This window comes from Peromyscus maniculatus, chromosome 18 (genome assembly GCF_049852395.1).
Source record: "Peromyscus maniculatus bairdii isolate BWxNUB_F1_BW_parent chromosome 18, HU_Pman_BW_mat_3.1, whole genome shotgun sequence".
Lineage (NCBI taxonomy): Eukaryota > Metazoa > Chordata > Mammalia > Rodentia > Cricetidae > Peromyscus > Peromyscus maniculatus.
The window spans coordinates 13,012,874-13,084,962 of NC_134869.1; positions in this window are offsets into that span (position 1 = coordinate 13,012,874).

Here is a 72,089-nt window from a genome sequence, read left to right on the forward strand (position 1 = left end):
CAGTCGGAGTCTCATATAAATACCAAGCTAATAGCCTTGCTTAGTTGGCTCAGAGGTCCTTGTTCTCCTGTGTCCTCCATCCCTCTGGCTCCTACAATCTTTCTGCCTCCTCTTTTGCAGGATTTCCTGAGCTCTGAATGGAGAGATTTGATGCAGACCTTCCATTTAGACTCTGTCTGTCTCTTGTCTGTCTGTCTCTCTGTCTCTCTCTCTCTGTCAGGCTGTGGGTCTCTGCATCTGTTCCCATCTGCTGTGGGAGGAAGCCTCTCTGATGACTACAGACTAAAGCACTGATCTATGAGTGTAGCAGAATATCATTAGTAATCATTTTATTGATCCTTTTCTTTTTTAAGACCAGTAGTGTTCAGTTTTACCCTTGGTCTTTGGACATTTTAGTCTCTGGTTCTTGGGGCAGAAGGAGAGAATGTGGGGATGGCCAGCTGGAATTGGGGAGCATCTAGGGAGTGGTGTGGAAATCTAGTACAATGGAAACTTCCTGGAATGTATGAGGGCGACCCTAATCAGAATTCCTGGCAATGGGGGATATGGAGTTCCCTGATCTTATCCTATTGAGGCCTTACACTCTCCCCAAGTGCAAGACACTTTTAAGAAAAGTAGAAAGTGAATAAACAAACTGAAAAGCTAAAATCAGCGAACTTGAGCTCCAGGTTCTAACTGCGGCACTCAGGCAGCCACCGAAATTTCCTGCGTCTTCGTTTCCTCAAGTAGAAAGTGGAGACGATAATACTTTGCTCAACTTACTCCCTGCACTTTGACACAGACACAAACAGAACTGTGACAGTGAACATTCTCTGTAAACGAAGGCATGCTGGGACTCGCTGATTGCTTGATTAATAACCACGCATACATAAAACGGCCCCCTTCATTGTTCAAATCTGAGTGTCTACTACAGAATGGATTAGATAAAGTCTTGGCTTCTACTTAAAAGAATGTGTACGTGAGTGGCTGCACAAGTGCTGAGCACTTTCTGCATACCTCTCTTTATGATTGTAACATTTGATCCACTTTTTTTGAAATTCAAAGCAAAATGCTCAGCAGGACAACTTGATGATCAGGTGACCTTCATCGACGCCTATAAATTACTTAAGAGAAAAGGAACTCACATACATGTGTAACCAGTGTTACTACTGTTATGCAGCAGAAGTCATATTCAGTTTTTAACTAATGTAAAATAATCTAGCCTCTCTAACAACACCATGCTGTAAAGTTTTACTAATATCACCTCACAAAACAGGGCTTCATGGCACAGAGAAGTTAATTATCCTTCTTGAGATCACACAAACAGAAGACATTGGAATCATGAACTCAGTACTGGTGCTACCAGCTCTTTAAAACCAAACCAAACAAACAAATACAAACACACCATATCACTTGATCACAAGTAGCACCACCCAGCCTTCTCTAGGGAAGGAAATGCCAATAAATAAATGGCAGGAGAAAGTACCAGAAACTGAGGCTATGTGTGTCCTGGACAAAGCCACCTCACCTCCTACTCCCTCCTAAGCTGCCAGCAGAGCAATTGAAGCTGCATCTCCTTCCAGCGATGATCTCAGACAGCATTAGTAGAAAGAACTACAAAGAGCACACATTTCCCTGGGATTACACACAGAACTGTTTCTCAAGCCTGTCACAGCCGAGTAGCCCGTCCTGTAATATCTAACATGTGTCCAGCTCTCTGCAGCTCACATTCAGAAGGTATTTGTAACATGCACAAAGATGAAAAGGAATCTTGATATATGATGGTTGAGGAATGTAGAGACAGTTTTCCCTAACTCTATTTTTTCTTCTCCCAAACAAATGCTCTTAATTCAAAATGCATGTCTACACTATATAACTTACCATAAACATGACGTTTGAGACACCTGTTGAAACCAAGCATAAAACCAAATAAAGTCCCCCAAGGGCAAGAAAATTTTCTATCAAATGTTTATAGAATCATTTTTAAAAGGTAAGATTTTATTTGAAGCAGCAATAATCAATTCGAAAAGGGAGCAGAAAGGCCACAGTTTGAATCAGCAACAAATGTACCACTTACCTATGAAGAAGATGAAGGCTTGCAAGAAAAATAATATAGGCCGGTCTCACAGTGAGCATAGTCTGATTTTGACATCGCTGTTTAACTTTACAAAATACATTGGCTGGCCTCCACATTTTTATATTGTTTGGAACAGTTTTGCTTAAGCTGGGAATCATCTATTCCTTGAAGGTTTGCTAGAATGTTCCCATAAAGACAACTGGCCTTGGTCTTTTCTTTTGAGAAATGTATGGCTTCTGCCTCTATTTCTTATGTGCTTATTGAACTATGGTATTGAGCTTATTTTAAGAAATTTCTAGTTTTCTTAAAAGATTTTACTTATTTAGGTTTCAAATTCTTCAGAGCAAAATGGCTCATGAAATTTCCATGATTTTTTTGGTGCAGTTTTATTTCTGATGCTATTGTCATTTCAAATTCTATTTGTGTCTTCCTTTCTCTTCCAGTTACTGTTATTTTTTTTTCCACAGTTTTAATTATTTTATGGGATTTTTCAAAGAAGTGGCTCTTGCTCACTTAGCAAGTCAATTACTTAATATTTGTACAGTTTTCTAATTTAAATTATGGCTTTTCTGTTGATACTCCCCATTCTAGTATTTTCTTTATTCCTTTTCTCCCTAGCTTCCTGGATGGAAAGACTAATTTATTTTTAAGTATTTAAATGTTTTTAAACTTCTAATAAGCCACTTATGAGCATATATTTCTTTCCTAGAACCAATTGACTAGTATCATCCAATTTTTATTTTCATTCAATTCTCAACAGTTGCTATTTTCATTAAATTCAGAAATTAAATTAGTTCATTTTTGTTTTGTTTTAATGTGAGAATATACTGCCTTTTTATATGCTATATTTTGTTGCTAATTGTTAATTTTCTGCTACTGTAGTCACTGAATATGATTCACACAGTATTATTCAGGGCTTTCCATGTATGGTCAGACTGAATTAATCTGTGATTGTTCCATGTCCATTGTGTTAAAAGCCAGATCATTCCTGCTTATTGAATTCAGAGTCCTCTTTTTAGCATTTGGACATTCTTGTTAATTGTATGATTTCAAATACTATATATTTTAATGCTGGCCATCTTTCCACTTTATTCTTGTGTTCATTTCTGTTTTATCCTTGCTCTGTTCCTGCTTCATCTCTTTTGAACCTTTGTTTGGGTTGTGCAGATTTTCTCTCATTTTCTCCCCACTGCTCTAAAGTTGTGAAATCCATTTCTCTTCAAACAGTGCTTATCTTTATTCACTTAGCTTTCGAGCGTTTGGGTTTTTTTCTTCAAAATCATGTAGAATCAATCAGTATTTATTTTCTCTCCCAACACCAACAGGACAAGCACTTTAGACTGTGGTTTCTTCCCTTAGTGATTCCACACATAAATTCTCAAATTTAGTTTTAGTTACAGTGTGAAAAATGAAACTGAATAGTTCTTTTACATATTAAGTCTTTGAACTTTTTTTTAGTCCAGAGGCTCAAGATGTTGATTTCCCTGGGTCTTCCCAGGAAAGGGAGCTGTGATCAACTGTACTGGCAGCACAGGAGCCAAAATTTGTCTATCATCTTCGTGAAAGGAATCAAGGGACCTGTGGACAGACTTCCTGCTGCTGTCGGGTGGCACAGTGTTGGTCACAGTGAAGATAGGCAAACCAGAGCTATGAAAAAGGTCAATCCAGCAGTGGTAATTTGACAATGAAAGTCATATGAAAGAAAAGGTGAGGTATCCATTTATTTTAAAGACAATGCGGGGGTCACAGTCAACAATAAAGGTGAGATGGAAGGTTCTGCACACACAGGTCCAGTTGCAAAGGAATGTGCAGACGTGTGGCCCAGGACTTCAGGCAAGGCAAGCAGCATTGCATGATTCTCCAGTATATTTTAAAAATAAATTCTTCTAAAAGTCTTTGTTTTCCAAAAAGCATTTGGACTATTAGTTGGTTTTTAAGTTTCTGTGTGTGTGTGTGTGTGTGTGTGTGTGTGTGTGTGTGTGTGTGTGCGCGCGCGCGCGCGCGCGCGCGCGCGAACGCGTGCACACGTGAGTGTGCATATGGGGACCAGAAGTCAAGGTTGGGTGTCTTCTTCTATCTTATTTTAACGAGACGGGGCCTTTCACTAAATCCAACACTTGCCATTTTTGCTAGACCAGCTGGCTAATGAACTCTGCGATCTGCCTGCCTCCTCCAAGCCTGTGCTGTGGTTATAGACGGAGCCACTTCATTCAGCTTTTACTTGGGTTCTGGGGATGGGAACTCAGGCACTCGTACAGCAATTGCATTACCCACTTATCTATCCCACCAGTCCCAACTTATTCCTATTGATTCCTTTTCCTGGGTTCGTTTTGTTGTTGTGTTTAAGCTATTTGGTTGTTCCTATCCCTCAAAGAACACTCTTACTTGGCCAACTCCATGTACCTTGTTAATTCAAGAATGTCCTCATTTTGTCCTTGTTATTCCATGAAAGACTGCCCACATAGAAACACGCCAGATTCAGCAGGAATCCAGAGGGGATAGTGGGAACTCCTGAGACCAGAAGGGGGATTATTATTAGGGAAGAGAAAGGAGGCTAATGGAGGAGAGAGTGAAGGAATGAATATGGTCCCAATAAGCTTGTGTGCACATGAAGGTGACACAATAAAACTCACAATTTTGTACAATCAATACAGTCAAATACCATTTTTAAGTAGTTTTCTGTCTTATTTTCTCTACCTAAGATGAGATTTCCTAGTTTTGAGATCTGCGTAGCCTGGCAGTACAGTTCCATCTCAGAGGCTTAGAGATGCCTAGTTGTGACTTCATCTTTCACAACAGACTTCTCATTAGTTTGTCTTCATTTCTACTCTTCATCCTATAGCTCTCCAGGTGGGGGCCTGCCAGCACCTGGCTCATCGCACCAACAGTCTGGACTCATTCCTTGTGCCTCTCTCCTCTCCTTTGTTGTCTGGGGATTTTGTTTTGATTTGACAACCTTTCTCTTTCCTGCCCTTCTATTTGTTTTTCCGTGTCGGGGATTGTATTTAAGAGCTTCACACACCACCGCTAAGCTAATGCCAAGACCCTTTCCCGAGTAAAATGTGATTTTTATTACTTAAACTTTAACTATAGCTTTTATGCTATTTTTTTTCTGAGTTTAGGCTGGGAAGTAAATATTTCCATATGTGTTCATTTAATTTTACTTATACTTCTAGTTGTCTGTGTTCATTTAAAACTCGGCTCCCTGGCTGGGGTGTAGTTGCGGAGTAGAGTATTTGCTGGTTAACATGTACAAGACCCTGGATTCCATCTCCAAGCACCAAAACACCCTCATTTCCCACTACTTACTGTTACGAAAGCTCATTATTCCAGCACAGATGTATGGATATTCATACTTCCACAAACAGAATCGTGTTTTTCCAGGCTCTGGGACTCGTTCCGGGAAGGGATATGAACCTGGATTCTCAGGAGGCAGTGGATATGGAAGGGAGATAAACCCCAGATGTTCCTGACAATAAATCAACTGTCAGTGGAGACACTAGGCTTTTCCCTATGGTCTTTACAGCTGGGTGGATACTAAGGAGAAGAAAGAAAGAATATCCCAAGATAATTCCTAAGTTTCTAGTTTCAATGACTGGATAGATGGAGAAGGTAAAATTTTTGAAGGAGGGGGTGAGTTGGTTGGAAAGATGATTTTGGTTTCATATGAGCTAGTGATATTATTCCAATAGAACTCTCTAACTGAGCATGCCTGTCCCTCTGTAACTGTGAAGCAAGCATATAGATGTAAAAATATCAGTTCGTACATAAGAGCAAAACCATGAGCTCAAGTTTGGCTGAGTGGAGTGAGAAAGAAAGATGGGAAGAAAGCTAAGGAAACCATTGAGTGAGAAAAAGAAATAAAGGAAATAGATATTGACAAAGATAGGAGGGAATGAAATGATAAGAATATAGTCATGGGAGTCAGAGGATGAAAATTCTTCAAGAAAGGACACTATCCCACAGGCACAAATGCCATTTAGAGGTTAAGCCTTTGGAGGCACTCTTATTTTGGAATAAAGTTGACTACCAGACTTGATTTTCAATGTTATTGTGAATCACTTCTAAATCCCTTAATTCATATGTATCTTTGGTGGGAAATCAAGAAACGTTGCAGTAAAAGCTGTTCTCCAGTTGACTTTCAAAACAGAAGTTTATGCTACTACTGAGTTTTTGTTTTGTTTTGAGTGTTTTCGCAAATTTTTTTTCTTTTCTCTTTCTTTTGGTCAAGGACAATTTAGTTGCAAATAATAGGATCCTATTCAAATTGGTGTGTGCCAGAAAGGGGATGTTTTTTCAAATCATGCAAGTGTAATTTATAGAAACCAAAGTCAGGAAGTCTAGAGAGACCTCCAGGGAGATCGGAATGGGGAACTGGAAAACTCTCAAGGACCAACATAGCACCATTTACTCCATGTCTATTTCTCCCAAAACTGGTGTCTTGTCTGTTCTTGTTCATCTTGTTCGTCTATTCCTCTCTAGAACCCAGATCCCTATTTCTCCATGCACAGGGATGGAAACGGCCACCAAAACACTTCTCCCTGTCTCCTATTAGCACGACCTGAGCTTGCTGAGCATTCTTATGGCTCTATTTCAAAATTTTAAACATTTATGTATTTATTTCATGTTGGCGTGTGTGTACGTGCCACGGTGCACATGTGGAGGTCAGAGAACAATTTAGCAGAATCAGTTTTCTCCACCACAGGGATTCTGGGAACGGTGTCATCATGCTTGGCAGCAAGCAGCTTTATTGGCTGAGCGTACATCAGACCTAGTGGGATTGCCAGTTCCCTGCTCTTCTCTTTAAAAAGCCCCAATTCTAGTTGTATCATATTAAAAATAATTCTTGTTCCCACAAAATATCATTTCTGGAGATAATGAGTGTCATCTGCCAAGCGTTAGAAATGTGTTCCTCCTTTATTCCTCTGCCATCAATTTCTGCGTACCTAGAGGGGTTCTCTTTCACAGACTGCGTCTTGTATTCCCAGAGGTTTTTCTTCTTCCTGAACAGAACATTTCATAATGAATGATCTCTTGACAGTGGGATAGAAAGTCTCACTCATCTCTTCCCATGAAGGAGGAGTGTTTTCCCCACCAAAATACTGGGAATGGAAGGCAAGTTCATGAGAAGTTCTTAACCAAATACCTTTCTTTTCCTTCCTTCCTTCCTTTCTCCCTCCCTCCCTTCCTTCCTTCCTTCCTCTCCTCCCTCTCTCTCTTTCTTTCCTTCCATCCTACTTTCCTTCTTTCTTTTTCTCTTCCTCTGACGTTTCTTTAAAGGACTGAGAGACAGCCTACCAAAGGCACAGTTCCTAACAGAGAGTCTATTCCCACTCAAGAAGATCAAGATCCTAAGGACCCTTTCAGAAAAAAATCTATTAGCACTTCATACACATCACATAGCAAATAAATGATAATGGTTTGAATTTGACTCTCTCTAAAACACAAATGTCATCGTGTCACTTACCCACCCACAATCATTTACCAGGGGCCTTAGACGCAAGAAAGAATCTGAATTCCATTTACTTTCTAGTCTCAAATCCAGATGCTCAAGCAGCCAGTCTTGTTTCTCCCATTCTAGGAGAGACGGTCTAGCTGTGCCCCACACACATTCCAATTGGGCTTTATAACACTCTTGTCACTCCACCAGGTCCAAAGTGTGTTCAGACTTCCAGATAGCCCTTCCTGTGACGTTCCCTCTGCCTAGACTCTCTTCCCTTCCCTTGTTGTCCTCATAGGAAAGTCTGATGGAGCGACCCACTCATCTGGGCAACTGTCCCTTGCATATGGTAGAATTGGACTGCCAGGCTTCTCTGTCTCCACAGCATGAGAACCTGTGTGTGCCTCAGATAATGCACCTTGTTGCTATTGCTTCAAAAAAAAAATAAACTTATCTATTTCCTGTTTAAATTAAGAGTGTTTTTGTACACTAGCACCACACATGTTTTATCACTACATATCTAGCTTTTAACTGGAGCCTTGGATATGCTCCATAAAAATATAATGAATGATTAATATCTATACATATCAAATTAATATCACTTCACATAAGTGAAAACACGAAGCACACATATTGGAAAACAACTCATAGTGGTTGTTTTAATTAATTTTCAAGGAGCTTGAGTATTTATAGAGCCTTATAATCTTCACTCAGAAGGACTCCTCTTGACTCATAATCACCAGTAGCTTTTTTTATTGTTTATTAAAGTTTTTCCATTGAAAATTGATTTTCTTTCATACAATACAATCTGATTGCAGTTTCTCCTCCCCCTCACTCTTCCGAGATCCTCCCTACCTCCCCATCACCCCAATCTACACCCCTTCTTTCTCTCTGACATCAGAAAACAAGCAGGCATCTAATAACAACAGCAGCAACAACAACAAAAATAATAGGTAAGATAAAAACAAATAGAAAAAAGAGCCCAAAGAAAGAGCACAAGAAACACATGCAGAGGCCGAGTTGCACACATTCACATACATAGAAAACCCACAAAAACCAGTCCAGAAACCACAATAGATAAGCAAAAGTTCTGTAAGAGAAAACAACAACAAAGGCTAGACAGAAAAAAAAACCCAAAATACTATTCAGTTTTGTGTTGTCCAGTTTTGAACTGGACACAGGAGCAGCCTGTCAGTGTGGTTTGTATACCCACTGAGACTCCTCTAGAGAAAACTTATTTCTCCTTCGTCAGCAGTTATCAACTGGAGAGTCTGTGGGATAGGGATGGAAGCGGCTTGTGTCCATTTCCCCTCTCAGTGTTGGGACCCCATCCACCTAAGAGCTGTGCAGGCCCTGTGCATGCTGCCACAGTCTCTGTGAGTTCACGTGTGTGTTTGTCCTGTTGTGTTTAGAAGGCCTTGTTTCCTTGGTGTCTTCCATCCTCGCTGGCTTTCTATTGCTGTACTCAGAGACAAAGAGGTAAGTAAACTGTGTGCATCTTGACAAAGCTCTTCAGTCTTCAAAATCTGTTTTTTTTCACATGAGCCAAGAGATAAACACATCACTCAACTAACACACCAAGCATGTAGTGAAAGACACTCTCTTCATTTGTGAAACACTCTTACACAGCACTCTTATACCTCATGGGATCCTCCAAATACCTTGGGGAAAAACTCTTGCAGACCCATTTCACAGACTCATCGGTGACTTGCCCTTCACTGTGACCAAAACACCTAACAAATATAACTTAGCAGGGGAAGAGACGTTTGGCTCATGGTCTCAGACTGCCGTGATGGGGTTCATGACAGCAGGCGTGTATGGCAGTGGCTAATGTTGCTGGTGTGGACCTAGAAGAGGAAAGCAGCTGAAACCAGGAACTTGGTGATAACCTTCAAAGGCCCTTCCTTCGTAACCTACTTTGCCAGCCAGTTCCTACCTCCTAACGACTCCATACCCTCCCCAAACAGCCCACCACCTAAGAAACAAGCATTCAGAATATGAGCCTGAGCATTTCAAATTCAAACCATAACAGACACAGAGACTCCTAAGGCTCAAGATGCAAAACAATATGCCCAAGGATGGCCCTGCCAAATGGGAGTGAAAGCAGGAAACACACAGAAGCCCCCAGCTCCTGGGTCAAAGTGTTGATTTCATTTAACCAGTTAGCAGAGAAACTCAAGGAGCTTATGCATTCCGCAGTTTAATTCCCAGGCAGCAACTGTATCAGTCGCCATTTATGGTGTTTGGGTTTACAATGTATGTCCTATTCAGAAGGTCTCCCAGCCTTTCATTCACTTCATGCGACAACCCAGTAAAACAGGCTGAATGCATATTCTTATATATTCTTAGGGGACGAGAAGTCTGAGGTCTAAAGACACTGGGTGACTTTCTTTGGGTTATGCCAATTTAGTGACAGATCAATTTCTGATTCTTTGTTCTATTCATTTTCCTAGCTAACTGGTGTCTTGATATAATGAAAGGGCTCAGTAATAACTAGAGAGTGAATAGACACTGGAAGAAGAAAGAAAAATCAATAAAAGCAATTAGTTTCCATCCAGACAGCTTCAGGGCTGTTTCAATGGCAAGGATGCTGTCCTCTTTGTACAGGTTCCTTAAGGGACTATCCAAATGTCCAGCTATGCTTTGTTCAGAGAAGCTTTTATATAACTATGAAGTCAGATTTTTTTAATTAAATAGGAAATCATACACTAGTAGTCTCCAGTGAATCTGAATTCTTCATCATTTAGCAGCCATATCTTAAGCTCTTTGAATTCTTATAGGGCCTTTAATTGAACTTTATGACTGGTATTGAATACTTCCCTTCTGTAAGTACATGCACATCCAAAATGTTTACTTATGCATTCACACACATATGAGACTACACCAAAATATGCAGATGATATTGCATAAATATCCCTTGTGCAGATAAACTTATGCACACATGCACCCACAGACATACATACAAAATAGCACACACAAAAGCCCAAGTTCAACACAGATCAAGAGTCATGTCAACTCTCAGATCTGGAATATGTTGACTACATTTGAACTTCGCACTCTGGACTGAGATACTCGAAGGGTTACTTTCAGGCCCCATGGGGAAATAGGCATGAGCAGCACCATGAGAGGAAGGATCAGAGAGTTCTCTTTCAAAAACCAGAAGCTATAACAGTGTCACAACCCAGGGCACATATGCACGAATGTCTCCCCCACAGATGCCACAGTCCTTTAGGAAATCCCCTCAGTGGACTGAGCAGAGTCACCCTTAGAGTCTGTCTTCATCCTTTGGAAAGCCAGAAACCTAGATCTGCCTTTCATGTTCTCTGGGGTTCAGCTTTCTCGTGTGCAAGATGACAACATGGCACACTTAGTGTTGTAGTGAGAATCAAGTTGACAAACGGTGGCATATACAAAGTGCCCCGCCCACTCTATAACACGTGGTAAACTCTTAATCCAGGATGGAATGGATGTTTTACTTCAAACGCATATGACATTACATAAAGACAATCATTTAGGTTGCATACGCAGGGTGCCATGTACAAAGAATTAGAACTGTGCTTGAATTTACTATCACAATATTAAAAACATTGAAAAGGATACAACAAATTTTGGGTTGTTTTTTTTTTCTTCTCAATTTTTGAGACAGCGTTTCTCTGTGTAACAGCTCTGGCTGTTCTGGGACTTGCTTTGTAGACCAGGCTGGTCTCAGACTCATGGAGATTCACTTGATTCTGCCTTCCAAGTGCTGGGTTCAAAGGTGTGAACTACCACCGCCCCACCAAATTTGGATTCTTGATTTTAAAAAGCTGGCTCAAAATCCAATCATTGTTGGCACAAGACTTTGAATTCAAGTACCTTGAAGAAAGGATTTATTTTTACAGGGAAAACTTCAGCTTAACCATATAAATCAGAACGGCTTTGTTTCTTAGGAAAGATGGAGAGCCAGAACCAAGAGTCTTAACATAACTGCTTCTTTCTAAAATATAAACACCTGAAATAAGACAAAAGTACAAAGATCATTCACTCACAAGGCAATATGGAAAGGCCAAAAACTAGCTCGGGTAGCTATAAACTCACAACATACTATAGGCATAGTTGTTACATTGCCTATAGGAAGCATGTCTTTATTTAATAATTCATTAAAGTGATAGGATAAAAACCACAATTAAGAAAGAGAAAAAGTTGCATGGAGTGAAGTCCAGGAAAAAACCAGCTAAGCCTCCCAGGAATCTTTGCCTTATTGGATCACACAGCACTTAATCTCCCAGAACTGAATTATGACAAGTGTGAAGTGTTTACCAGCAGGCAAAGTAGCACTTGACTGCCCAGGGCAGTGTGTGTGTGTGTGTGTGTGTGTGTGTGTGTGTGTGTGTGTGTGTGTGTGTGTGCTGCCTCCTGAGTTTCTGACCTTCTCCACACTCACAGGCCTTGCTCTAGTCACAAAGCTCAAGCCCAGGCTATGGCTGTCCCTGGCCTGGCTCGGGTCACTCAGCTCCTGTACTGGTCCAACTGGTCTAGTAAGCTAGAATCTTGCATCAGACAATACAGCCAAAGGAAGAAGTCCACGTACCCCAGTCACATACCAAATTACACAAACAATATGAAAGGCCAGACAGTATGTCAAATTCACTAATTCTGTAGACACAGTCTTCAATGAGAATTACCCAGATGAAGCCCAGGATGGAGAATTTAAAAGGATAATCGTAAACTTTATCAAAGAATTCAAGAAATTTAAAGAAAACACAAATAGCTCAATGAACTCAAAAAGGATAGCAATAGAAGCCCAAGCTATGTACAAGGAAACACAAATGTATGACTGAATGAAATGATGAAGACAATTCAGGATTTGAAAACTAAATTCAGTAAAAAAAAAAAAAAAAAAAATACAATGATCCAACTAGAAAACTCTATAGAAGTCCTTACAAATAGAATGGATTAAGTATCAGCACTTGATAATATTTGAAGACAGAGGAAAGAAGCCGAATCATAGCAAATGACAGGGAAAACAATTAAAACACAGACAAGGACCCTGTATGAACTGTCAGACACCTTGAAAAAAATCAAACCTTCAAATTATAGGCATATATGAAGGAGAAGAATCCCAGGTCATTAGCATAGGCCAGACCTTCAACGAGATCATAGAAGAAGGTCTGGAGAGATAGATATCCCAGTGATGAAGAGCACTTGCTGCTCTTGGGGAAGGTTCAGTTCTCAATGCCCACATGATGACTTACAGCCATTCAAAACTCCAGTTCCCGGAAATTTTATGCAGAAATAAAGGAAATACAAACCTATACAGACACAAGAAACACAAAGACACCTAATAGATATGACCAGAAAATAAACTAACTGCCCCAGAATATTTTAGCTAAGCATTCAATATACAGAACAAAGACTGGGAGGAATAAAAGAAAATTCACACATCAAAACAACAACAACAACAACACATCAAAATAGCCACCAATTTCTCAGTTGAAACTTGAAAAGCCTGGGACCAATGCATTTCAAGTTCTAAAAAGCCATAAATGTCAACCAAGATTACTGTACCCAGCAAAACTATACAACACAGGTGAAAGAAGAAGAAAAACTTTCCATGATATAAACAAATGAAAAGAATTCGTATCCACCAAACCAGCTCTGCATAGGATACTAGAATCAATACTTGAAAATGAAGAGAAACACAAAGATACTTTAAAAAGAAAACAAATGAAGCTATAACTACAGAAATGCAAAATAGGACTAAAAGTAAAAATAGAAAAAAAATAGCCAATAAAATAGCAATCAATGTACACCTTTCAGTAACAACTTTAGATATTAAAGGCCTCAATTTCTCAATCAAAAGATACAGGTTAGTTAAATGGTTTAAGAGCCAAAAATCCATCTAGCTGTTATCTACAAGAAACTCATCTTACCTCAAAGATAGAAAACATATAAAATGAAAGAATGGAAAAAATATCCCAAACAAAAGGGGCTGGGAAACAAGCAGGTGCAACTATCTCAGTACCTGAAAAAAATGTGCTTCAAACTAAAATAAACTAGAAGAGGTAAAGAAAATGCTTGATCAAATAAAGGGAAAAACCAACCACTAAGACATTACAATCATAAACATAGATGCACCAAACTCTGGCACACCCAATTTCATACAAAGTATCCTAATGGTCTTAAAGATACAGATTAACTCCAACTCAATAATAGTCTAATATTCAATACCTTGCTTTCTCCAAAAGACAGTTCATCTGGACAAAAAACAAGCCCAGAAACATCAGAATTAAATGGCATCCTATATTAAATGGACCTAACATATTTGCAGAATATTCCACCTAAACATCTAAGACTATATATTCTACTGAGCAGCCCACAGAAGCTTCTCTAAAACAGCATTTTTTGTGGAATATTCCTTTACACTGTACAAAGATGTGTCACTGTGATTGGTTTAATAAAAAGCTAAATATCCAATAGCTAGGCAGAGAGGACTCTGGGAAGAAGAAAGGAGGAGTTACCAACCAGATGGAGAAGAAGCAGGATGGGCAGCAGAGAGTAAAGGTAACTGAGCCATGTAAAAGAACATAAATTAAAAGATATGGGTTAATTTAAGTTATGAGAACTAGTTAGGAACAAGCCTAAGCTAAGTCTGAGCTTTCATAATTAATAATAAGTCTCCATGCCATTTTTTGTGAGCTGGTAGCTCAAAGAAAAATCCTTCTACACCACATACTAGGACACAAAACAAACCTTAATAAACTCAGAAAACTAAAATAATTTCATGTATCCTAACTGACTACAATCCAATAAAACTTAAAATCAACAGTAGACAGATCTCCAGTGATCACACAAATTTATGGAAATCAAATAACACATTACTGAATAATAAAGGGGTCAAAGATGAAATCCAGAAAAAAAAATTCCTGGAACTAAATTAAAAATGAAAACAGCACAAGGAAGCCTCTGGGAGACATCAAAAGCCGTCCTACGATGGGGATTTATAGCTCTTCTACATTGCAAAACCAGAAAGAGTGCAAATAAATGACCTAATGATGCAACTCAAGAATTTGGAGAAATAAGAACAAACCAAATCCAAATCCAGTAGGTGGTTAGAAATAATAACAGACAGAGCAGAAATTAAAGAAAGAGAAACAAAGAAAACAACACAAGGAGACAACAAATCTAAGAGCTGGTTCTTAGAGAAGACACACTAGACTAGCAGACACTTGGCCCAATTCAGCAAAAGAAAGACAGAGAAGTTGACAGAATCAGAGTGAGACAGGGAAACATTGCAACTGAAATTCAAACTATTTTAAGGGAATACTTTAAGAAGAACAACTGTATATCCCATTAAGTTAGAAAATCTAAAAGAAATGGATGAATTTCTAGCTTCATCCAAAGCACCAATTTTAGACATGAAGAGATCAACAATTTAAACAGACTCATAATAAATAAAAAGATTGAAAGTAATAAAAACCTTTGAACTAAAAAAGAATCCCAAACCCATATGAATCTACAGGAGATTCTATCACTTTCTTTTTTAAAAAGTAAACTTTATTGTATAAAAACCTTACAAATAAATAAAAACATCACACACCCAAATTAAGCAGTCCCCAAATCTATAAAAATCAAATGAACTTTAACACAGTAAGATTTGGTATTCAAAGTATAAGCTGTGAAGCTTCACATTAAATTTCAATGTGTCTTCTTTCAATGTCAAATATGAAGTATGTACCCATCTACCCATAAAATCTTAACAATGTGGTGGCCTAAACAAGACATGGGAACTGACAATGCCAGTTTTCAAGCCAGTGTGGATGGGAGACATGTCCCAAGGCCTCCCCCCTGGTTAAAAAGCTACAGGCAGTCAATAACAGCCAGGAGAGTGAGAACTGTTCTTTTCTAGAGATGAGTCCCAGGTTGGCTATTCAATCCAGGGTGATCAGCCCTAAACAGATGAGCAACATTAATTGAACTCAGAAGGAGGCATTCATCAATTTATATGCATATACATATAGCTAGATATATGTAACAATAATTAATAACAAGTGGCCATGAATTTGAGAAGAGGGGGACATGGGAGGAGTTGGAGAAAAGAGGAGGGGGACATATGTACAGTATTCATGTATGACATTCTCAAAAAAATAAAGAGAATTATATGAGAATTATATGCAAATTGCTTAGAATCAGGCTTAGAATCATCTAGAAATGTTATATATTTGTTTTCATCCACCACGTACTTTTATTGTAAGCAAAATAAAAATCCTGTAAGTTAATTTTTTTTTTTAGCTTTAAAAAACATACTTTAAATCAGCCATATGTCCTTTGAGGGTAGGTAGTTCCTAATCCAAATGTTTTCTTTCACTCAAAGGAAGATATCCACAAATTTTATCTTTCCTTTTCTTTTGCATGTAAGCATTAACATGTCATATTTGCCCTGTTTTCTCTTGTTCTGATTTCTCCCCCTTCCGTCATAATCACCCAGAACTGCTGCAGTTTACCAAAGACAATCACTCCCACCCACCTCTACATGTGTCCAAATAAAGTATGAATTTACCCAGCAACTGCTTACTAACAATATTTATAAAACATTTGTGTTCATCTGTCAAGTTTTTTGGCCAGATGTGGCCATCCTACGAAGCTGTAATAAAACATGAAATAAACCTTTCCATAAAACATTTAATAAAGCTGTAAAAGTTAAATAGCTCATAATAAGCAGCCATATAAATGTGTGTAGCTCAGCCCTCCATCATTACCTTTCATGAGAGCTTGGAGCGAAGCGCAGCCTAGTCCTCCGAATGCCCCAGCTTACAGTATGGAATTGAATCAATGGTATTGTTCCCAAGAGTTTCATCACTTTGAAACCAAAGAACTCACAATTATTTCACCGAATTGAATCTAAGATGATCAGGTTCTCATCTCTGAGGTATATATATATGAAAAGAGGTTTATTGAAACTCTTGGAATTCATGCATTAAGACAGAAATGGAGGTAGAATTTTGTGCCTGTTTCCTTGAGGGTGGTATTAAGCAAGGGGTCCACTGTCCGGTTCTTCTCATCAGTATCCTGTCTCCTTTCGAGAAGTCTGTATTGCATGAACCTTTGAGGTCTGCAGGTCATGCAGAGCCAGCTTTACTCTGTGCCACTGAGGACAACACAGGTGACCAAGGTGACATGTGACCCAGACCTTGTCTTCTGAGACTGCTGTAGATCTGGGCTGCACTAACAGCCACAGTGCTGAAACTGACATTAGTTGCTGCTAGAGACTGGCTTTGTCATTTTTAGTAGCGTTCTGTTAGGATGACTCAAGAATCCCCGGTCCAGATCGACAGCCTGCCTGAGTTCACGGTCCCAGTCTTGTTCTTTATCTTCCTTTGCTGTTATAAGTCTCCGTGTCTTCCTAAGACATCCCTCTTCTGCTCAAACTTAATTCCAGAATTGCTTACTGTTGCCCATGCTAAAGGATCCTAATTGCTACAGACTATGAAGTGAAAAAATGTCATCAATTCCCATTTATTTTGGAGAAAATAAGCAAAGTCCAGAGAAGACTAAAACTTGTGGAGCATTAATTTGTTCATGTTAGCATTCCTCCCTTCAAAAATCCATCTAGGATATGTCTAGGTCAAATTATGTCTAAAACAAATGAAATAAAATGATTCTCAAAAATATGTAAAAAATTCAAAAAATGGAAAAAATCTATATTCAAAAAAAATCAACTGAAAAGGTATGGTTTAGAAGATTCCATTGTACACAAAAAGATTCTTAAATGTCTTAACATCTGAGAAGCTCATATAAATATTTGCCTAATGGCCTGAAAGGCACCCAGAAGAAACCAAATCCCTGTGAACTGAAACCTTAGAGTTTACAGTTAGTGCCTCCAAATTGTTCGAGGTTAAGAAGATTTATGATTTATAAAAGCTCATATTGTTACGTCTTTCATGAAACAACTACACCTCACAGACTTGGTTTTAATGGGAGCTGTTCACTGGAGCCAAAACGATACACAAAATGGATTGTCTGCCTCTATACTTTGTTCAAATCCTTTTGCCTTTTAAGCCAAGTCGTCTGAAGTGGAAAAAAAATCAGAAACTTGGGAAATGAATTGGTATTTAATATAGTTCTACCATCTCATTTTCTCCACCTCACCTCAAAGTCCTAGTCACTGTAGAAATCTTAATTAAGAAGGCAGAGAAAGGTAATTAAATGTATTTGTAATGTATTCCATATTTGATAGACCATATGAATCTTGTTTGCACATGAGAGGCACACGGTGGGGCCCGGCCTGGTAGGGGGTTCACCAGAGTCTGAAACCATCGCAGCAGAATACTGGACACTGTCCTTTTAAGACTCTCAGGGCTCACACTGTAGGTCAAGTTTCTTTCCAGTTCCCAGTGGTATGGGAGACATGGCCAGTGTAAACCTTGTTGTCACAAAAGAACAAGTTATAGTATATATTCAACCACACACATACAAAAACTTCCAAATAACATTAACTTAAACCCACAAAACCAAAAGGAGTCTGAGGCAAAGCCGGAACTCTGTCCTTAAGTCACCCCCATGTGTTTAGATCTCAGACACCAAGGCTGTCATAGGCTTGTGACGACTGTATGTGAACAATATTCACACATAGGTGAGATGAGCTAAAATACAAAGGAAAAGCAAAAAGGAAGCAAAAAGAAAAATACCATAGCATAAGTCTAGTTGATGAAAGACAAACCAGTTTCCAGTGGGATTTTCTTTTTTTTTTTTTATGTCAATATGTAGATGCAGACACCTTCTGGACCTCTTTCAACACCAAGAGCTGAAGGCAACTGAAGGGAGACCATGCCTGAAGCAAACTGGAGGCTTTGCTCCTCATACAATGGGTTCTAAGCAACAATTTGAGATGGACTCTTTGGCCAATCAGTGTGCAATCTCTTGTGGCTCATTCATGAGTAAATCTTAAAATTTTCCAGGGTTGCTAGATCTAAAGTTAAGACACCTGGGTGTCATTGGAAATCTAATCTGCAGGTAATGCCAAACTCGGGGCAGGGATGACGTTGAGGAAGTGAAGTCTAGGTGATTTAGACCCTCCGACTTATAATCAGAAAGATTTCTTGTGGTGTATTTCTTTTTTTCTTAATTTTTTATAGATTCTCTGTTGATTTCACAAATTGCATCCCTAGCCTGCTTATCTCCCCATCCCCTGGCTTCTGCCCATGCAACCTCCCACAAAACAAACACAATTTAAAAGAAAAACCAAAAACCGAAACACACACACACACACACACACACACACACACACACACACACACACACACACACACGAGAAGAATCTCATCATGGAAGCTGTAGTGTGGCCTGCTGAGTCACACAGTTTACCCTTTAGTCCATATATCTTTACTTGTAAGTGTTCATTGCTGTGAGTCATTGGTCTGGTTCCAGGCCTCTGGTTTCTGCTACACCATCAATAATGGGCTCTCACCAGGGCTCCTCTTGGATATCCTGTTGTTGTCCTGTGTTATGGAGATCCCCAGTTTTAGATCTGTAGGTTTGTCCTCTTCACGTGCTCCAACAGTTCACAGATGGGGTGGGTGTTGGGGTGGGCCAACTCACAGCCCTGGTTCTGGATCTGGGTGGTAGCTGGGTTGGTCAGCTCACCAGCTTTCTTTCGTCATCACTACCTAGATGAGCTCTCCAGCATTACCTCAGCTATCCCACCCAATGCAGCTTCAGCAAGGGGCGAGGCCAGGTCTCCTCTTCTCAAGTCCCCAGATCTGGCCCACCCATACTCATACTACCAAGGCCAATTCTTCTGTTTCACCCAGGTGAGATAAAAGGCCCTCTCTCCTGATTGAGGCAGGGGGTATACCAGGGGTGGGGTGGAGGGCTGGATAAGCTCTCCTGCTCTCACGCCCTCAAGGTTGGCTCACCTGTACCCCTCCCCCCCACACAAAACAGGTTCAACTCCAGTGTGCTGTCCAGGCGGGATGTGGGGCCTGCTCTCCTGTGTGCTGCAGCTGGTGGGGGGCTGCCGCAGGTGGCGATGGGCGAGTGGGGGAGGGCATCTTTCTCCCATCCATGCCACCACACGGCAGATGGGGGGGTGGTCAGCTCTCCTGCTCTCACATCCTTAGAGTCAGCTCACCTGCATCCCAGAGAATAGGTTCAGCTCTAGTGAGCTGCCCTGGTGAGTTGCACACCGTGGTGAGGGGTGGTGTCGCTGAAGTTTTCCTGTGTCCCGGCAGGCTGGTGGTCGGGACAAATCTCTCCTACTCACGTCCCCCAAGTAAACACACAGAGGATTATATAAATTAAATTATTAATTATATTAATAAACACTGCTTGGCCATTAGTTTTCCACTGACTAGCTCTTACATTTAAACCCAGCCCATTTCTGTTCATCTATATGTCGACACGTTTTCTGTGGCCTTATCTGTATGCCGTTACATGCTGCTTCCTGGACAGCAGCATGGCGTCTCCTCTCAGCCTTCTTCCTGTCTCTCCCCTTGAATTTCCCTCCTGCCTCTAAGCTGCCTTGCCATAGGCCAAATGGCTTTATTTATCAACCGATCAAAGCAACACATATTTGCAGCATACAGAAAGACACCCCCCATCAGGGTGAGGCCTTCCTTCCTGAGTGGGTGGAGGGGGGTAGCTCTCCCTTGAGACCCTGAGGGGCAGGGCCAGCTCTCCTGCCATAGTGCCCAGCTAAAGGCAGGACCATCCATCCCAGGGCCAGTGAAGGGTGGAGCTGGCTCAGCACAGCCCTTGGATTTCCACCCATGTGGTTCCTATGAGCCTCTGTGCTAACACTAGCCACGGACATCATCACAGATCCCAGATAGAGTGGGACTGCAGACCCAGACATGGCCCTCGGCAACAGCTTGGGCCTCTTGTCACCATGGTCACCAGATCAGTATGCCCCCCCACCCCCCACCCCCCGGTGGTACCATGGCCCTCAGACATCAACATAGCCCCAGGTGGCAGAACAGACCCTGGGCATCCACAGAGCCCTTGGTGGTAATAGGAGCCATGGACTTCAGCCGCTGCAGGGCCACAGGCCCAGATATGGCCCTCAGCAGCATCCCTGGCCCAGATGACATCACGGCCCTGGGTGAGAGGGCAGCCACTCAGCTCAGCAAGGCCCCTGACAGTGGCACAGCCCTCAGACACCCACCTGGCCACAGGTTCATCTCAGACCCCAGGGATGCGTGTGGTCTCAGGTGGCCTCATGGGCCACGGATATCAACACAGACACCAGCTGTGGTAGGACCACGGACCCAAACATGGTCCTAGTCAGCGACCTGAGTCTGGACATCACCATGACCAAAGGTGGAAGCGCAGGTCACCCCGATCAACACGGTGCCTTCTGAAAAGTGGCCCTTAGACGCCATCGTGGCCCCAGGTGGTGGCCCAGACCACAGGAGCCACAGACACTGACACAGGCCCCTCAGCTGCTTCAGAAGCCCCAACCAAGACTTGGCTCTTGGCGACAGTCGTGGAGTTGGGTGACAAGCAGGTCATCACATCAGCCTGCCTCCCACCAACCGCATCTCTTCAGAGAGGCCTCTCTTCCCAGCCCATGAACAGCTCTGCCCACATCTTCCTTCCACCTCCCCACCCTGCACTCTCTCACCATATGGCCCCCTGATGCCTGACAGGCTCCTGGTTGAGTCACAGACAGCACTGGGTTGAGTCCTGCCTGTCCCAACCTCAAGGCATGGCCCTGAGATGTTGCTTTTCATCTCTCGAAGTCCTGGGCCTAAAAATCACAGGCTTAGTGTTATGGTGACCTACCTGGTACCAAAGGCTCCTGGATAATTGTGCCCCCTTCCAGACCACAAAGTGTGGTGGGGAGCCATCTGGGCCCTCCACTGCTCAGGCTCGTTGGTTTTGTTGTTGTTGTTGTTGTTTGTTTTTCAACGTGGCCCAGAAGTCACCAACTGGCCATGTGAAACCAGGCAAGGAACTTATCTCCCAGAGTCAAGGATGAGTCATGTCACAGGACTGTCAGGACAAGTAAATGAGGCATCCGTGAAGTCCTCAGTGTTGTGCCCTCTGTGTGTGAACCTTCCACACATGGCCCTGAAATCTGTAAGCCTTAAACAAACTCCCAAGACAAAAATTAGAGAATACCTTAAGATGAGGCTCAGAGGTGGCTGAAGGTTTCTTTATACAGAAAGCAACTTCCAGACAGGAAAAGGGCTTCAAATGGGAAGCATTCACTCCACAACTATCCCAGTCATGCGCCAGGCATGAGAGCTTGATTCAAAGATGAGCACTAGAAAACTATCCCTGGCTCGGGCGATGAAGGCGTGGAAAGCAGCCGGTGCAAACAGGAGATCCCATCACAGTTCCCATCTGTCTGACCCAGGGGCCTCATGGCCTCGCTCTGGAAATCCCACAAGATCCCTACCCTCCACTCGCATCCCACTTCTTTCTGGTCCTGTCAAAGGACTTGAAACCTTTCACAGTTTCCCTGGGCTGTAAGAGCCTCATAAGATGAGCAGAACACTCCCTCCCAGGAACAGAGCACTAGAACCTCACTTGTCTCGGGCTGCAGTCACAGCTCAGATATTATGAGCGATATCACATCCTTTCCCAATTCTTACGCTGAAATGCCATCTCCCTTTTCCAAGTATCTCAGATTGTGACTGTGTTTGGCCCTTTATAAAGCGATTAAGTTAAAATGAGGCCCTGGGTGCAAGCCCTTACTCAATCTGATTATAATCTTTATAAGGAGATGCAATGTATACAAGCAAAAATAGATGCCGGGGGGCATGTACACAAGACAAAGCTGGATGAGGACACACCAAGAAAGTGGTTGTGAAGCTGGCCAGTTGCTTTAGCAGTTCTGTAATTGTTGCTTTCCAGAGGACCAGGGTTTGACTGCTAACACTAACATTAGACAGACTACAACTACCCTGTATCTCTAATACCAAGAGACCCAAAGCCCTCTTCTGGCCTCCACCAGGACCTGTGCCCTTGTGGCCTGCACACACACATTGCCTCCATTCACAGGGCTACCAGAGACCTTTGTAATGTCACCACCACTAGATTTCATTTTCTCCTGATGCCTAGTTTTAATCGTTTCTTCCTGACCCTGGTCTTGAGAAGTTCTTGGGAGGACAACTTGGGCTCCTTCAATTTTTATCACCAACATCTAACATGAGAGTGAGGACAGTTGACAAGTGTCTGCAGGATGAATGACTGAGAAGTCATTCTCACGTCAGTGCGTATATAAACACAGCTTTTATTTCTATTTTGACTGAGGCTTGACTGTCCATATACAGAATCCAGTTTTCAAATGATGAGGCAACTTCCTGGCTTTCAAAGCCACCCTGGCTTTCACTGTCACGTAACTAAGAGGAGGCTGAGGCCAGAGTCGTAGTTCAAAAGCAGACATCCTACAGACACAATTCTTAGAATGTGACAGAGGCTCCTGCCATGCCCCAGGTCCCCTTTTGTCTGTGATGAGAGGGTGAAGTAAAGGGATGAGGACATTGACGCCGTGATCCCAGCATTGAGGACTTGGTTTACGTGATTGACACAGCTTTAGAGCTTTGCAACAGTCACATCTGGAGTCAATTTCAAAATTAATAGGTCTATTCTACTCACTTATTTAATGTAATTAGCGATGGAGGTGGAGTGTCAGCGCACAAGGCTTTTCATCAGAGAACTCAGTCACGCTTCAGTGTCTCTAGTTTTAATGCACAGGTCAGGCTAGCACATGCATATACACATGTATGCATGTCACATCCTTGTCCACCCCTCCTCCTCTTTATATCTCCTTTCTATGGTTGCTTCACAGGAAATACTCTAGAGCTTTATTTGTACACACGCTCTACTTTTTACTTCCGGTGCCTTCCTGGCCATGTTACACTTTTACCATCAGATTGCTCATGTGGAGTCCACCGACCATCATTCTGTGCAAAGTTCCTTCCCTGTTCTTGTCTCATTAGACCTTGCTGTGGCAGGCCATGTCTAGGACCATCTCCTTCATCTGAAACATTTCTCTCTTCCCCTGATGGCTGTTAACTGCACAAACTCCAAGTGTCCGCCTCCTACACTCCATCCTCCAGCCTTTACTTTGGGAAACATCCCATGCTGTGCCATGAGACTTTGATTTAATAATCCATCTATTAAGGGAGCAACATTATATCCATGTAGGCTATTTCCATCCAATCTCTCTCTTTTTTTTTTTTTAGTTTGTATTTTGAAATTAGCCTACTAACGACTGGGTTTCCAAAAAGCCTTTTCACAAACCATTAGTTTTGGTTAACCCACTCATTGCCCCTCCATCCTCCTCATCTCACTACCCCCATCCTTGTTTAACCCTTTAACCCCAGTAACTGGCCCTCTTCTTCCATGTCATAGATTCCATCTTTTCAGTTTTTTAAATTGGGCTTTGAGATAGGCTTCCATATGGTTCTCATAACCCTTCCTTTGGGTTAGTCCTCCTTCCCATGCCCCGGTGCCCGGACACTTGTGGTCCACCATGTTTAAGCATTTACCCTGAAACAAGGAGGAGACTGTTTCACCATCCACTGTAGTGTTTAATTAGTTCTGATTTATTTTTTCCCGTTTGTGTGGTTCCTTCAGCTCACTGGACTGTGAAGTGACTGAGGACCAGTGTTTACTCCCAGCTCCCTCTGTCATTGTCTCCTCTGAGATCCTCTGTGGTACACTGCCAGGGAGTCATGACCGACAGAAGGGCACTGTCTTGGTTAGGATTCCTATTGCTGCAATGAAACACCATGACCAAAAAACTAGTGGGCGAGGAAAGAGTTTATTTGGCTTATAATTCAACATTGCTCTTCATCACCGAAGGAAGTCAGGGCAGGAACTCAAACAGGGTAGGATCCAGGAGGCAGGAGCTGATTTAGAGGCCATGGAGCTGCTTCCTGGCCTAGAGAAATCCACAAAGCTAGAGTATACAGACCCTGAAACATAGCATATGTTTATATGTTTCCATTTGTTTCAGCAAACAGTGGAAATGGTTATTAATGATTAAATTCTGGTGTTTTTTTTTTCAATAAATCTGGATATTTGCTTTCTTTAAAACTATTTATGATTCTCAAAACAACACCAGTATTTTCCTGATGGAACCTTCTTTAAATGTGTGGCCTCCCAATTCCCATAAAATCCAGTATCCTTAATTCCCTAAAATCTAGACCTGAGCAAGACACCAGAACTGTTTCCTAACCAGAAAACTGAGAAAAAAAATCACTATTTTACAGATCTAGGTTCAACACAGAGAAATCAAAGCTAGATTAAGTAACATTCTCCTCTAGACAAAGTGAGGGCAAGAGCATTTCTATTTGGAAGTGAGAAATGGTGCTACCTATTTCACATGTCCCTGAATACTATGGCAGAGCGGTGCTGCTAGAGAAGATACAGGACATCAGTTAAGTCAGAATTTCAGATAAGTAACAATCTATGTGTATTTCTTCCCCAAATACTAACCAAGGCAAGCTTATACTGAAAAATAATTCATTGGCAATTTAAATGGAGCTATATTTGCTTCTCTCCTTAGTCTGGAAAAACTACATAAGGGACTATTAGAAAAAAAACCAACCTTATTCATTATTAACCTGTACTGTCTGGTCTTTGCTATGGTGGCTCAGGAAAGGGGAAAGAAAAGTCCCCAGATAATCAAGAACTCTCAGACTGCCTTTGTCAAAGTGCTGGAGAAAAGCAACCTTCTCAAATAAAAGAGAGAAATCTCCATTTCAAACCTAGATACAGACACAGAGCAAACGCACATGAAGAAAATAAATCTTTCTAATTAGGGACCTTGGAACCCAGAGACAATAACTTTTGCATAAAATATTAAAGAACGTAATAACATGACCTCAGAACAAAATCACCAGAAAAGAGACAAGGGGAACGTGGCTAGGGTTGTGGCCTAGTCAATGGAGTGTCTGCCGAGCATGCGCAGACTCGTGAGCTGAGTCTCCAGCACATAGTGAACCTGGTGTAGTGTTACACACTCTCAATTCTGGCACTTGCAAAGTGGAGGCAACCTAGAGAAAGGGAGAGAGAATATGAATATTTGAATATTTGACTAAACAAGAGCAGATACAGTTCTCGAGTTATCCCTAGCTAAGGGATTTTTTTTTTATCAAATTCTTAGTGAGGAACAACTATAAATTAATAACATATGGTACTGTCTTGTGTCATATGTGACTGTGTTTCTGTGAGTTACTCTATAAATCAGTTGTGATTTCACTCAAAGAATTGTGTCCATTCATTAATTTGAGTTTTTGGTAAGTCCTTTAATAAGAATTTTGTAGACAGGCTCTGGGGCTGAGTGTGTCTGGGTTCAGACAAGACTTGGGTTCCAAGAGTGGTTCATATGTGGCAATCCAAAAGAGAGGGCTGATTTCTGTTTTTCAGAGTGAAATGTGAATTTTTAAAAAGTATCAATAAAATGACTCCTAATGATGTTTCTTTACTCACAGATCAGTGCCTTATCCAGTCATCATCAGTGAGGTTTCCTCCTGCAGCAGATGCAGAGACCCACAGTCTGACATTACACAGGCAGAGAGAGTCTAAATGGGAGGTCCCCATCAAATTCCTTCCCTCAGACCTCAGACAATCCTGTGGAAGAGGAGGCAGAAAGATTGTAAGAGCCAGAGGGGTTGGAGAATACCAGGAAAATAAGGCCCTCTGAATCAACTATGATCTCACAGAGACTGAAGCAGCAAGCACAGGGCCTACATGGGTCTGTACCAGGTCCTCTACATATATATTATAATTATTACCTTAGTGTTGTTATGAGACCCCTGATTATGAGAACAAGTGGGCCTCTGACTCTTGTACCTGCTCCTGGGACTCTTTACCACTTTCTGGCCATGTCCAACTTTAATATGATAGCTTTTGCTTCATCTTATTATATTTTATTTTGTCATGTTTGGCTGTATCTCCTAGAAACCTGCTCTTTTCTAATGAAAGACAGAAAGGGTGTGGATCCAGAGGGGTGGGAGATGAGGAGGAAATGGGAGGAGCAGAGGGAGGGGAAACTCTAATCAGGACATATTGTCAGAGAAAAGAATCTATTTTCAATAAAAGAAAATGAGAATGAAGGTATACACACCTAACAACAAGTGATCGATCTCCTGATGAGTGATCGAAACAAAGCCATGTGAAGGGACAGTTTAGTGCAGTATGGTACGTCTGTGATCAAGGAAAGTGACAGATTCCATAGAGGACAGAATTCTGTCCAGTTGGGGTGGTCTCAGAAGGCTTGGCTGGACAGGTGACATCTGAGCTACCTCTCAGGGAGCAAATAGAAATGAAGTAGGGAAGGTGAGAGATGTGTTTCAGGCAGGGAGAGGTGGGAATAGAAGGTGAAGAGAGAGGAAAGACACCGCCAAGATTGGTCGTTTCTGTCGCGGGCCTTCTTGCAGAGTGTAGATCTTCTTTCCTAACCATCGTCAGACTGCAGAGCTTTGGAAGCACGTGTCACAGGGCCTTGTTGGGGTCCTAAGATGGAGAGAGAAGACGAGCAGCTACAGGAGACCACACACAGGATCATGGCAAGGATCAAGTGGAAGAACGACCAGGACACAAGCCACAGTAGTGGAAGAGATCGGGAAGGAATGAATAGATTTAATACAAGTTGCACACAAACCAATAATGCATAGTAATCAGTCAAATGGAGGGATATAAGGTCTTGGATTAGATAAAACAGCCAAGAATGATGTCTAGCTTAGATGCCAACCAAAATAGAGAATATCAGAGAGAAAGGGAGCTGAATTTGGCTTGGACATGCCCAGTTCTAGATGCCTGTGGAACATCCAGGTAGAGATAATTCAGGAGTCTGGCCTGCTTGTGAGACCTTCAAAGGCACAGTGCTCTTGTTTCTAGGAGCCCCTCCCAAATGACATCAAAGCTATTAAAATTTATGTACCTCCCACGTTAAATGTAACTTTTACAGAAAAAAATTTAAATTTTTTAAAATAATTTTGATTTTTGAAATTAGTACTCATTTTATTTTTTAGTAGATAAGGGTTTTCTAGTTACATGCAAGCTGAACTTAGTAAGTAATAATTACACTTTTGTAATGAAACTGACAGTGTTATGTTTTGCGTTATTCTTACTGGCTTTGTTTTCATAGAGTGTCTTATTTTTTTAATTTAAGGGCTGTTATTCTTTTATTCAGATCTTCTTAGTGTCCGCAAGCCTTTCTAAAGCTCACAGGATTCAGGCACATAGCCTGTGAAGACTAATTTCCAAACTGTGTGGGAGCACACATGAAGTATGACGCTCAGGGAAAATAGAGTTGTATAAGGCCAGTGCGCACACGTTCTGGGTAAAGCCCAAACAGTGGATTAAATTGAACGAGCAAAAGAAACTAAGACAGGAATTGGCCCAAAGGGAAAAAAGCAGAGTCTCCAGGCGTCAGAGGAAGGAGGATTGGCAAAGAATTGTGGCAAAGAGCATAAAATGAAGAGCCAAGAGCCAACAGGACCAGAGAAAGCAAGTGAACTCCTACGAGCCATGCTCTGGACCACGGGTCTTTGTCTGAACCCCTGCCCAAATATAGACCTGTAGGTAAAAATAATTTGTGAAAAATGTTTCACAGTTGATAGTGGTATCAAATGAAGAGAAGTTGATTCAGTAAAACGAGGGTCGAACATCTGCAGAAGACAGGGCTGGTGATGAGTTCCTGGGAAGGGCATCAGGGCCCTCAAGGGAGACTCTGGAGAAGACTTGGGGAAACAGAGCTGAGAGGGTGGGGTGAGAAAATGGAAGGGGCCCCTGTGTAATCTGGGGAGAGAGGTCAAACCAAGTGAGGACGGTAGCTAGCAGGAGGCATCGTTAAAAGGAGACAGTTGGCATGGCTCACTGTTGGTGAGAATGTAAACTAGTCCAGCCACCGTGGAAATCAGAATGGAGGTTCCTCAGAAAAACTGAAAATAAATAGACTATAGCATCCAGCTATGCCACTCTTGGATATTTACCCAAAGAATCCCAAGTCCCCTGTCACCCATGTCATTGTTTCCTGCAGCACAATTAACAAGAGCTGAGCTACAGGATCCTGTGACAGAGGAATGGACAAAGAAAACGTGGTGTATGTAAACAATGGAATCTTTCCGCCATAGGGAAGAACAAAGTTACGTTATTTGCAGGAATAAGAATGAAACTGGAATGACCATATTAGGAGAATAGACTCTAGGGAACTGCCCATGTCCCACTTCCTCCTGCTAAGTTTCCAGAACTTCCCTCCAATAGAGCCATGTTCTGAAGACCAAGCAAGCAAATCTTGACCCTGTAGAGGGCATTACATATTCAGACTAAAACAAGAGAGAAACAGAGCCCCAAGGCATGGAGCTCCCTTGAGTGGGTAGTCTTGTGAGCCGCAAGAGTATATTATAGAGATTCAGCTGTGTATTAAAGCTGAACTTTGACCGGCCAAGGGTCTGTCAAAAGGCAAGCCATTTATTATGAATATTTGGTGTTAACCAGCCTTTAATATCTCCAGCTGTCTTCTGCTATGAAATCCTTGCGTGCCCAGACCAATTGGTAAACAGTTCAGCTCCCCAGACCTGCTGAACTACCAAGTTACTAACTGCCCTGCTGAGCTTAGGAGACAAGCTGGTGGGAGATGCCTAGCTTTGTTTCCTGTGCTAATGAAGCTCAGACCATCCCCTTGCCTTGAGGGGGCCTAATGATTATCTAGAGCAATTGACTGAGAACAAAAGAGGTTTTTACATATCAAGGTGAGAGGTAAAACAACATTCCTGAGGAGGCAGGGAAGGAGGGGCCCAGGGAGAGAAAAGGCAGGCATATTCTGTAGACAGGGACAGAACAGCATGGCGAGAGAGAAGAGAGGACGACAGAGGTTCCATTGAGTAGAGTTTTCTGAGTGCCAGGAGTAGAGAGTAGCAGAGATGGAGAAAGGGTACAGAGGACGAAGATGAGGCTGGAAGCACAGGAGTTTAGTCGTTAGCTGCACTATGAGCTAGGGAGCTGGACGGAACTGCAGTTATGGAGACAGGACTTCATCCCAGAGAAATAAACTAGATGGATATAGAGCTTGGCATGTCTAGAGTTACTCCTGCCTTGAATGCCCGGTGAAGCTATAGCTGAATAGATGTAATTTTGTCTTAGAGGAAAAAAGTTAACAGACGTAAGAACATAGTGTACGTAGACTTTTTCCCTGATATCCCACACCGTACATAGCAAAGCCCCTGGACCCTGAGGAATCGATAGGGTAGAAGGGTGCCTTGTTTTCAGGGGCTCCTCCAGCTACAGAATATATGCATAGCATATTGTCTGCACTTTGCATATGTCCCTTGGTAGAATTGCTCTGTGTTTCAAAGCATGTCATGTCTCACCATGAGACTGTAAAGCTCGAGTCATGACCAAGTCTTAACCCAGCCTTTTGTTCCACCAGCAAAAACAAGTCTCTTTAGGGAACTCTAAGGGAGCATTATCCAATTTTTCCCTCTCTTTCTCTGACCGCCCCCCCCCCCCAACTCCTTGTCTCTCTAGGTCTCTAGCTTTCTATCATTTCTAAGAAGAAATCAGATCTCAAGGAACACATACCCACTGTATACACGTACTCATACACACATGTTTTTTATAATAATGGAGAATATTCTCCTAATTCCAGGGCCACACATCTTTTTCTAGTAATTCTCATAGTTAAAAGAGGTCCAAGAAGGGGAAGCAGACAGGAAGAGTGGGGGGCGGGGGGCTTGGGAGTCTTAAACTGAAAGGAAATTGAATTCCTCTTCCAAGCCAGTTGCCTATCAATCATCTGTAAGTCTATCCAAAGCCTGTCAGCCCTGTTTATGGTACATCCGTTCACTGGGTCGGGGGCAATCCCTATTCTCAAGCAAGACTGGGCGCTGTAGGTAGCTGTAGAGACTGAAAAGTACTTGATGAAAAGTACTTGATGTAAAGCAAAGGATAACCGGACTACAACCCACAGTTCCAGAGAAGCGAGAGCCTTTATCCAGTAACTGATGGAAGCAGATGCAGAGATCTACAGCCAAGCACCAGGCCGAGCTCTGGGAGTTCAGGCAAAGAGACAGAAGAGGGATTCTATGAGCAAGGAGGACAGGGGTCAAGAACTTGATGGAGAAATCTACAGAGACAACTGAACCAAGCTCATAGGAACTCACGAACTTTAGACCAACATCTGTGGAACCTGCATGGGACCGGACTAGATCCTCTGCATAAGGAAGACAGTTGTGTGGCTTGGTCTGTCTGAGGGCCCCCTGGCAGTGGGATCAGGATCGACCCCTGGTGCATGAGCCGGCTTCCTGGAGCCCATTCCCTATGGTGGGTCACTTTGCTCAGCCTTGATGCAGTGGAAAGGGGTGTGGTCCTGCCTCAGTTGAATGTGCCCAGCTTTGCTGACTCCCCATGGGGGGCCTTAACTTTTTGGAGGAGGGGGTTGGGGATTGGGGCATACTAGGGAGCAGGAGGAGGGATGAGAGTGGGATCTGTGGTTGGTATGTAAAATGAATAAAAAAAAAATTCTTAAATAAACAAAGGAAGAAAATTACTTGATGTGCAAAGCAAGTTCTCTCTCCCGACAACCTCCTTTCCTTTTTTTCTCCGTTTCCCTCTCCCGCCTGCTCCCCCACCCCTGCAAAGGCTTCCTTCCAACTCCTCAGCCTGCCCTACTCAGCCCTTCTAGAACTTGAGGAACAGCTCTCTGCTGACCTTATCCCTCGTTTCCCTCCTACCGCAGAGAAGACACAAAACAGTCCTCAGTGAGCCCGGCTTGGCTCTGGGGTGAGAGTGGGTTTGGATTGGTTGTGCAGTGCGAGCCGCCGCCGACGACGATGAGAAATGAGCACACTGACGTGAGTCTGCATTAGTCAGGAAAATTCTAAGAAACTGCTCCCAGAGAGAGGTGGTAAGAGGGTCCCCCCCCCATCAGAGTTACATAACCTGTATAATAACAAGCTGCCATTTTAAAATAGTTGGTGTTGGCATGCTGTTATCATGGAAACTACATGAAACTACTCTTTTTAGAAAATATTACTTCAAGTTTTAGGTTAAAACTTGATGCCAAACACTGATGACTGGTTGGTTTACACAATTATCGCCTTTTTCTTTTCTTCTTCTTAGAAGTAAGGGCAAAACCTCAAAACAAGCCACAGCAAAGTGGCTATTTCTGTCACTGACTAACAATCGAAGGACATCCACAAACCTCTGGACATTAATATGCCCAGGAAAATCCATCTGACAAAAGTCACCAGGAAGTTATTAACGAGAGTTGAGTCACTGACAAGAGACGTTATTGATGACCTCATCAGGATTTCAAGCGCACTTCACTACAGCTCTGAGACCCTGATTACAGACGATGCAGAGAATATGAAATTATCCTGCAGCAGTGGCTTGGCTAGAGATCAAGTGAAAAGCTGTGAAGAACTTAAGTTCCAGGCCATTCCGTGATTCCTGAGGCTTCACACAATTCAAAATGTTGCGAGCATCAGCCTCGCTGTCTTTCCCATCTATTGGCTGCTGGTTGTTAATAAGTGGGCTTCACTTTCCTTGCTAATTGTCCCCTGTTCCTCTTCCAAATGCTAACGGAATACGGACAAGAGTCAGAAAATTTCCCCAAACTTTGCTTTTCAAAAGGGGTTCAGGGGTGTGGCTTACTTTTGGATTGGAGGAGACACTCTCAAGAGCATGGACATTTTTACTGTGGTCCCTTTCGACAAGGAAAAGAGGCATCTCGTTCCTGCTCAGTTCTTTCAACCAGGACCCTGATTCAGTTGGCAGGTTAAAAGCCAGATAGATGACTCTGAAGGTAAAGGTCCTCACAGCCAAGTGTGACCCTGGAACCACATGGTAGGAAAGAACCAGGTCCCACAAGTTGTCCTCTTATGGTGCACACATACTCCCAGTCATACACATATGCACATGTACATGCATGTGCACACATGTACATGCATGCATATACATATACTAATACATGCACACTTACATGTGTGTACAAATATGCATACACACACATTGCACACAGACACATACACTCCCTTCTGTATACAATCAATCAATAAATAATCTTTTTTTAAAAAAAAATTGTGTCTTTATTATTAATATTCCTGATGAATGCTAGAGCTCAGCCAAGCACTGATATAGGAGCATACAGTTCACAGCACGCACACACACACCCACGCACGCACGCACGCACGCGCGCGCACACACACATACACACACACTCACACGCACACACACATACATACACACACACACATACACACACACGCACAAAAACATCTTTGTTAATATTGTCAAGTCATACAGTCCACACACATATGTATAGACACATATTTATTTTAAGTTTTTTCAAAACGATTTATTTTATCACTTTCTTTTCTAAGTCATACGTGCATCTGGTTATCTCAGGAAATGCTCAGTTCACATCAGAACACCCAGGTCAGCTACTATTGACTGCTTTCCTGGTGTGCCCATACCACCGTGTCCAGGCCTGTGGAGGCAAAGGTAACAGGAAGCAGCCATAGTCCCAAAGAGCCCTGGGAATAAAATCCAGTCATCTAAAACTGTCAACTAAGAGTGACTGACGGAAGCACTGTTGATGTCAGGAGTCGGAGGAGAGTGGAGGGCTTAACTCAGTGGAGAGTGGAGGGGGAAGCTTCTGGAAGGAGCCAGAGTGAGGATGAAAGGAAATGAGCGCTCACATTGACTATCACCTGAGGTGCTCCATGTGTGGGCCAGTGAAGCTCCTTCAGTATCTGGGTGATTCTCCCATATTTGTAAGAGAGGAAACTTGGCCTTGGAGACTGTCAATAATGTTAGTCGACTTGAAAGTGATGGCCTTGGAATTCCTATGTCATCCCCTCCACAGTCTCCACCTGGCATCGTCTTGCACGTGATGTGAGACCATTCCCTCTGTCCTCTGCAGAGCTTTGAAGTAATCCCTCTGTGCAGACCCAGCAAATCATTTTCTATCATTGATCTCATTGTCCCTGTGATCACTTTGGATAGTCACTGGACACCAAGTGTCCTTTCAGACAAAAGCCCCCAGCATGGTCAGGTCTCCTTTTACCAATAAAGCATGACATGGGAGGTGTGTACTACATCCTTTGGCATTTCATTAGATCATGCTTCTTTATTCATCAGTTCATTCATTCATAATGAGATGGAGAACAGGACACCTCCCCCTATCAACAGTTGGTTTGGGTGTGCTTCCTGGACAAAGGACTATCCTAGGTAATAAAATACCATGATGTGGCACTGATGACGAGTATGTATATATTATATATGTGTATATATATATATATATATATATATATATATATATATATATATATATATATATAATGTCACCTGCTGCCAGAGCTTCTGAAAAAGAAGTTTAGCAAATTCATGTCAGACTACGAGATATTAGTTGTTTAGGGGTGAACAGGAAGGCAGAAGCAAGAAGGAGAGGAGATAAGAGAGAAAACTTCTGTTTCTTGCCAATATTCTATATAGAACACAGCACAACAACCATTCACATGACATTTGTTCAATGCTGTGTATCATAAATAATGTAGAGATGACTTAAAGTCTGTAGAAAATTGGCTGGTTATAAACAGACGCTATGCTGATTTATATATATGGAACCTGAGACTGTGTAGATTTGGGTATCTGCAGGAAGGGGTTCTTATCTCCAATCTCATCTAGATGCCAAGGGTGAATGTATTTTACAAATAAACTAAACTCTCCAAAGCTTAAGTAAATTGTCTAAAAACCAGCTTTCTGTGGCTGAGAACAGGGGTGTAGAGCCAGGACCTCAGTCTCTTAAGCATTTGCCCTTCTCTGTACTATGAAGTTCACTCTGTGTTCTGTTGTTTTTTCCACATTTGCTGAGCTAAGTGCCTGGGGCATCTGGGGACAAGCTGTGGAGAGGGCTCCGGGTGTGTCCCACTCCTCTTGATTCAACACCAATTGTCATTGGATCCTTGATAAGTTGAGCCCTCTTCAGGGGCCTGTTCTGAGAGTCATGTAGCTTGTGATTCCATGTTCCATCTTATATAATATATTCAAAATGGACTTGATGCTGGGGCAGAGGGAGATGCCAATCTTGGGATGAGACTGAGTCATTGAGAACAATGCCGAGAGAAGAACGGTTGAGTAAAATGAAAAAAAAAAAAAGTAAAGATAGCTGAGAAAGGAAGGAGAGGCTGTCTGGTAAAACCAGAGAAAGCATGGAGACGAGAGAGAAGCAGAAATGAAAAAGAAAGAAAAAGATAGGGGGTGGGAAGGAAGGAAGGAAGGAAGGAAGGAAGGAAGGAAGGAAGGAAGGAAGGAAGGGAGGAAGGGAGGGAGGAAGGAAAGTCTCAAGTAACTGAAGGGGACAAATTGATCTTAAACAAAAAACCTCCTACTTGGGAAGGAGTTGCAGGGGAGAAGCAGAAAAACAAGGAAGAAGAGGAGAAGAAGTAAGAGGAGGAGAGGAGGGGAGAGGGGAGAGAGAGAGAGAGAGAGAGAGAGAGAGAGAGAGAGAGATGCCAAAAAGCCCTCTCCCTTTATCCCCATCCAAATAGAGCGTGGAAATCCTTTTCTTATCGGTGATATCAGTCTCCAGTGACATCCTAATTTTCCTTCTCAGCCTAGATTATACAGGTCTCTCCTTTGCCCTACTGGCACAGGCTACAAGCTTGATATTGTAAAGACTTTGCTAAGAGCCGGAAGGAAGTACAGGGAAGGAGACAGCCATGTGGCAGGTTGCTCTAAGCTCACAGTAACGAAAAGTGTTATACATGCTCCCAAATCCCACCTAAGTTGTGTTTGGTTGATGTTTATTGAACATCTATTATGTGCCAAGCATCATTCTAAATGATTGGCAAAAAAAGTGAGCAAAACAGAGAAGTTCCTGACCAGACTCTTCTCTCCTGACATTTTGTGGTCATGATAAACCCTCCTACTTGACCTGCATAGACATTTTCATTTGCAGATGGCTTAAACCTAATTCAACCAAGCTTAAATCAAACTGGGAATTTGTGGGGTCAAACAGCTTGGTTTCAAGCATGGTGGGATCACGCATTTTAATTCTTTTCTTCTGGAATTGTTGCTTCTTTTCTCTCCAGGGGCATCACTCTCTGTGGGTGTCACTCTTAGTGTTCAGATGAGAGGAAGGTGGCCCAAGGCAACCCTAAGCCTACTGTGTCCTCCAAGTCCCAAGAGAACGTCTTTTCTGGTAAGGCCAATATAAGGGTCTGATTTGTATCAGATGACCATATCAGAATGAATCAAAACCCTTTTAATCCCACATAGTCTTAACTTAAACATGGAGTTCCAATCACGAACATGAAGCCCCACACAAACCCACAACACCATCCCTACTCACTTCCTTCTGAGTTAACCAGTACCTAAGGATCACAAGTTTCCAAGGACCTTATTTGGAAATCAAAGCAGAGTGAAGATTCTTAATCAAAACTAAGCTTAACAGTCCACAAAGGAAGAAGGGGGCTCACTGGCCATCTCCAGCCTCTCCTCCTCTTACAAGTTTTAAATATCTCATTTACCACTCAGGTCTTCTCCATCTTCTACTTCCCTTGGGGAGCTGGTACAGTGATCTGCCTCCAGCAGGCACTCATAAGACTCGGATGGATGGTCCTGGGAGGCCCAGGAGAAGAGAAAAGAGAAAGGGAGAGTAGAGGAGTGAAGGAGGGGAGGAGAATTGTAGGAGGAAGGAAGGGGTGGTAGTAGAAGGAGGAGGAGGAGAAAGGAGGAAGGGAGAGAGGGAGGGAGGGAGAGAGAGAGAGAGAGAGAGACAGAGAGACAGACAGAGACAGAGACAGAGAAAGAGAGAGAAGCTTAGACCTCTCGGTTCAGAAGCCACGCCCTGCAGTTAAACATTCTGTTATCCGGTCCCATGCTGCCACTAACTTTTGCCTAGCTTTTCTTTCTTTTCCTCACCGAACATACATGTGATCCATCTCCCTTCCCTGGGCCTTCTGAAACACTGTGACGGTGGTGAAAGACTCTTCAGCCTGGTTACTGGTCTGTGGCATTATTTAATGAGAACCCCTAACATGGCCCTTCTTTTAGACCAGTGACATTGCTGTTGGGAGTCACAGGGAGGGGTAGAGTGAGAACCACCAGGGCCTCACAGGCTTCTTGGAGGCCAGGACAGCCAGCCTTCTAAAGAAAGTCAAATTGCATTCTGGAAAAAAAAATATCTGCAACCAAAAAACTCAGACCATTTCTAGAACGCCATCCAAACCAAACTTTCTTGAAGGTCATAACGTGTTCTGAGGTTTTAGTCCACTATTTTTCACTTATACAGTCCTCGGTCTTGCCAGGGCTGACTTAGGATTTGAGTTGCACAAAGCCAAATACCGCAGAAAGAAAAAGCCTTTTGCCCTGAATGTAGTTTCAGCCCAACAGAGGACCAAAAGCTCTGGAAAGTTCTGGAAAGTTCCAGGCAGCCAGCATCCTTGCAGCCACCTCTTCAGGGACACTGCAGAACCACAGTCTGGGGTTTGAAAGGTCTAGTGGCAGCCTCCAGCTTCTCTAGACTTCATAGGTTATGGAGATTGAGAGGACTCATGTTGATCTGTGACCTCCAGTAACTCCCAGCATAGGCTTGAGGGTGAGATGAACAGGAGGGTGGGAATCTGTTGCTAAGATGGGTAATAGCATTGACTAAGGTGGGTGTTTAAACTGCTGATAAGACTCTCTCTCTCTCTCTCTCTCTCTCTCTCTCTCTCTCTCTCTCTCTCTCTGTGTGTGTGTGTGTGTGTGTGTGAGAGAGAGAGAGACAGAGACAGAGACAGAGAGACAGAGAGACAGAGAGACAAATTTTATTTTTATACTGGTAGTATGAGTTAATCATTTGAAAACCTAGAGACATACAAGTCTTTGAATAATATGCCACTTACTGGCTGGGTGACTTTAGGAAACTGTCTAACCTCACTTTTATTTTCTTTTTCTACAAAATGTATATAAACTAGAACTGATTGGTAATTGTTTAATGATTTTTACGTGTATATGTGTGTGTGCCTGTGCACCACATGAGCACAAGCGCCCTTGGAAGCCAGAAGAGGGAATCAGGTCCACTGGAACTGGAGTTACAGATGGTTGTGAAGCACCATATGGGTGCTGGGACCCCACCTTAGGTCCTGTGCAACAGCAGCCAGTGCCAAGAATCACTGAGGTGTTCAGGCAGCCTCTTGGTTGGTAATTCAATATGAAAAAAAAAAATACGTAATGTGTAGTGCTGGTACATAGCAACCATCCAGTGGGTAATTAATTATAAAATCATTATTAAAATAAAAACATTCATGGTTCCCAATAAAATTGTGACTTCCTGACCTGGGCTGTTGCCAAAACCCCGTGCAATTCTGCAGAAGTCTCTATGTCCTTTGAACTCCAAGCTCCCTGCTGTTCTCAGGCTGCAGGTAATTCCCACCAAGAGATGAAAAATGAGTGCTCCTCCTACTCTGGGATTCCTCTTTGCACCTCCTTCTCCAGCTTACTCCTTCCCCCCTTCTCCCCCATCACCACATACATGTGCACATCCCTGACCAAGTTTAGAGACTTCGAGAAATGTTTGTTGCCTGTCTGTGATAAGCACTGACATTAAGTGTGAGCAAGGTCCCTAGCAGTGACATGGGATAGAGATGAGACCACACCAGCGTGGTCCATGGGGATGAAATTGGAGCTTGAGTGAACAAAGAAGGGTGGTGAACACTAATTACTGAGCTCTGCCCCCAGAGTACCAATTTCCTTTCTAAAGAACATACTGGTACTCTAGGGTGCTAACTACACATTGAGAACAGGGGCTAAGCATTAGGAGTGTTTCTCAGACACCATCACAAAAGCCAGTTCTCTTAGTAGTAGAACTGGGAGCCTTAAGGGAACCAACTGTGTAGAAGTGGTCAAAGTCTTCTGAGATTCCAGCCGAGTTGCTAGATTGGGCCCTTGAAGCAATGGTAAAGAATTAGGATAATCATAAACATCTCCATTTATTTATGGATCTAAGGGGATGTGAGCAAAGGGTAGGCAGATAGAGGTGCAGAGAGGACTCCCTTGGAGGGTGCCACTTCTTCTAAAACAGGAGGTCAGAAGATGATGTCTTCAGAAATGGATATATTTATGTTTGCGGGCAAGAAGTTGAAGTTTCATAATACTTTCTAAGAAGTACAATTGCCTTGGCAACAGCCACATTAGGGAGTCAACTTTATTTGGAATCATGAATCTTTTTATTTTAATAATAATTTTATAATAAATTACTTACTGAATGCTTGCTATGAACTACCACCACAGATGAGATATTTAATACATTAAATTACCAAGGGACCAGAGAGATGCCTTGGTGGTTAAAAGCATATCTTGAATCCTCCAAGAGAGTAGGGAACATCTTAACTTTTTGAGATATACACCCCACCTTACTTCTAACATAAAGCTATTTTTTTCTCCATGGTAAAATCTAATTCGTACTCATTGAGAGGGGTGGTAATATGGCTCAGCAGTCTAGCACAAGAGCCTAGGTGCAATACCCAATACTGCGCTCGCGCGCATGGCACACATGTGTGAGCATGCACACACAAGCCTTCATTAACATTATTAGTAAAGGGGTCTACCTGCAAAGTTGGGCCATAATATACAGTTTCCAGAGGGTCTGAAGCACAGGTTGTTTACAGATCATTTTCACTCTTGTTGTATAATGGGATCTAGCAACCCAACAAATTCTCCAGAGACACACTCTCCCTTCTGGCACCTGTTTACCAAAGTGCCGCCCTGACTTCCACCTCTCCTTCAAGGTGGCTAGCCCTCTATCTTTGGACAAAAGACTTCTGCAGGTACTTGTTGGAAAGCATCATGAAAACTCTCAGTTTCCTGCCCAGAAGCACAAAACGTATCCAGTTCTGAGCACACTATCTTCCAACGTCCTATTTTCAAAGAGGTCACATCCCCCACAGGGAATCCGTCCACGGCCCTGTTGTCGGGCTCCCCTTTGCCCTCCACAGACACTTAGATGAATCAAACAGTGCCCTTCCTGCCTCTTCCTAGTCTTGAGCTTCCCTCTTCCTCTGGCGTCTGGGTGTCAGAAAACAGAGGGGAAATGAAGCTGTCGGTCTCCCCTAAATCTCCTGTAGTGTCCACACGTTCACACTCCCTTTCCAGCGAGTTCTTGGAAATCTAGTGTACTGCTTGCTGATTTCACTTTCCTCTTTGGTCAGCCATGGCAGGCTGGCTTCTAGCCACCCCTCCACTTACTCTGTTCTTGTCAAGGTCGTGGTGACCTCTGTAGTTACAGATCCAGCGGTGGCTCCACCGGCCTTGCCTTACACGACCTTCTAATGCATTTGGTTCTAGGAATCCTTCCTTCCTCAAGACCGCCTTTTCCCCTGGACCCATCCTTCCTCCCACGGTCTCCCACACACCACACTGTTATCCCCTGAGCACTTCAAAGTGTCAAACCCAAACTCTGTCCGTCCTTCCAAACCAAAGTATCCTGTTTCTTGTTCAGGATAAACTCCCCCTCTTGCTTAAGTTCACCCAAACCAGAAACTTTGAAGTAGCATCAACCTTTCTCTCCTTGCCTTCTCAATGCAGTTGGCCACTGGATCTTAGACCTTGAACATGGTTCGTAGGCATCAGTGTCCTGTCTCCCCAGTATGGCTGCTGTTTTCCTTTGTTTTGTCTTCCAGGATATTTCAGCACTCACTTGAATGACTACGATGGTCCATGTGGTAGAAACAACTCCAACCTCTCCTTACACAAATCTATCTTTAAGGCGATGGATAGCAATATGCCATAGTGGTTGAGGGGGTAGACTGCATGGGGTCAAGTTTATGTGTGACCATTTAACCGCTGAGTGATATGGAGCTGCTGATCTATCCTCTCTGGGCCTCGGTTTTCTTAGCTGTCCAATAGGGTAGTAATCTTCCTTGTAGGCTTTTTCTCTGTTAGATAGCTTTGTATTATGAGAAACAGGATCTGGTAAATGCTAAAGGTAATGAAGAATCAATTTTTGTTACTAAACATTAACATGTCGAAAATATTAAAAACCAACTTAATTCAATAGCCCCTTCACTTTAGAACAACTCTACAACATTGCAGGGGTGTCTCCAATCAGTGTCCCCCACGTGTCCTTTTGCCTTCATGGCCGGGTCCCACGTTCAAATTCTTATGTCAGTCATAGAGTGTAAAGTGTGCCCTGTAAAACTGGTGAGACCCCTACGATTAATATGCATCTGGTATATTCTTACCCTTCTTCACTTCCACATGAACTTGTTTCCTCCTCACATCCCTTATGTTGTCAGTGAAGTCTAGCAATTTTTACCAACCTCCAATAGGAAAAAAAAAATCATTATGTCTATATAACTTACATAATACTTACCCAATATATTCTTTAGTGTAAACATGTTTGTCTATGCATAATATAAACATATGTAAATACGTACATAAAAGCCTCGTGTTCCACTGAGCTGGCATTTGTGCACATTTACCTCTCCCTCTAGTATGTGAGTTCTTATGGGTAGAAACTCTGACTTGGGCCAAGGAAGATGGCTCAGACATTAAGGGCACTGTTCTTGCAGACGACCTGAGTTCAGTTCCCAATGCCCATGTTGGGTGCCTCACCACCACCTGTAGTTACAGCTCCAGGGATCCCACGATTTTTTCTACATTCTGCAGACACCTGCACTCATAGGCCCATACCCATATACAGACACACAAGCATATCCATAATTTACAATTTTGAAAAATAAAAGAAACTAACTTAGCAGATGAGACTTGCCATGTGTTGGACCCTTGTAACCTTACTACTTTATACTTCTTTGTGCCTTGTCATGGACGAGACGGCATTCTCTAGCAGAATCTGGCTGTCCCTTTGTCTGCTTTGACCAGGAGAACATGGTTTAGAAACAACATCTTGGAATTCTGGATTCCAGGCTCTAGCAAAACTGGTCACTTCTGCCCCTGCCCCATTTAACGGTGGCCTGAGCCTCAGAAGTCCAAATACAGACTCAGTTCTTTACAGTCCTCCTCTTTGTAGGATGATGCTCAGGCCTCAAGGAAGTCGAGTCTACTGATGACGAAGGGCCTGTAGCACAGAGGTGAGGCAGTCAGTTCTCTCGGCATCGTCTCCTCCTCCATAACCAGAAGAGCAAGTGGAGCTTCATGTTGAAGGCAGTCTACTCTCTTTGGATACACTGAAGCCCTATTTGCTTAGGATATGCCTGAGACCTTCCCAGCACTAAAGTACTGCAAATTTCACATCCCAAGAACCCTTCATCCCAGAAGTCCACAGCAGAGTAAGCTGCTCTGCCTTCATAATTCCTACCAATGTCAAATCCTCTTGAGTATCTGGAGTGAGCCATTTGGCTATTACTCCCAGAGTTCTCTGGGTTGGAAAAGGACATTGATTATCTCCACGGTTAATTTCCTCATAAGCCTAAGAATTGCTGTCTATTCTATTTCCCATCTCTAATCATGCCCAGCCACATACTCCAGTAGAGCTTGCCAGTGAACTCAACTAATACAATGAAGACCATCCCAGTGTTACATAAGATAAATTCTCTGTAATTATTCAATTCACAGTGAAATGTTAGTCCAAATGCTAAACCCCAAGTAAAGCCCCATTTTTAAAGCCGAAAAACTTAAATGCACAAAATGAAAACTTATATCATCTCCGATTTATTTGTATGCTCAGTTTCAGCCAGATGGCATTTGGGTTTGTTCTGTGTCTCTAAACTACAGCCCTGAAGCACCAGAAAAGTTCCTCTACCTTCTACAGTACAGGACTTCAGTGTTACCACCACCACCATGTACAATCACCACAAGCAATGTTGCACATGGTCTCCATTGTCACACAATACAGTGATGTCCTCACAGCCCCCAGGTTGACAGCACAGAGCAGTGATGTTGCTGTCAGCCACCAACCATCTTGAAACATGGTGTTGTCTGGGGGACGGGAGCTGAGAGAAAAAAAAATACACCAAAGTGGGAACTTGAAAGGTAGCATTCATTATCCATCCCAGGAGAGATGGTGTCATCTCAGGGTCTTGTTTTAATTTGTAGGCATTCCGATTCCAATCTCCAGGGAAGGCAATGCTACAGTATTGAAGTCCCCACCAAGACTTGCATTGGAATTTATTGAGAGTTTTACAGTATGAAGAGGTGGGACCTCTAAGCAGCAAACAGGCTATGAAGAGTGGCTCACCATCATAATGATGTGATGAGTTAGTTAGAGTGGGAGAAGGTTCCTCGTAAACAGGATGAGTTCTGTCAGATTTTGTCAGACATGTTGTAACAGCACAAAGGCCACCAAGATCTCAGCTCTATGTTCCTGAACTTTCTAGCCTCCAAACCCATGAGCCAATTAAACTTCTACTGTTCATAAATTACCCAGTCTATGACACTCTGTTATAACAACAGAAAACAAGACAATGAGTCTACATATTTCCTGTTGCTGGAGGCCCATAAAATTTATAGTTCAACTACTCTTTGCATCTATTCCAGCAGCCAGAGGACCCTGTCTACAGGACCATTCTTAAGAAATTAGTCACTGGAAGGTAATTTTCCAAAAGTCCAAACTCCTAGTGATTTAAATCAGGGAAATACCATCTTACACAAACTGGGGAAGCTATCAATTACATGAAGTGGGGAAAATAAGTTCTGAGAATGTAACTGGTATATAAGAAGCATGAGCTGAATTTTTAAGACTTTAAGGACTAAATCACATTTTTTACTCATTTATTGATTCTAAAATATTAATTAACAGTTTGGAATCTAGAAGAGCATTTCTGTTTTAGAGGGCCCTTTCCACAGACATGCATCATGGTATGATTTAAGAGCTATGAAATCCCAGAACTCCAGAAACCCATCTGCTCAGGAATGAAGTTCTTAGTAAGTTTCCCAAACTGCAGAGATGAAGATGCATTATTGCCACAACATGCACAGTAGACAGTTTCAAAGGACATGGAATTTTAACAATAATTAATAATTTTAACTAGCCTTGGCTACTTCAAGGATGGCAGGAAAGAGAGACCCTCCATAATGGAGTGATGGGAAAGAATTTGGATCCCATAAACATGGTGTCTGTCCCCAGATTAAAAAACCTTGTGGACATCACTCTCTTAAGACTAGCTGGTACTTCTGAGTCTACCTAGAAAAGTAAAGAATGTGTTTCCCTCCGGGCCACATTCTGGTTCAGGTATGGCGACATAGGCATTCCCTTAACCCTCTGTTCTACAGTTTGAAATTAAGTTGGAATGCTTAATCAAGACTGTCTAAAGGTCCGGAAATGACAGGAAGAAATAAAATGCAGGTATCAGCTAAAGCCCCCACCCCATCCCTTTGTCCTAGGGAAAGTTCTTTGAAATTATTTTCAATATTTCCTCTACCACCAGTTCTGTGACGTCTGAGCTAGCCATGTGATAGAAGCCAGGAATGTTGAAGAATCTTACAATCTTGGGTCCCTTTTGATGTGGTGCTCTGGGCGTAGATTCTGCCTTGTGGATGAACACAAACAATTACCCTCTCTGTTCACCTTCTCCCTAATTGATTGTGCACATCTGATTACACGTGGCACACCAAGACACTAGCATACACAATCTGCACTCTGTTAAAAATGGTGTACCAGAGACTAAAAAAAACTGATGCCTCGTGTCACAAATATCTAAGAAGTGAAAAAAATCCCTTTGTAGTGGGTAGCCATTCCAGCTTTGATCTGGAAGTTCCAATCCCCACTGAGGCTTCGGTAACTGTCACGCCTACAAGGCGGAGTAAAGGGACCCCGAAGATTGAGATCGGATGCACCACGCTCTCTTCCTGCTTGGACCATGGACGCTAGAGGTAGACCGAGGAGAGTTCTCCAGAGAACACCGCTGGACTGTGCTGCGTCTTTCACAGAACCCGCAACCTACCTACCCCTTCATTTGTAAGTTACGCCATTAAATAAATCTCCCTTTTAACTACATGGAGTGGCCTTAATAATTTCACCAATATCCCTTCTTAAATATTTATTATTCGGAAGTCCTCTTTTCACAGTTGGGTCACAAGCCATGGCTCCCTTCTGTGCTTCTCGTGAGCCAATCATGTCTTCGTGGAGATCATTTCTTGCCTCTCTTCATCCTTTTGTTTTGTTTTCTGGTCCTGTTGCCCCTTCAGCATCCACACAGGTTCCTGTCCTTGTCCTGTGCCTAGCAGTTGTATAACCATATTCTGCTGCTGAAATGCACTATCAGGAGTTCCTGTTTTAACTAGACATTCACCAAGAATTTCCTCCATATAAGTACAAGATAGATTTCTAAGAATAATTCTGCTAAAAAATTCTACTTAGTAAAATTCTCTCCATCTTCTATAGGGGAGAGAAAAATCAGAAAATCTAAAATACTGCTTACATTCTGTGATGACACACATAAGCTTTGGGCCTTCCATCAGTCTAGTAAGCATATGGAAGCACATGAATACTGAAAGGACTAAAACTAAGACACAGAAGATTAAGTATTTAGTATTTGTTTAGTAGTTAGTTTTTGATATGAAGACATATTTATAATTCATTCAACAGAGAAAATTGCATCTTGCCCATTGGGCATGACCTTGTCCAGTGTCCTACTCATAATTACATGACACCTGGAGTATTGGGGTCAGCCTCACTGGGGAGTGAACCGTACTCCAGATCAGATCAGTCCTGTGCTTGGCTTACCATTCTGCAGTCAATGTCTTATACTTCTTTATCCTCATTGAACAAGAGCTCCCAGCCTGTGTTTCCATTTCGCACTGATCCCATGACTAGCATTGCTCAGTACTTACATTAGATGCAGAAATGTATGCAGTAAGGGGGTCTCTTCCATACAGTGGTCCTTCAACAATGCTACAAATGATTTTTGTAGTCAGTCCTTCCAACTAGCTTCATCAGATGGCACCAAAGTTCCTAGAGATACAAACCAGCTGTCTACTGGATCTCTGCTCCTTACAGGGGAGGCCACGGATGTGCAAAAAAACTTTCATGGTGTCAGCTTCATAATTTCATAGGTTTAGAAGTCACCCTCCCCATTATTTTTTGAGAAAGATGCCTGGTAAGCCACGCAGGGGTCCTGCACTGTATCTCCAACACAGCACATCCCTCCCCCAGCACTGCCCTACTTCCAGAGCTCACTGCAACCTTCCTGGGCCTCTCTGCTCTTCCTCATGTCCACTGGGATCACACACTTGGGCAAAGAAAAGGCAATTCTGACCAAAAGAGTCCTGGGGAACAGGTGCTTGGAACACCTGGGGGAGGGGGTTCTAAACCATGAGAGAAACCAGAAATTGGAAAAGAAAAGAAGGTCCAGAGAACATTTTTTTTTGTTATAAATTAAATTTCATAATGCTGGCAGGAAGATTGAAAACACCAGAAAGGCCAGGGTGGAGTGGGAGGCTGACAGCTGGAGACAGCTGGCGTAGGGGGAGAATAGAGAGACCATCAGTGCACAGCAGTGGGAAAAAGACCTGGAAGTAATGAGCGGAAAACCCCACTGAGGAGCGAGGTGACACAATTAGGAACACATAATGGTCCAGTGACACAGTTACTTAGGGCCTTTAGTCTCCACTAGAGAAGTTTTAATTTGCTACTAAGAGTTTTGGTGTATTAACGTGTGCTGCCCGAGGAAAGGAACACACTGTCCAACTCCAAGGTCGTGAAAGCTAAGTTTTGAGGCTTCTCCAAGTAGAGCAGATTGAATCCACCTCTGGCAGGAGATTTGATTGAGGCAGGACCTGCCCTAGAGAGCAATCCTCCTGTATTCATGTGCAGCCATTGTTCGGGCCCCGCGGATGCTTGGTAGTGTTTGGGGATTCTCTTTCTATTGAAAGATGAAGGCGGGGGTGGGGGGTAGGGGGAGAAACCTTACAAACTGGAATCCAGATTAAAGCTCAGCCCCAGGGGGTAGCATCAGATGGGCAATGTGGATCTAGTGCAAAAACATCTGAACAGTTGGAGAAAATTTGAAAACAGAACCATCTGTTACATAATCAGATCCAGTAGACTCTCCACTTTGTACCACCAGCTGCTGTCAAAGAGGAGATGATGAAACTTTGAAATAAGGCTCCACTAAGCCTGCGTCCCGTTTCAAGGTTAACTTGGGGCAGCACTGCAAGGGTGTATGGGATGAAATCCCCGTGTCCTCTTATGCAAGCTTGTCCTGGCGTTCATCTTCCTTTCAACTCAATCATCCACCGTGGATGCAGGAGTGACGTGGAGCCCAGATGTGAGGCTGGAAAGGGCATAAAGGGAGTACCCCACAGCATCCTTGCCTCTTGCCTCCTCGGACATATGAGTTCTCCTGTCTTCTCTAGTACCTCTTCACCTACTTCCCATTCGGAACTCTGATGCACGGCGAAATAATCTCCAAAAAGACACGTGAAGAAACATTCTAGCCAGGACTAAAATAGACATAAAGATCAATAGTCTAGGCTTTTCCTTTTGCTTTAGACTTTGCCTACAAATAGGAGGAGAGTGGCTGGAGTAGTCAATATAGTCTCGGTGATAAGAGGAAATAGATCAGAGCATTCGCTGTGCTTCTCAGCTTTCCTTATTCCCTTCCTCCGACTCCAGCTCTTAACTGTTTTGAATATTTTTGTTCTGAACAGAATTTGCTCACTTTGATGACTGACCATAGTCCCACAGACCTATGGAAATCTGGAATGCAGATTTTTATTTCCTTAGATCTGGTTACATGTTTATCAACAGGAATTAAGCCTGGATGGTGCAGAGCCCGTTTCCTGGCTGGTATGGACTTACACACTTAGCCAACTATCCATGTGTTTGAGAAATGGTGAACTATCTCCAAGAACTATTACCCATCAATGATCTTCACCCTTTATAGTGTCTCAGTGTAGTCACCAAGAGAGAAATAATTTCCAGTTTCCTTCCAAAGGAGAAACCGAGGCTCAGTGACATTAGCATGACTTACCCCTAGGGCCAGGAGACAAGGAGAGAGCAGACCAAAGCATCCTGGCTTCCCACCCTGCAAGCTGTGTCTTATTATCTCATTTGTTTCTTCTAATATCTCTGGGAGAGTGGAAGGACAGAACCTTAATCCCTGTGCTATTCCGACAAAGCCTTCACATGGCACACACACATGCCAACCTTGGCTGGGAACCCCCTGTGTGTCTGACTACATCAAACAAGACCATGATGGGCTGCCTTATGCCACACAAGTGGATTTTCCAAACAGCTGCCCGGTATGTGGCAAGACAAAAGGCAGACAGATGCTGTCTCAAGCACTGCCTACTGTTTCCTCGTTATTTCCTCTCTCTGCTCCACTACTGTGTTCCACCTAACATAGAGTCATTAAATGGGGACATTTTTTTCCTACCACATGGCATCATCTCTTCTTTTGATCCACAATCCGCCCTTCGCTGAGAGACGGCGATTCGGATCTCTCCTCCACTGGTACCCAGGTGGTATGGTTTTGACAAATTATTTCTCTGCTTCAGTTTCCCTAACTCTGTGATGAAGTTGTGAATGGAACTGATCTCATAAGAGAATCAAGAGGACTGATTTTGGGAGAGGAAACAATGGGCTGTAACTATCATCATTAGTGTCTAGACGTCCTTGATAAAGCTCCTTTGCCCTGTCACTCTACCTTCTAACTGGAACCCTAACTTCTGTGTGTGGTCCAAGGCTCGTACTTGTCTTGTCCCAACAACACCGTCTGTACCCTGAGCACCATCTGAAAAACCCCACTAGGGAAACATTAGAAAATGCCCCCCACGGTGGTACCCCAGCTCTTACTGTGTGGATCAGAGGTTTGCAGAAAGCTGGGGAGAACGTGGCCTAAGTGTCTCATACCTGACTGTGTAATTGTTCCACCCTCAGACCGGTGTCTAAAGAGAGTGACCTCAGTCAACAGGAAGAAGAAACTGAGGGTTTTCCTTCATTCTTTCCTCATCTTTTACACTGTGTCAGAACGATCAACAAATCACATTCCTCTACAAATGTGTCCATTTCTCCTCCTCGGCAGCCTACTCTGTTTGGGCCACTGTCTTTAACCAGAGCCTTTTCACTAATGTCCTTGGCTCTACCCTTGGTCCCCTGCAGGCCACTACTTGCTACAGAGCTCCTTAGCATACAAAGCAGACCAGGCCATGCCTTGGCTTTGAACTCTCAATGCCTTTCGACTACGCTTCGGATGAAATTTATCTTCTTACCCTGTTCACGAAGTTTCTCTTTGTCCCTCTGTCTTAGCTGATGATTCCTCAATGGCCTTCTGCTCTATTCTAACGACACTATTCTCTGTTGCTCCGGGATCTTTGCACAGGCTGCCCCTGATGATTTTAGGGCTCTTCCCCTTGACCTTCATCCTCCCCTTGCACCTTACCTGGGAGCACTGGCCTGCAGCAGTGGGTCCTTTATCATTGCTACTAGGCAATTTTCTGAACAGCGCTCATCACACTTTTTCTAATTATTGTGTGTAATCATTTCTTTGCATGTTTCCCTTGCTCTTTTCTCTCTACGTCTAATGAAAATTTCATGAAGCCGATGGCCATGTCTTATCACCACAGTAGAATTTAAGAACAATTTGCATAACATAGCAAATGTTATGAGCATAACATAGCTCAAATGTCTTTTGTCAAATGACTTTTAAATCTGTCATTATGCATGCACCGAGTAATGTTTGGGAGCCAACACGGGATAACTGAATTCAAATGCAGCCACGGGAAACTGAGACAAGTGAACCTGTCTGAGAGGATGACCTACAGGAATGACCATATGTGCTCACAGCTAACACCGTTTCTGACCCGTGCCTGTGAATTTTCTTTCCACTGTAGGTTTGACAGTTTCGTGTTTAGAAAAAAAGTAACGGAGAAGCTTTCAGCGCTTCCATTAGAAGCTAGCTTTGAGAAATTAACTACTGATTCACAAACACAGACACATCACAAACACCCCACATATACCACATTCACATGCAGACATACATACACACACATGAAATATATATGCACACACATACACACACATGAATATATATGCACAAACCACACACATACACACCACAAATACACAGGATGCACTCACATACACATACACATACATTACATACACATACCACACACTCACACACAACACATACATGCACCATATATATACATGACACACTCACAAACACATACTCATATATGCATACACATATACACACACAATCACCACACACTCACACACACACACTAAACACTCAGATGCACATGCACCACAAACTCACATACACCACATACACATAACACATATATACCCCACATACTCTCATACACACACACACCACCACATATACCCACCACAATTCACATATACACATCACACATATCCACAAACACACCACACACATACCATACATACACTGCATATACACACCACATACATCACATACTACACACACACCACATATACATACCGCACACTCACATACACATACACATACTGACACATTCACCCATACCACATACACACATCACACACATACATACACACCATATATGCACACACACCACACATACACATACTCACACCTCACACACAAATATACTCACATATACTATACATGCACATACACATACTCACACACCATACACAGCACATAGATACCACACACACAGACCATGTATGTGTGTGCGAGCACACACACATACACACACACACACATCTAAAACCTGAACTGTTGCCTATAACTTTCACTCCAGAGAAATTAAAGAGGACTTCATACTTCATACTAGGTTTTAAAGGGAACGGAAGTAAAGTCTATTAAATCAATCTTTTGGCTCAGACGTGAAGTTGTAGTAATGTCGTGTGCGTTCAAACATACACATGAATGTGCGCAGTGGGAGGCTTGAGAAGTGAGCAGACTGGAAAACAAAGCCCCAGCACACCATGCGCAGCTTTGCTCAGGGGTCCATGTGCACACTGAAGATTTCCTATGAATTTAAAGTTAAAAAAGACCCAGACAAGCTGATTCCTCCTTCCCCTCTCCTCCCTGCCCCCTCTCTCCTTCCCCTCTCCTCCCCTCCCTCCTTCCCCTCCTTCCCTCTCCTTCCCTCTCCTCCCTCCCCTCCCCTCCCTTCCTCTCCTCCTTCCCCTTCCTCCCTCTCTTCTCCTCCTCTCCCTCCCTCTCTTCCCCTCCCTTCCCTCACTCCCTTCCCCTCCCTCCCCTCCCTCTCCTTCCTCTCTTTCCTCTCCTCCCTCCCCTCCCCTTCCTTCCCTCTCCTGCCTTGCTCACTTTACAAACTCTGATGGAGTCTCTGTACCAGTTACCAGATCATATACTAGCCACTGTTAAATTGAGGGTGGCAAACACGTAATTCCTAAGTCTGGGAGACCCGCATGAGTGCTGAAAGGGCAAGTGTGTAAACTAGCAGTGAGCCTAGAACACCACAGCCACAGAATCAGCCTACAGGCCTAGAGTATCTGGCAAGCTTTTCAGTGAAGCAATAATTTTGGACTTTCCTTCCTTGTCTTGGTAAAGTTGATCAGTCACTTTCCTCTGTGTCATGTAGAATGTTTGGCAGTTTTTTCTGTGAAGCAGGAATTTTGAAGGGCTGTCCTGCCTTGTTTTGGTAAAGTTCGGTGGTCATTTCCCTGTGGGTCCTGCATGTTCAGTTTATACAACATACTGTCAATCAGTCTAGGCAAGAGCAGCTTCTTGCCCAAATGGCCAGCCTTGTCGCCTTGTCACATTGAAAGCAAGCTCCATAAGGGGTTTCTTCAATGCCCATCTCTGAAGTAAATTGGTGCTGCCAGGAGCAGATGTGTCTCATTGTCATGAAAGACTTTAAGTTAACAAAAGATTTTAAATGCCATATTCTGTAGGTTTTTGAAAGGTTTGAAAACTATCCATCTATCTAAAATACATCTCTATATGATCTGGAAAGCATACCTAACATATCTGTAAATTTAATTGTTAGAAATGACTGACCACTGACCTATGTTCCTGGTTATCCTATACAGTTTATAATAACAGCTTTCAAAAACTAGAACTTCACCCTACATTTCCAAGTGAACTGCATAGGCACAATATCTCAAACAAAAACAGAAATATGCATATAATATGTTGCAACAAAAACCTTAAATTGGCATTAATATACAAAGTTCCTTTAGATAAAAGTAGAAATATATATACAGTGTAACAATATAACTTTAAATTTGTGTGAATGTTCTATATTTCCCTAAATGATAACAAACATCCATAGCCCACCAAATAACTAAAAGCTTCCCACACCCCTCTTGGGAATGTGGATGTTGTTTTCTCCAAACTGCTTCCTGCTGTCTATGGATGAAGTATCCTTAGGGTCCCACAGAGAAAATTTTGAAATAATGACCAAGTCCTGGGGAAATTAGCAGTAACCTTTGCTGATAGATATCACCTGTCAAGTTTCAGGAAGTCTCACCTGATCAAGCCTGGTCCATATTAACACTGAAGGAATCCATAGCCTCTCATCTCCTGTGGGAACAAAACTCCAAAGCATTTTTTATTTCCATTTGACAAATATATGTTTTTACTTCTTTTTTAAAGTTAAGGCATTCATAAAGTATATAGGCTGATTTATTTCAACAGCCCTTCTTTTAATTCCAGGTCTCTTTGCAGCTCTCCTTTGCTTTTCAACAATCAGAAAATTCAGAATCAACACAATAACATACAGGATCCAGGCTCTCTGTGTATTTCCCATCTTATGTGGCTTTTTTCTTCTCTATTACTTTTTCTCTCTTCTTAAAGACTTTATAAACTATTCATTTATTTCTATGACTATGCCCTTTTTCTTTTCTTGAGCCTATGCCCATTGTTAAACACACTGTAACCAATTTAGAGGTTTTTTTCCCATCTGAACCTCTTTTACTGCATATCTTCAGCCTTTTTGACCATGTGAGCAAACCTTTAAACTACTAACCTACACCTGGGTCCTCCTCAAACTAGTTTCAGCTGGCTCCGCCTGTTTCTTGGGTCCTGAAAACCAAGTATGAAACTAGCAGCCTGTTGGAGGTTTGTCAGACCAGGAACTGCATTTAGCCTTCCTAGAGCTCTAAAGTGCTGATGTTTTTACTTAGTTTTTTTTCTAGATAAATTAGATATGAAACTTTAGACTTACAAATATAGGATAGATAGAATATTTTCCTTAATTTTACCAAATATAAATAGACTAGATATTATAACTACAATTCTTGCTTGATAATAGTTTTGTTATATATAATTTTACTATGTTAAAGTTAAAACCTTCCTTTTGTGAAAAAAAAGGAAAGGGAGAAGTGCTGTGGATATTGTTCTGTATGCTGTGAATGTGTTGCCCTGATTGGTTGATAAATAAAATGCTGATTGGCCAGTAGCCAGGCAGGAAGTATAGGCGAGATAAGCAGACAAGGAGAATTCTGGGAACAGGAAGGCTGAGTCGGTAGAGGTCAGCTCTCTGTCCAGGGAGCAGCATGTAACAGCACACAGGTAAAGCCATGGAACACGTGACAACATATAGATTAACAGAATTGGGCTGAGTTTAAATGTAAGAGCTAGTCAGTAGTAAGCCTGAGCTAATGGCCGAGCAGTTTTAATAATATAAGCCTCTGTGTGTTTACTTGGATCCAAGTGGCTGCAGGACTGGCAGGTGAGAGAGATTTGTCCCAACCATCAGCCAGCCAGGACACAGAAAAACTTTCAGCTACATTATAAAATTTCAGAGTATCCACCAGATCTTCTAAGCCTGCTAGCCCTTTATCCACTGGGTGAGAAAGGGGATGGATACGAGAATGGGCATGGGAAATAATTCTAGGTATTCTCTCTGTGCTATGCCTCCCTTGCCTACCACATGCGTCCCCACCTCTCTGCAGATCCACCTGAACTACCAGTCACCCCTTTCAGTGAGAAGAAAGCGCACAACCTGCTCAACAAGATTAATTTCAGGCTTCACCAATTCTTGGCTGGGTGGTTTTCAGCAAGTTCCTTGACGTCTCTGAATCCCATTCCTCACTGGTAAAAGGAAAGCAAGGGCATTCTTGACTGAACAAGATGGTGTGAGCAGAGCACAGGATATGTCAAATAGCTCTCATGTGGTCGCAGCAGCCCCAGGGAGGGATGTCTCAGCCATCCTCAATAGGACAGGCCTGGGCTGCCCCTGCCTCTGTGTTGGAGGGCTCCACACTAGGATGCACTGCCAGAGGCCTTGCCCAGCTCCTCACACCACACCAGTCCATCCTCTCTGACACACACAGAGTCTAAGTGGCCCGCTGGTCGTGCCGCCCTGCCCCAGGCAGGCATCTGCCCAGGATCACAGAGATGTCAGGGGAAGCTGCTCTGACTTGGTCTCCAGCACAACCTGACACTGGAATTTGTCTCACCAGACAGCGGAGGAAACATGTGGAATGAATTAGCAGAACCAACCAGGGAAGCAGGCAGCAACTTCATCTGACTTCTATGGGTTTCCAGACAATGGGATGGAGCAAGCTCACGTCCCTCCAGCCCTTCAGGGGGCTTCTTGCTCTACCTGAGCTCTTCGGCACCCAAGAGCTTCCCCTTGGCCAACCCTCAAGCCTGAGCAGTCTGATTCACCACCACCGAGGGAGGGACTGATCTCTCTGTGTGTCTAAAGGAGACAGAGAATGGTGAACAAGAAAGGAACATCAGAGATCTCAGGGGAGGGACAGACTCAGCGACCAGCTCCAGATCTGCAAGCCAGAAATGCAAGCGAGGAAGTCAGAAGAAAGCAAGTATTCTGGTCCATGCCTATAGCCTAGCACAGAAAGTTGGAGAAAGAGATAGGAATCACAGCATGGAATACTTGCAGCCATGGGCTGCATGCATCCAGGAGCATTTCTTTTTCCATCCATCCTTGCCCACAATTAAGTCTTTGTCCTCACGCTGCTTAAGCAGCGTTTGCAGCCACACATTCCTCTGGGGTAATCGAGCTGAGTCCTGGGTTTGTTACTGCCCTTTGCTCCTTCGATCAGCCGTACTGGCCCAGACCTTCAGCATGGAATTAGCTCTTTCACTGCTGCCCCGGCTGAGGGTAGGTTTCCCTGGGAGGCTCTGTGTGCCTTGCCAGGTAATACCCAGGTTGAAAACTACAGGCTGCGCTGCACTGGCAGGTGTCTGCCAAACACTTGCACACCCCCCGATGTGGAACATCCGCTGCTTCCTGGGTACATGGTGATTACGGAGCAAGGAGGCTGAGAAACAGGGCGTCCTCATTTCTAAAAGGCACTTGAAATGTGCAGCGATGGCAGTCTCCCATTTGGCTGGCTGCCAGGCACAGCTAAAGACACTTCTGTGGACCCGGCTGCTTCGGACCAAGTGAAATGAATTTCTCTCCCCTGGGGAGAAATGTTTGTGTGCATTAGTCTTTAGGGGATAGTCAGTATGACATCATGATGCATGTATGTAGTAGGTATGTATGTGTAGTAATGCCATAATGGACCCACTTAATTTGTGCAGTTAATATGTGTTAATAGTTGTAAAAACATATTTGGAAGGCAGAAACTTAAAACAAGATTAAATACAACAAGCCCTGGAACCTGGAGGGGGGGAAAAATCTTCGGAAATTCCAATGTGATTTCTGCTTCTGTTCTCATCAGAGCTCCACACGCCCCTTTCCTGCCAGAGTGTGTGCTGCTAGCGTTTTCCACAGCTCCTCCAGTTCCCTTCCAAACACAGCGAGGCTCCCCACTGAGGCTGTCTCTGTGACTGATGCTCACTATCACCTGTCACCTCCTAGGAGCTTCCGACTCCAAATGTACCTAAGATCTTCTGCAGGAGAAAAGATGTGTTCAGGAGAGCTGGCCTTGCTCCCCGCTCCGGGGTCAGGCAGAGCAAGCTGATGCTGTGAAATATGGAACACAGAAAACCATGGAGTCCTGTTTCACACAGGTTTCCAAGAAGAGGAAGCTCTCCCTGGCCTTGACTTTGTGGGGGAGGGACACTGATGGTGTGGCCTCTCAGCCATGTGTTACTTCCTTTCTTTATCACTTTTTAAAGTGTGGTAAAATGTGCAGAGCATAAGATCTGCCCTTTTGGCCCCTTTAAGTGTGCAACGTGGCAACATTACCATTCCCACCATGGGATTACTGTCGTCACTACTGTCTCTCCCCAGCCCTTTCTCATAGTCCCCAAATAAACCTACCTATCAAACACTAGCTCTCCATATCCCACCTTCGCAGGCCCTGAAATCCATTACAATAGCTTGTGTGTCTATAAATTCAGCTAATTCTGCATTCCACAGAGTGGAAATGACATAATATTTGCCCTTTTGTGTGTCTTGTTTATTCCTTTGAGTTTATCATCTTACAAAGTATCATGATTCGGAACTGACTTCCCATGTAAGGCTGTGTGATAGTCAATCATATGTATATGCTACAGCTATTGGATTATTTCTGTTTTTGACTACTGTGAGCAAGGCTGCCATGAACATGGATGTCCAATATCTCAAGACTCTGCTGTTGCATTTAGAGTCTATACCCCACAATGAAAATGACTAGCCTTGTGGTAACCCAGTGTTCATGTTTTCTTTAGACATCCACATTGTTCTCTCTGAGCTGAACCATTTTAAATCCCACCAGTAGTAAGATTTACAATGTCTATGCATCCTTGCCAATGCATGTTAGTTTCTGTCATTTATGTATTTGTTTCAAAAAAGGGATTTCTCTTTTCTTTGTTCCTTTTTCCTACAGGAAGGACTGTTAGATAACCTTACTTTTGTCTGCATGAGAGAAGCATCAATTTATCCATCTTATCAATGACAGTCTATTACTCAATATATACTGTCTCATATATTGAGACATATGAGATATATACAATAAATACAGTACCATATATACAAATCTAAATGCCCTCACACATCACATACACATTGTTTTGGGTTCATAAATGCATAATGGTGATCAATTCAAACATACTAAAATTTTTTAAATTTTATTGTTTCATTTTTTTGTATACTGGTATTTTGTCTCCATGTATGTCTTTGTATCACACCCATGCCTTGTACCCATGGATGCCAGAAGAGGGTGTCAGATCTCCTGGAACTGGAGTGACAGACAGTTGTGAGCTGTCACATGAGTGCCAGGAATTGAACTTGGGTCCTTTGAAAGAGCAGCAGTGCTCTTAACTGCTGAGACATCTCTGCAGCCCCATACCGAAATTTTGAAGAGCAGTTATCACTCCCTTCATGAGCCCTGTGGCCCTACACATAACTCATATGCACCCTCCATACTTTTCCCCAGTTTTCTATGATAACATTCATAAAGACATGTTCATATGCCCATGGAAAGTTGTGAAAGCCCTTATTAAAAAGTGATGTTATCCACATTCCAGGTTTCCACTCAGTGTTTCCTCGTGGACATCCCTCCCAATTAACTGGGAAACTCCTGGTCGGCCTTCATGCTGCCTCAGTCATGCTTTGACTGTGCCGTACTTTATTCAACCTTGCACTCTTGGGGAGCCCTTGGTGTTCCCTTTCTCCACCTGGCAGTCGGAGTGGGACTTTTGAATGGTGACTTCCTGCTTAGAACCTCCTCGGGCATCTTCCCTCACTCTGAAGACTATGCGTAGGGTTCACAATGGCCGGCAGAGGCCTAGGTCAGTTAGTCACTCCCTTTTCTCTGTCTTTTACCTCCAAGCTTTATCTGTACTCCTTGCTCTATCCCAGGCACACTGGCCTCCCTGCTGCTCCTCAAACCTGTCACTTAGAATTCTATCTCAGGGCCTTTGCACTAGCTATAACCTGTCATGCTACCTACATGACTCCCTCAACTTCCTCCAGTACTTACTTCCCATTTAAATAAATGCCTCCCTGCCCCATCAATCCCTATTCATGGCCATCCCTCACTTTTCCCCTACTGTTTATCATTCTCTAATTTGTGTATTACCTGGCTCTTCCCATGAAGACAGACACTTACCTGCTCAATTTTGCTTCCTCGGTTTCTCAAATAGTACCTTGGACTTAGTAGATCTTAATATTTATTTATTCCAAAAACAGCCATTTAAGGAATCAATGAGTGCAGAAGTAAATGAAAGAACAAATCAAGTTATACAGGCAAGTGTAAGATGTAAAGCATCATGATACATGGAACTCAATGCTCATGCCTTATAAAACTAAAATAGCCCCTAACTCAGTGGTTCTCAACCTGTGGCTCATGACTCCTTTGGGGGTTGTATATCAGATATTCTGCATATCAGATATTTATATTATGACTTATAGCAATAGTAAAATTATAGTTATGAAGTAACAATGAAATAATTTTATGGTTGGTGGTCATCACAACATGAGGAACTGTATTAAAGGGTCACAGCATTGGGAAGGTTGATAATCACTGCTCTAAATCTTCGTAAGGATGGCTAGACCCACAGGAATTTATTGTTTGTGAGTTACATATCAACCATAAATGCACACACTTGGTATTCTTCCTGAACTGTTAGAGAAAGATCAGCTAGTCCCATATGAGTGTTTCCTTTGTTAAATTCTGATTCGCTCCCACTGCAGAGGTCTGAGTACTGTAGGTTATAAATGAGCAAAGGTGTTAGCAATATGACACAGTAGTTTGAGTGCTGGCCCTGGAGCCTGGTGACAAATGGTAGTAATGAAAGTGTCTACAGTGAAAGGTTCCTCTGGGAGGCAAATGGATGGAAACAGAAGAAATGTAAACAGAGCTCATCCCTAGCAAGGACTTACATTACAGTTGTTACTAAAGTTAAGAAGACAAACTCTAGAGATTGGCTGCCTGGCTGTTATTGGCTTTATGTTCTTAAGCAAGTCACGGCCTCTCTGACTCAGTTTTGTCATCTGCAAAATGGAGATGATCGTAGTGTCTCCCCTCAAGAATACTCTATGAATCAGTCATGCTCATAGCAATGAATGATGACTCCATGGTTACTATGAGGACTGAATGAGAGAAAGGAAAGATCAGGCTTCATCCAATGCCTGGACACAGTGAGCAGTGGGATGGGGAGGAGGTTTTGGGAGAGCAGCAGTGTTTGTTATATCAGCATTGGTAGTTTTGCAGAGGCCAACAACAGAAAGGAACGCGACATGTAGGATTCTGTCCTAAATTACGTCATTCGTTCTTCCTCCATGGAGGACTAAACTTTCCGCTTTATAAAAGCAAGCTGAGCTGTATGGCTTCTTTGGCCAACAAAATGTGACCAGAGAGTCATATGTGACCTCCGGAGTCAGCACAGGGTGACCCATTTTTTTTTCTCAGCTACCATAGAGCATGTTGTGAGATGGAAGTCTCCATCATTCTGGAGGACCAAACGACTCTAGTGGTCACTTCCCTTTGGCTTACTCACAATTGACATGTAACACACACTAGAAACAAACCTGATTTTACTCATGACCATCTGGAAGTGTTCATTGCTTCAGCACAACCTGGCCTAACATGGATGACTGCAAAAAATGAGCAAGATGATACCTTAGCCGTAGGTTGTCAGGCAAAGAATACAGCAAAGCTAACACAGAGAATAACATGAGAGGAAGTAACATAAAGGTAAGGCAGCACAGAATGTGCAAACTGAAACCACCATGGTATCCTGAAACTTCCACCAGGCAAGGGGCTCTACCCTTGTGTGCATCCGGAAGGAGCCTTTGATCAAACCTTCTGCTGCCGAGGGACTCAAGTCTTTACAACATGTCATAGCTCCTTCATGATGCCCAGTAAAGGGTCATGATAACTGGCTTGACATGTCCTCAGCAGTTCCCCGCTTGTCAGAACATAAACCTGAAGCTCGTGCATATGAAACCCTACAGGCATGAGCCTACCTGTCACACTAGGTAGCAACCAGAATCCCTATAAACAAACGGTCTGTTTTACCACCTAGGGGCTAAGGCTATTTTGAAGCCTTTGTTCACACATTCCCTCCAAGTTGTATGGACTCTTTCTCTATCCCATTTACCAAGTGGAAATGTCTAAACTTTTGGCAAAAACTGTAACTCTTTCTGATTAGTTAATGCACTCCCTAGAAAGCTGCAGATAATGTTTCAAAGTCTTAATACACTGGTGCCCATTACTATAGGGAAGATGACTGGAATGTGTTATGGTTTGAACATTTGTGAAGCCACCAAAACTATATGTTGAAATCTAACCTTAAGGCACTGGGATTATAAGCTCTGGGGCCTTTGGGAAGGAAATAGATCCATGAAGGCAGAATATACACAATCACAATATGAACTCTTTTACAAACAAGAACTCCACAAGCCACTGTGCCTTTTCCATTGTGTAGGCCACAGTGTGGAGGTGTCATCCATCCATCAGGGAGCAGCCCCTGTACAGGTGCAGAATCTGCCAGCAGTAGCAGAACTAGGAGAAGTCAGTGTCTGCTCTGGAGAGCCAGAGGATGCTTCAGTGGAGCATCCCAGATGGATAGGACAGACTGGATGTGCAGACACTCAGAACAAGTCCTCAGTCCAGCCAAAGTGTCCGCCCCTGCCTCAAGATGCCACTTTGCAAACACAAGGCACAGTTCTGGTCACCTAGCATAGATGCTCTGCTTCCTCTCTGCTCTGGACCCTCTCACTGACCTGCACATCTTGCCAGGATCATCCATACATTCATATTGCAATTCAGAAGTCAAAACTGCTATTTGTGTATTTCCAGAGAGGAAGAGCCTGGTTGGTACACTAAAATCTGCTTAAGTATATTATAATTTTCCCACTAAGGTGAGTCCAGAGCTGGGCTCACTCTGAATGACTATAAGGATTTTGTTTTTGCTTGTGTTTTGTTAAGAATTTTTTTTTTGTTTTTTGTTTTGTTTTTTATTTTTTAACGCTAGGCCAGCAAAGCTATCCATCATTGGCTGAAGAGTCTATCTTTTTCAGCATGGAGCATTACTGCTGACAAAACATAATTTAATAAGTAAGACTCCTTCTTTTATTCACAGAATGATTCATGTCACACACACTTCATTTTTGACTCATACAGTACGTCACAACAGGCTTTGTAAGGCTTATAATTACTGAAGCTATTTTCGTGTCTCTATTCACTGCCTTTTCCCACCCTCTCTGCATTAATAACCAGCTTCTCCCCCCGCCCCTTTGTTATTTGGTACCTAACCAACTAGAACTGATGTCAGCCAATCAGCATCTTGTATGATGACTCATTTTTAGGCAAAGGCTTAACAACATTGGTCCTTAGCAACAGAAATTATGCCTGCTGTTACACAGTTACTGAGGTAGGCCCAGGGAAACCAGAAAATAAGATGCAGACATATTATTTACCTGGTAAGATCTTTTCTATCACTGAAAATTGTATTTTGGTACAAAATAATTACTGCCACATCTTGACAGTGTGTAAGATCCGTTGATTTTAGTTAGTTCATGTGATCAGTACAATAGGCAAAGGGCTGACCCACTACTGGATCCATTTAACAAATCAAGCTACTGAGGCTCAAATTAAAAAGCCAGGCTCCATATGGTTTTGACTTTGCACAACTGTATTTAAAAATAAGTAAATAAATTTCTCTCCATGCATCCAGTCTAGAATTCTTCCCAGGATATATGGATAAAAGATTGTGGAATGCTTTCAAAGAATAATCCTTAGTTTCTTACGTCAGGATCATGTAGAGGTGGGGGCTTGCTGAATGGCCTGTTAAACACACACTATCAGATTCCTGGACTGGCCGAGTCAAGTAGCAGTTTCAGAGCACCAGCAGGTGATCCTGTAGCCCACCTAAGTCTGAGCATACAGAAACAGGCCCATGACAAGCAGCATTAAGTGAAAGGTCTTTTGTCTCAAGCAAGGAGAAAAGAACAAGGTGGATTTGGGCATTTGGATGTCTGTGGCAGCCCCACATTCAGCCACTCATGCCATACATACCCACTGAATCAATATCTAGATGATGCCACGAGACAATCGCTGAGCTAGATGTGTGTCTGGAGCTCTCGGTACCTCGCACTTCTGCAGCACCATCAGCCGGTCTGGTGAGGCGCTGGCTGCAGCAGCTGCAAGTTTGGAAGTCAGTGTCTTGCGAAGTCAGGCACATCAAATTTAATTCCAGACACAATCTGCTGTTGCCAGCTGCAAAGATCTGCTTCTTCCTCTGGGAGATGCTTCTTAATGAATTACATCGAGGTCCTAAACAAATGGCATATGGCAATAGTCAACAGCTGGACAAGAAGCCAGGGGACTCAGGTTCAAATCCTGTCTCCGTTGTTATGCCTATGTGGTTGCAAGTCACTGAGGTCTGCTTCTGCTAGCTGGGAGGCAGGCATGGAGGCGGGCATGGAGGCAGGCATGGAGGCATTCACCGTGAAACCACTGGAGTGTCTTGAAGGGATTTCCTTCTCTACTGGTCTTTTCTGCCTTGTTTCACTCATCTGTTCATCTTTCTTTCCTTGGCCAGGATAAATTTTTCTACCTCCCTGATTACCTTGCTGCTCACAGTAAAGGTTGGTAATTTTCATCAAAAATTTAGAAGTCCAAAATGTTTCCAAATTCAAAATCTTCTGAGAACCTACACAGAGCCACAAATGCAAAGTCCACTCCAGAGCTCATGGGGAGTGAGGGTAAGAGGCAGAAGTGGTCATGGTCAGTCAAACTCAAGCTTTCTGAAAGTATTTTATAAACTTTATTTCAGGCTATGTGCATAATATGGACACAAGACATCACTGACATTGTTGTTTAGGCCTGGGTATGATCTGAAAGTACCTCATTATGTATATTTCAAAATCACCTGTATTCACAAGCGTTTCAGACAAGGGATACTATGTCTATAACAGCCAACAAATACTGTGTGCTTTCTTGGATTATACTATTTAAATCCTTAACAAAGACCGTTGTATTTAATTGTCATAATTCTTTGTGGTAGGGCTATCATGATTAGTCCTTTTATACAAATGAGGAAAATGAGTCACACAGAAATTATGTAAGTCACTCAAGAGCTCATAGCTGATTTTGTTATGGATTTGAAGCAGGCTGAATGTAGAAAGAATGTCTTAGTGTCTGAATGTAAAAATAATGTCTTATACCAGCTTCTTTTATGTCTGTCCCTCTGTCTCATTCTATATTTCAAAGTAGAACTAGATTATCCCAGCCATGGGCAGGGCCTAGTGTCTCTCAATGCAGACAGAAGCAGACTGTGCTCACAGAGCTGAGAGCCCTGGGATACCACTGTGAATCCTACAAATGAGCTCTTCATGACTCGTCATCATTCAGCCAACTGATTTCCTACAAGTTCCTTGCCACTCTTATCCAATTCCTCCATCACAAAATGAAGGTGTCTGTCTAATGTTATTTTTTATTATATGAATTGATATTTTCTAATTTCCTGGATCATGAAGTGAGAAATCCTGACCCTTAAGATGCTGTGCACACAGTAAGCTCTGAGGTTCACTGAACAATGCTGTTTCTGCCAAGCTCCCCTTGGACATTCAACTTGAACTCATAAGTGCTTAAGGCTCTCAGAAGTCCTTTGGTGATATTACATGCTTACTCATTTTTTATTTAAATTTTTGAGGATTTCATACAATACTGTCTTCACATAATTATCATCCCCCCTCCCCCAATTGCTCTGTTTCCCCTTCTACTCCCTCTCAAGTACCACCTTCTTCTTTAATTATTATTATGTATATATATATATATATATATATATATATATATCTGTATACACACACACACATATATATATACATATACATACACACACACAATCTACTGAGTACATTTAGTGTTGCCCTTATGTACATATGCTTAGTGCTGACTATTTGGGATTGGAAATCTAGCAGAGGGCTCATCCCTGGAGATGACTGAGTCCCCCTCTCTGAGCAGCCATTGATTACCTATTGCTCTTCATTTAGGGTGGGGCCTTTTGAAATTTCCTCCATCCATGTTGACATGTTGACAGGTGGTGTCATTGTTTGGGTCTTGTTTAGGCAAATATGTTGCTGAGATTTCATGGATGAAGCTTCACCGTCATGTCTAAAAGATGCCATCTTGCATCCTGGGTCTCTGGCTTTTATAATCTTCTCTTCCATGGTGTTCCCTGAGTCTTGGGTGTAGGGGTTGCATTGTGGATGTATCCGCTGGGCTTTGGCACCTGATAAATGCTTACTCTTACCTCAGTTTCCAAACAGCTTCCCCCACAGAACAAGCTGTATTACCCTTCCTCCAGAAACTGAACCTCCAATTTTAGAAACTGGAAGGCATTCAATAAGGAAAGCTAGCAACATTCCACTGTGTCCCTCAGATCCACTGACACCTCTAGGTCTCGCCTCTCCTTTCCCTTTCTATTAATAACAGCAGAACTTCTCCTTGAGGCTCTAGAGCCCGTAGATCAGGGTCTCACCACTTCCTGCCTTTGCAATCACCTTATAATATTCATTTCACGTTTCTTCCCTGCTTTCAATAGGTATCCTTACCTACTGCTCCACGATGAGCCATTTAAACATGGTCAAGTGCCTCACCCTAAACAGAAATTCTCCTTGGCTCAGGCCATCTCCTCCCAGCAGCCTCCTCACTTCTGTTCTCTCAGGGACAACTTTTCTAAGAGAAATCCACTCTTTAGTCCATATCTTTCCCATGTATTCATCCAGCCTTTTCAACAGACTTTCAGTTCAATACTTACTACTTCCAAAGCAGTTCCTGCTGGGGTCATCTATGGCCTCTGTGTCACTAAGTTGAAAGGGCAACCTGGTACTTCATTTCCTCTCTGTAGTCTGAAGCACCAAGAATCAAGTCTTCCTTTTCAAAGCCTGCTCCTCCTGTGGCTGAAAGAATGTCACTCCACTCCCCTAGCCTGCCCTACCCTTGATGATCAACCCCCAAGATTTGTGGCTTTCTACCTCACTAAAGAGTATTAGAATCTCTCACAGTTACTTCTTCCATGCCCACAGCTCCAGTTCCTGTACCATCTCCAGTGCAATACATTCCTCTGAAAACAAGCCTGCTATCTGGAACTGCCCATTGGCATTCATTCCTTGAAATCTCACATACACCTCCAATTAATCATAGCCAGAGCATAACCTCCTTCCCCAATCTGATCCATCTCCAATATTCCAAAGAAAGTGAGCCAGACACCCTTGCATCATACACAGCATCTTCTTTGCCTCACACTCTCTTCATCCCCCCCTACACTCATCTACCACAGCACCAGCTTCTAACTTGCTTGCACCTCACAGAGCTCAAGCATGCCCAGCCCTCTCTGCTGCTGTGTCTAGCTCTCTCATTGAAACCACCCTGAGTTATCAGCTGCTTGACTGTGATCGTCTCTAGGTTCTTTCCACACTGCTCTGCTCCAGACTCTGACTTCAATTATCCTCCACTCTAAATGATTGGGCTACTTCCTAGTGTTTTAAAATGAAAATAAAAATCCTTCGCATGACCTCCAAGACCCTGCCCCATTACTGTGTTCTGGGTACAACTTCAGTTGTTTCCCAAGGGCACATATATTGGTATCTCTCTCTCATCCACAGGGTACCAATGTGAGAGCAGTGAGATCTTAAGAGGTGGGGCTTAGTGGGAGGTTCTTAGGCAAATTGGAAGCTTACCTTCAAAAGAGATTGTGAAACTTCAAGAGCCCATAGCTTTTTCTCTGATAATTTGATATCTTACACACACACACACACACACACACACACACACACACACACACACACACCTGCCAAGAAGATGTGATGTGCCTTAACACAGTACAGTCAGGAGGGCCCTCAAGAGATCTAAGCTAGTGTTGGTGCCATATGCTTTAACTTAAGTAAAACTTTTTTATATGTGTAGGTTATTTTTCTTTTTTATTTATTCTTCTCTCATATGTTACATTCCCACCACAGTTTCCCCTCCCTCTCCTCTTCGCAGTCTTTCCCATACCTCCCCTCTCTCCCAGATCCACTCCTCCTTTACCTTCAGAAAAGGGCAGGCCTCCCAGATATCAACCAAACATGACATATTCAAGTTATAATATAAGACTAGGCTAGGCACATCCCCTCGTATTAGGGCTGAACATGGCAATCCAGTAGGAGAAAAATGGTCCCCAAAACAGGCAAAAGAGTGAGGTACAGCCGCCCCCCACTGTCCTTTGTCGAGTTACCCTGCCTCTGATATTCTACTAGAGCAACAAGACACAGACAAATTTCCTAACTAGTCCCTGCCTCATCTTGGGCTTAACTCTACATATACAGCCTCACGCTTGTAAGATTGAGTGAATAGACACAAAGCAAAGGAGGATATGTTCATGTGCAAGTTCTCACAACAAAGAATTACCCAGCCGCAAGATAATCAGTATCAAGTCTAAAAAGCTTGCATCAAAACTAAAAATTAGCTAACAAGTGACTGCAAACTCTAGGCTGAGGTTGACAAGATGGCTCAATGGGTAACAGCAATTTTCCCACAAGCCTGACACCAGGGTTCAGTCCCCGGGACTCTGGGGAGAAGGAGAGAACTAACTCCAAAAAATAGACCTCTGCGCATTATATGTGCACAGTAGCACTAGCACATGTGAATCTGGGCACACACACACACACACACACACACACACACACACACACACCGTATACACAATAATAATAATTTTTAAAATTAAAAGTAAAATTCCAGGCTTAGGTCAATCAACATTGCATATCATATCCATTACTTTTATCTTTCCTTCAACAAAATATCTGACAAAAGCAAATTAGGAATTGAGGATCTATTTTGTTGGCCAGTTGGTACAATCGGTTCATTATGGTGGGAAAGCCATGACAGCGAGAATCTGAGGCAGCTGCTCACATTGGATCTGTAGTCAGGAAGAGAAAAAGAAGAAAGCTGGTGCTCAGACCGCTTTCCCACACAACTCAGTATTGACCCTCACCCCAATGTTTGGTGCTCCCCACATTTAGGGAGGGTCTTCCCACCCCAACTAATCTAATTTAGAAATTCCATCCCAGTCAGTTTTGATGGCGCCTTCTAGATAATCTTAGATCCTGTCATCTGAGATTCAGGATTAACTATCCCAGGCACCGACCTAGTCACTGGGATTGGTCCAGATGTGAGGACATGTCCTTAATTATCTGTACCTCTCATTCCATAGTTGAAGGAATCTCCACCCCTTCCTTCCTTCTTCCTTTCCCACACATTGAGTGGAAATAAGAAATAAAATTCTCTACATACTACTGACAAGCACTTAAAAAAAAAACCTCAAAAATACCATACCCTAAGGATGATAATACAAAGAGGGGGAAACACAACCCATATAATAAGGATGATAACATAGACAGGAGAAAACTGAACTTGATGGCATTGTTGAACTTCTGGATCAGCTAAACCTAGAGTCCCATACTACTGAACTTATAACATTAAATAAATAAATGCATCAATGTATCAGCTAGTTCGTGTTTATGTTACCGGAGATACATCAAATCGATCTATACAGCTGTTTTCAGTCCTTAGTTAAGTGGACTTATGATTCTAAGCATGGTTCAGACTAACTCCAGCTATCTTCTTCAGAAGGGTAAATAATCTAGGAGATGACAGGGTAGGTGACATTTTTAACACACTGAAGAATACTTCTGTTCCTGCTTCCTCTTGGGGCATTCACATATTCTCATCTTTCCAGATCCATCGCTGATACGTTCAAGGTATGACAGAAGGCAGATGGTTTATTTCACTAAGTTGATGACAGGTGCGCTTGTGACCTCATCACCCCTGCCTTCTGCTTCTTCCTATGGGTTCAGCCCCACACAGATACTTTCTCCACTTCTCATGCACTGAACATTAGGAACCATCTATCATCCCCATGTATCACCGTCCATCAGACATCCTCTACAGGACCAGGGATGGGAGCCAGGAGACAGCTGTGGCCACCACCTGCTTTGACTATTAGGTGTTGTTTTTCTAGACTACCTTGACACATTTGTGCTAGAGTGGCATTTGAATGATATTAGTAATACTGATGGTTGTTGCAAACGTGTGATAATAAAGTGAGAGCTCTGAAGGTCGCTCATATCTCACTGAAGCACAGCCCTCCCCTAATGCAGACACTATTGTAAGCCCTGTTTTCCATGTGAGGTAATGACCAAGGGAGGTGAAATAATTTGCCAAAGTCCACACAGTTGGTAAATGAAGCTCCTACTTCCTGGATCATAGAAAATAAAGGTAGAAAATTGGGCCCTGTGATTTATTTTGTTTTAATTAAATCAGTCTTTTCTAAAAGTTTCAACGAAAAACAATGGATATGAAAAGCAACCTGACCAAACAGCAGAGGATCCTTGGGCTAGTCAGCCCCCTCTGCCTGTCTCATCAAGCCTGCAAGAATTACCAAGGCTAGATGGTTCTAGAACATTTTTGCAAAAATGTGCAAAAGAAAAAAAAGTCCTTTTTCTTTTCAGGCCATCTCCCCCTCTCCCTCCCTTCTCTGAAAGGCAACTGTGTCTCATCCTCAGCTTGGCTCCTGACTGTGGTTCCCTTCCTCCACCCCAGGCCTCTCCCCCCATTCCCAGAGAAGAGCAACTGCCCGTTGCTAACTTCCACATGGCCCTCAGCACAATCACTGAGGACAGCTCAACTGCCTGCACCTTGTGATGAGAGAAGGAAAAAAACCCTGAAAAGCAGAGGCTTCCTGAATAGCCATTCTCCCAGCCCTGTTGGGCAACTGTCCTTCCGTCTGTCTGAGCTGTCAGCTATAAATCTCGAGTTCTGCCTCATGCTGAAATGTCAGGGTGAACTTTTAGCTGGACAGTTAAATAAACTTACAAGGTCACTGGCAAGGGCAGACGCTCACGAGGCTCTGTTCTGGAACTTTCCAAGTGAAGACAGGTCCCTGTATTAATTTGGGGCCCTACCCTTGGTTCTGCTTAACTTTGGTTGTCCAAATCTCAGCATGGTTCTCTTAAAGAAATTCTAAGAAGTAACTTTTCAAAGAGAGCTTTCAAGTGCATCACTTCTCCCAGACACTAGCTCTGTCTGCCAGTCAGTCCCACAAGGTCCTGCCTGCTGCAAATCCAAGCCCATTTTACATCTCTTCATAGCACAGCTCAACAGCATCACCCTAGTACAGTGAGTGACAAGCTCTTCCTAAAAGTGGACAGAACTTAGGCAATGGGTTAGGGAATCTCTATTAGGCCAAATCCAACTATTCTCATGTCAGAGAAACTTAGGCTGTGGCTCAGGGAAATGATCTGAGAGCACCACAAAGGCATGAACAACTGGAAGGGTCTTTGAATCAGCACCCAGTCCTTTATGATTTTGAACTTGCTAACTAAGGTCTCTCCTTCTAAGATAAGGAATAAATAAATAAAAAATATATCTAACCTTGTTTTAGAGAGTTCTCCCCTCCCCCTCCTACAATCTCCAACTGTGACGCTTTCTGTGGTGGTTTGAATGTGATTGGCCCCTATAATCTCATAAGGAGTGGCACTATTAGGAGGTGTGGCCTTGTTGGAGTCTGTATGGCCTTGCTGGAGGAAGTGTGTCACTGTGGGAGCAGGCTTTGAGGTTTTCTATGTTCAGGATACTGCTCAGTGTCTCAGTCAACTTCCTGTTCCCTGCAAGCCAAGATGTAGCCAGCACCATGTGTAGACGAATTGCTAAAATGGTCTTATTAAGTAAAAAACATGGAGCCAAATATAAGGGTGAAAGCCTTAGATCCAGGAAATAGGGAAAGTCACCAGCCAACCTTACCTCACCAACTTCCTCACCAGCTTCCAAATGTGACTTACTTCCTGTCCCATGTCTTTATTGCCTTGCTGTTCTGCCCTCTCATTGGCTATCTTAGTCTAGCTACCTCACTTCCTCTTCCTACGCAGCTCTGTCACTTCCTGTCTGTCTGCACAGACCTCCAGGTCTCTATGGTTGGTACTGGGATTGAATGCATATGTCACCACCCTTGGTTCTCTTCCCTAGTGTGGTCTTGAACACACAGAGATCCTGCCAGTTTAAGGGATTAAGGGTTTGTGCTGCCTGGCTTCTTGTTTACTTAAAATGGCTAGCCCTTTCCCCCTGATCTCCAGGCAAGCTTCATTTATTAACATACAAATAAAATATCACCACATTTCAGCACAAATAAAATATCACCACAACCATGTCTGTCTGCACACCAGCCATGCTCCCCTCCATGATGATAATGAACTGAACCTCTGAAACTGTAAGTCAGGCCCAATTAAATGTTTCCTTTATAAGAGTTGCTGTGGTCATGGTCTGAGACCCTAACTAAGACACAAGTTGGTACTAGGTACTTGGGTATTGCTGTGATGGCCTTACCATGTTTTTGTTTGGAATAATACGGATTTGGGGAGTTTGGGTTAGGAAAGCAGTGGAATGCTTTAAGGACTACTTAATGGGCCATACCAGTAGGAGCATGGAAGACAGTGGTGCTGACTGTGATTTAGTGAGCTGTAGGGATCAAGAGGTTCCAGAGAAGAGTTTTAGTATGTTGCCTAGAGATTGTTTTTGTGGTATTTTGGTGATGAAAGCTGCCTTTTGTCCTTGTTCAAAGAGTCTGCCTGAGACTAAAGTGAAGAATTTTGGATTAATTTGGTTAGCAGAGGAAATCTCAAATCAGCCCAGAATACACGCTGTCATATGGTTATTAGTGGTAATTCTAATGAAGATTTAAATGAAAAAGAGCAAGTTGAGCAGAGTAAATTACAAAATGTAAATTTTGAGGAGAAAAAGAGCATCAGGATGTAGAATGGAGCTCAGTCCTGTGTTCAAGGAGGTAAATGGATTGAGAAATGGAATAAACAGAGAGGTGACCTCAGGGCAAGATCCCACCCAACTAAGTTTCCCAACTTGTAAAAAGGAACTTTAAAAAAAATCTTAGAGTTGGGTATAGTGGTGCACACCTTTAATCCCAGCATTTGGAAGGCAGAGGGTGGGGGAATCTCTGAGTTTGAAGCCAGGCTTGTCTAGAGATACAGTTTTAAGACAGCCAAACTGAGGCAGCAAAGGACAAAAAACTGGTGAAGATATAATTGAACAAGGGGACCATGTTCCAGCCCCAGAAAGCAGTAGAACTTGGCATCTTCGACCATGTGGTTCTGGGTTTAGTTAAGGATAGAAGAAAGGAGTTATGGAATAAAGCCGCTGAGGCCAGGCATGTGTCGGTGTATCCCTGATTGGAGGCCTAGTAGAGAGGCCATTGCTTGAAGCTGTAAAGTTGAAGCCTGTGTTACCTTGGAGAACCCAAGATGTTAGAGATGCCAGAGTCATGAAAACCTGCGGAGGAGAGCTGCTAACAGGGAGTGGAACCAGACCAAGAGAAGGAGTGTGTTGCAGTCAACAAAGCTGAAAGGAGTTGGAGATCTGAAAGAGCATTTTGACATTAGACATGGAGATGTAGAGTTTAGAGTTTGCCCAGCTGGTTTTTGGTCTTTCATGAGTCCAGTCTTTCCTCACTATGCTCCTTTCCCTATATTTTGGAATGGTAATGTATATACTGTGCCATTATATGTTGGAAATATGTGATCTGTTTTTTTTTTTATTTTATTTTACAGGGGATTAAAGTTTAGAGATTGCATGACCCTCAGAAGAGATTTTGAACTTTGAACTTTTAAACATTGTTGAGACTGTGATAGACTATGGGGACTTTTGAAGTTGGACTAAGTACATTTTGCATTATGATATCGTTACAAGCTTATGGGGGACAGGGAGTGAAATGTGGCAACTTGAATGTAATTGGCCCCCATAATTTCATAGGCATTATTAGTAGGTGTGGTTTTGTTGAAGCAGGTATGACCTTGCTGGAGGAAGTGTGTCACTGTGAGGGCAGGCTTTGAGGTTTTCTATGTCCTTACTGTCTCAGTCTACTTCCTGTTCCCTGAAAGTCAAGATGTAGCCAGCCCCATGTCTGCCTGCATGCTGCCATGCTCCCTGCCATGATGATAATAAACTGAACATCTGAAACTGTAAGTAAGCCGCCCCAATTAAATGTTCTCTTTATAAGAGTTGCCGTGGTTGGTGTCTCTTCACAGCAATAGAAACAGTAACTAAGACACTTTCTTTGTCCACTCACTTTGAACATACACTTTTGTCCCAGACTAGGCACTTAGGACTTTATAGCTCCACCATGTCCAACGTGATAGCCCAAGTTCTGTTGTTTGAGCATGAGCAGGAATATAGTGTAACTTTGTAACCTCAAGAAGCCTTCACTTGGTTACCACAGATCTGCCTGGTGAGACTTATCTGGTTCAAGAGAGAAAAACCATGATTCAGTCCTTGGTCTATCACTGGAACCCTGAAGAAGAAGATTGTTGGAACATTTCTTCTCTCTGATAAAATTGTCCTCATGTTTATCATTTCCCAACATTTGAGGCATTCATTTATTTCACATTATTTATTGGCATATACTGTGCCCTGGCAATGTTGTTGGCATTTCATATTTTTAGTGAATAATACAAACGGACTCTGCCCTTATGTATGTGATATTTGTGGAACCCAGTAAACAGAAAATGTAATGCGAATGGAGACAAAGTAGACAATAGGCATGGTAGATAAATAAATTATACATGAAAAAGCTGAGGCAATTAAATCAGTGTCAAAAGAGATCAGAAATATCGAGGTGTTAAACTGATGTTTAGAATTAAGTATTTAGAAAGGGCTCAGTGAGAAACTTATCAAATTGAGGCACAGAATCTTCACCGTTGTGAGAGGAAGGTTTCCAGAGTGGCTGAGGTAAGGTGGGATGGGAGAGGGTGGAGGAGACAGGAGAATACTGATATTGGCAGATCTTTCACTAAGGAAACCGACCAGCTGTTTGACAGAGGTATCTGCTACTTTTTTTCCTT